This window comes from Echeneis naucrates, chromosome 22, assembly GCF_900963305.1.
Source record: "Echeneis naucrates chromosome 22, fEcheNa1.1, whole genome shotgun sequence".
NCBI lineage: Eukaryota > Metazoa > Chordata > Actinopteri > Carangiformes > Echeneidae > Echeneis > Echeneis naucrates.
This window is the reverse complement of record NC_042532.1, coordinates 2,062,322-2,134,410: the sequence shown is the minus strand read 5'-3', so window position 1 is coordinate 2,134,410 and position 72,089 is coordinate 2,062,322. Positions and strand designations below refer to the sequence as shown.

Sequence of the window (72,089 nt, the reverse complement as noted above, 5' to 3'; positions counted from 1 at the left end):
GCAGAACTAGATCTGGGAGGATACCTTTTTCGATTTGGTACAACAGGAAATTAGAGCAGAGATGATTCATCATCTCAACATGGAACTGAGTCTCAGAGGAAATCTGAACATCTGGGGGATTCGGCAGATAAAGAACTCCCCAGCTGTGTTCTGTTCCTAAAACTGGCTACTGAGTGTATGTCATGATAGCATGGGTATGGTTTCTGCCATATCTAGTGTTTTATCCATTTGATGGGGTTGATATTGATATTACCTACACTCTTAGCTGTCCGACATCTTGAACCTGTTAATGTTTGTAACATATAAATATAAAGCAATATATAATATAACATAAAGCTTTGTTACTTTGCGAATGTTATGAAGCTACTTGTTTGTTTAGAGACTCCTGGAGATTTTTGTGTGAAGGAAAACCTAACTATGTGTATTAGGTTATTGAATATGTTGTTTTGATGCCCAGGTCATTACAGTAATACCAAACATCTAAGTAATAATTATGGAAATATGAATTTATAAACATACAAACATCAAGTTCAAATAGAGTTTTAAAGAAATCTCAAATATTTAGATAAAGCCTAAGCCAGATGTCATGGCAGCCATTGTGTGGAGAAGAAGATGGGGATCAGAGGAAGAAGAGTGTTACACTGTGAGGGAACATGTGTTCAGACACTCACAGCCATTTCCTCCTGGATTATGTCTCTCCCACACTGATTTGCTGAGGTAATCCCATTATGGAAAGCATTCCATGCTTCTTAAAATGGCCCATGCAGGTTGAAAGAGAGTTCTTGAGGTGAACAAGTAGTCACAGCCCCCTACTTGAGGTGCCCAAGAACTCCTGAGTGTGGCTCTCCTGGGCCATTAGTGTATACATGACAATCCCCTTTTATCTAGGCTTCCTTTCAGAATGGTCTTTGATTGTCAAATGTGAACACCAGGCTTGGCAATTTGCATTTTGTTTCAAACGCAGTTGAGATTGAAGCAAACCCACCTCTGTATTTTTCACTCATTGAAACATGTTGACAGTTAATATTCACTCAACTCACAGTTACTTCTAAATCACTCAGGTGATTCCTTAACGCTGCTAACTTAGCTTTGCAATTAGCAATGGCCTCTCACTCTGGTCCCCTGTAGTCGGTGCTGGCCGACCGAGAGCGACCTCCACCCCACCACCATCAGTTCCCAAGCAGCTTGGGAGGCTGGGTGACTGTACAAGACAAGAGGAATAGCCTTGGCATCAGTCCCCGATTGAACATCAGCCAGTTCACATTTCCAACATTTATTTTGTTACTGTTAACAATGTGACCCTTCCTCACACACTTTACTTAATCATGGAGTTCCACAGGGTTCTGTCCTTGGACCAATCTTTTTCACCCTAAAGATGCTTCCCTATGTTATCCAGAAGCACAGCATCAAATTCCACTGTTATGCACATGATGGTTATACTTGTCAATGAAGCCAACTGAAACTAATAAGCTAAGCAGACTTCAGGTATGTTTTACAGACATAAACACCTGGATGACCTGCAACTTTTGTACTTGGCCCCAAGCAAATCAAAATCAAATCAAATCAGATTTATTTATATAGCGCCAAATCATAACAAAATTACATCACAGCACTTTACATATAGAACAGGTCTAAACCAAACTCTATATAAATTTATTTAAAGAGACGCAACAGATCCCCTGATGAGCAAGCGCTTGGCAACAGTGGCAAGGAAAACCTTTCTTTAAGAGGTAGAAACCTCAGGTAGAACCAGGCTCGGGGGGGGCAGCCATCTGCCTCAACCACTTTGGTTGAGAGAGAGAGGGAGAGAGAGGGAGAGAGACGGGTGGTCAAGGCTGCGTAGAGTAGGGAGAGAGCAGGAGGAGGGGATATTCAAAACAGGTGCAGACAGGAACATATGATGCTGCATGAAGTTCATAGAAATTATGCTGTATGGAGTTCATGAAGACATGGGAGCAGCTGGTAACACACATGTAATAGGAAAGGATCAGCAATGTCGATAGCCTTAGCGATGGTGATAGCTATATCGGTAACAGTAGAGCTATCATATGCAGTAGCACTAATAAATAGTGATAGCAATGGCAATCACAAAAGCACAGCAACAGCAACCATAATTGCACCAGTCTATCTATGAATCTCAAGGGTGTTTGTGTGCAGGTGTGCGTGTGGGGAGGAGAGAGAAGGAGTGTGTGAGCGTGTGGGAGTTTTAGTGTGTGTGTGTGTAAGCAGTAAAAATGGCACTTTATGTCACATGAGTGACATCTTCAATGGCCAAGATGGCGGCGGAGTGACGTCGACTACGCACTCGTCTGAGCCAAAATGGTGACTGATTTCTGCGTGCGAATGTGTGTGAGGGGAAGAAAAGAGAAGGAGAAAGAGATCACAGAAGACGTCACCACAGTTGATTATTACAATATCACTACACAATAGCCAGGCCGGCGAACGGAGTTCACGAGTCGGGTATTGATCCTTTAACTAGTAATATTGCTCAATCACTGATCACAGTGATGGCCGACAGGAGATTTGTAGCACCAACCAATTTTACAATTTATGGGATTTAAGGGAAATAAAACAAAGCAAAGCAAACAAATGAATAAAGCTGAATCACAAATAAACAAAAGACACAGAAAAACAAAATGCAATGCACGCTATTCTAATTGCCTGCCTGCCCAGACATTAGCCTCTTACTTCTGTTGCTCAGCTCCGCTGGAGTGAAGGAGAAAAAGGGAGAGAGAGAGAGATCCGCTCTGAGTGTCCGCAATGTGTTCTTCGGCTGAGTCAGGTGGTTCCTCAGCGGCAGTGGCAAAGATCATGGAAGACTATGTTCTTTGTTAGCTTCGGGTAACAAAGTTGGCGTGCTGGTCTTCGCAGCATGTGGAATCAGCTGATTGAGCAACGGTCCGCACAGGGTTTGAGGAAAGATAAAAAGAAAACAAACAAAAAAACAAAATTGTTGAAGACTGTGACCCAGGTTTTTGTGGTGGTAGGATCCAAATGTTTGGTGTTGTCGTGGGTCTTTATCACCTGGGTGACGCCACCGGAGACCCCTGCTGAGGGGGTCCAGCCAATGTCTGTGTTCAGTAGCTGTTCAAACTTGAACCCACACTTTAAGTGTGGATCGTGGCGCCATTTTCAAACAACACTGGCCTAGGCTTCTGGAGGGAAATTTAGGCCTCTCTATTGTTCATTTCAGAGCACATGTGAGGCGATCCCATAACTCTTGCGACAGGATGTTTCTGATTATCTGAATGTTTCTCAGGAGGAAGAAAGCTGTATTACAGACTTGTTTTATGTGGGGGATAAAGGACATATCCTAATCAAAAGTTCAGTTCAGAATAGAATTCAAAATCCTTCTCCTTACATATAAAGCATAATGATCGAGCTCCATCGTATCTCAAGAGAGCTCATAGTTCTTTATTTTCCCAGGAGGTCACTTCACTCTCTTGGTGTCGGTTTATTTCTGGTTCCTAGAGTCTCCAGGAGTAAATCGGGAGGCAGATCTTTCAGTTATCAGGCTCCTCTTCTATGGGACCAACTTCCAGTATCAGGTCACTGGTTCTCACTGTGTCACTTTTCCACAAACTGTGCTGCTGACTCTTAAATAATTAACATTAAGGGCAACATACAAGAAATCACAAACAAGCCCTGATCTTAATAAGGGTAACATACAACCTAATAAAGATCCAATCAGTATTAATCAGGACTAAGCATCCACCTTCCCAGTATTTAGGCTGATTGGTAGCAAAAATGTAATTAAATGAAGGTGGTCTACCCAGTCCGCTGGATCCATAAATTCTAAATGTGCAGTCATCATTTTTAAAATACACTTAAAGTTAGAGCTCAAACTAGCATCACGGTCTGACAGTAAAAGACTCCACTTGTACGACTGCTACAATTTTTGTTAATGTGAAGTCAATACAAGTCAAAATGTGAACCCAATAATGTTCACCCCTTCTCCTGCTGTGTTGTCTCAGAGCAAAAACACACGCATCACTGGTCCAGCACTATGCTGTCAAACTAGAATATTAAATGCAGGTCAATCAGCTTTTACAAGCAGGTTTACGTTTGTTAAACAGCAACCCACTGTGTTGTCACTCATTGGTTTGTGAACTGGCCTCAAGGCCTCAGGTTATTGATTTGGTCATCAGAAATCCTGGCTTTTATGTGCAGTAGACAGTGCAGCTGAAGAGGAGTGAGGGCTGGATCTCATCTGCTCTATAATCTATTCTGATTGGGTGGTACAGTATGTCACTCATGGTGTAGCCAAACCCCACTTATCCCCTAAGGCCTATTTTCTTCAAAATGAGATCATACCTCAATATGAATATCATGTTGCATTGAAGAAGACTTTAAACCAGAGACTGAGAACATACACTCAAAAACTTTGCTGAGGTAATAAATCAAATAAAGACAATTCATATCGACTTCAATACAATGTGACTTACAATCAGCAGAGTAGGCCCTTCATGGTTGTTAGACAGAGCAAAGGCTTATGGTTCACGGCTCCACATCCACTATGCAGTCTGTGATTTTGGTCTAAAAGGTAGATTTAAGAAAAGCATCAAATTGCATCTCTTCACTGTCCAAGAAATTAAATTGTAATGGAAAGCTAGGATGCTCATCTGGAGCTGTAGCCTAACTTTAAACCACAAAGGGATAATACAGGATGGGACAGGAATAGCTGGTTAGAAGGTTAATTCCGGTCTTGGTCATGACATTACTGTGAATTATGAACATACTTTTACATAAAAACAAATCTTTTACACTGCAGTTTATCCTCAGTATTCTTGGCAGATCCTGTCAGGCTGTCACAGTGGATGAAGGTGTCAGCATCCACACAGATGCCAAAGTCATCCCATCTTAGCATTATTATAGGTAATGTTCACCTACATAAACCTTCATTTTTATGCTGAGTGGATGATGTGGCCTGCAGCACCACCTTCTGGATAAAGAGTCAACTTGGCACAACTTGGTTGTCCCAAAATCATAATGGCAGATTTGAATAAAGTCAGTACAACAGATTCATTCTGCCAAGACAGTAAGCACTCTTCGTTTCATTCAATTAGATATTTTCAGGAACAATTGTTCATACTGCTGGTACAATGTAAAATTAAATTTCATTTTGAAAATTTGTCCAAATGTCATGTTGTAGCTCTTCTTCAAATGTTTCTCTTTATACAGCCCAACATAATACATTTGCCCCGAGGGGCTTAACAGTTTGTGTCACATTACCTCTGTTCTCACAAGCTTGAACCGGAGTAGAAAATACCCCCCAAATAGCCTCAAACAGGAATAGAGGGCAAGAAAGTTGTTGAGCTGAGTGTACACAGAATGATGCTGTCATCATTCCAGTCCAGACTCCAGATTCATCTGGTTCTTCAGCACCTCAGATCCTAACCATTCAGTCCATCTGAATGATTTTATACTATCATATGCCATTACAATAATCTATTTATTGCTTTTATAGAGGGGGCTATAAAACCATGGACAGTGGACCTAAGGATTGTAAAGAGAAAACACTGTTGAAGTGTATTGAACATGCATTCTCTCTGATGACCATTGGAGGGGGAATCCTCTGGTTTTAAAAAAAGAAAATTGTATTGAAGTCTATGTTAAAATGTTTTTACTTCTCACTTGATTTATTGGCTCCGAAAATGTTTTCTAATGAGTTTATGGCCTCAGTCTCTAGTGTTAAGTCTAATTTAATACCCATGTATTAAATGCCCATGTTCATTGTTTCCCTTTAGAAGCTATAGAACAGGGTATGTGAGGGGTGTGGCTACTGTGTGCTTGACAGAATGTACCAAAGAATCAGGAGAACAGAGTAGGTCAGACCTAGAGACTCCTCCAGACTCCTATTCAGTTCTATTTCCTCTTAAACAAGGAAACAAGATGGGTGAAAGTCAAACTGGTGGCTTTAAAACTATAGTTAACGTACTAGGTGACATCGTGGTAGGCTGGCACTTTGTTGTTAACGATCATTTCCAGATTTGGAAAGACTTATTATGTTAATTCTTGATGCTTACACCATCAAAATCTTTTTTCATACAAAACACATTTGTTCAGCTCATAAATAATTGATGCTACAAAGAAGCACAATTTATTGCACATCATTACACTGACTGTCTGCTGAAATTGATTTTCAGATACTTGCTAGCATCAGCCTGCTTTCCATCACACCTGTCCATGATGCCCACACACAGACCTTTAATTTCAGATCTTGCCTAGACAGAGTCAGTCCAATGACTCCGCCCAGGAGGAACTATGTGGCAGAGAACCCAGGATGAATACCAGAAGAGTCTGGTCAGCTTCCACTACTTTCTAGAGCCATTCCATGTGGACGTTTGTTTGTCAGACTGATTGTCTGTTGTGCTGGTTTATTCTTAGTTTGTCCTGATACAACAATTGTAAATCTTTTTAGTAGTTAACTCACTCACTCATCTTCTCATCTTTATCCGTATCTGGGTCGCGTGGCTGCTGGAGCCAATCCCAGCTCACATTGGGCGAGGGGTGGGGTACACCCTGGACAGGTCGCCAGTCCATTACAGGGCCAACACACAAGGACAAACAGAGACAAACAACCACTCACACTAACATTCACATCTATGGTCAATTTAACGTTGCCATCTCCTGTTTTTTATGTGTCTGATTTAGACCCATAAACAGTCTCTGAGGGAACCAGACATGAGACATTGCAGTCAAACCTTTAAGGAGTGGCACATTTGGTTGAATAAAATAGACATGTCAATCATTTAATTTTGTTCAGTCAAAGAAGAAAAGACAGTAACTGAATAATTTTGTTCACGCAGAAAGGATTTGTTTGGACTGTTCCGTTCCAAATAAACTTGATATTTACTCATAGAAGCAGGTGAAGAAAACTGCAATGATCCTCCTGCTCTGTGGGGAGATCTCACTAAGGCTTTTGCTGCGAAACTCAAACAGCAAGTGTTGGTGGAACGGAACATCCTGACCTTCAAAGAAAACCCCTTTGTTTACTCATCATTGGTCACATTTGACATAGAAGGAGCAGTGCACAGTGATTGAGTTTCACTAACCGGGATGCTAATAATCTATGAAGTAGAGTATTAAAAACTTACAGACCTATTTACTCTTGGGACTGCGCATATCTGGCATTCACTAACAGCTAAAAGCAACATCTGATCAGTAATCTGATCCAAGGGTTGTGAACACGGAGCAGAAATTAAACGGTCTGGTGTCCATGAGCCGGACTGTTTTGCCCTGATCAATGTGACATTGAGGTTTCAACTTCGTCGGTCTGAGGTTGAACTGTGAAGAATACCACTTTGGACACTTTATCTCCCAGGAAAAGGAGCATGAAATGTTTGACAGGCTCACATAAAGGAGCCTTAAAAATGGGGCAACCTAGTTATACCAGTCTTTACTGCAGATTCACTGATACTATAGGTGGGCCCTGTGCTTGCTAACATTACAATGATCTCCTTGCTTGCTTTCTAAACTCTTATCTCTTAGTTACCGTTGCTTGCTGTGAATTCCTCCTTGCAGTGGCAGACATGTTGAATTCACTTTTGAAAGTGATTTGATAGTCCAGATAGAGTCTCCTGGCTTCACATTAGATGAACTGGAAGCTTTACGGATGGTAGGGTTACGGTGCCTCATCAATCACCTAAAGCATTTTGGATAGGAGGGTCCATCTGCCCAATCACATATTCAAAGAGTGTACCATGTCAAGGTATTTTGGGGGTTTACTATCTCACACAAGAATACATGGAGGAACTGTGATTGAAGAACCAGCATCTGACGAGTGGACACCACTCGCAAGAGAAACGAGCAACTAGCTCTATATAAACACGCAAAAAAAATGGCTTAACTGCTCAAATAAATAAAAAAAAGCCCAATCAGTGACCTAATCCTACTGTATTACACTGTATAAGAGAGAGGCCACTTCATTATATATATTTTAGGGGTGCAACGATAAACAATATTCATGGTTTGATATTTTTTCAAGACAAAAAAAGAGACATTTCCATTCTTTTTTTATTGTAGTTTATTAAAATTACCAACATTTTTTCAGCTCCTATAAAACAAAACCAGCACCATGTAGTTGATCATTGCGTGATATTTGTCACATACCGTTGTTTTTTTGTCTAAGATGTGCTTGCCATCAGCCTCATACTATAGTTAGGGAGGCACAGCTCAGTGAATGTGCATCAATAGTTCATAAATAAATAAAAATGTGTATTTTTCAGTTCATAGTGCGAACCGAACTGAGACCACTGTATCGAGCGGTTCAATATGAATATGTGTATTTTTGCACCCCATATGTATTTATATATATATATATATATGTACACAACAGTAAATTGACAGGAAGCATATCTTTCATCAATTTCAAGGGAACACTGGGCAACTCACTCATGAGGCATTTTGACTTCTTTATCAATCGAGGTAGATCCAATTAATTCCCAGAGATGATCCACAGCACTGATTGATGTGTGGCAGGCTATGTAAATGGCTATCTTCAGCTCACCTATTTGCCCTAACTGATTTTGTTTTAAGACAATGAAACTGATGTCCATAAGCCACACTGATGAGAAAGTTGCAGAGTTTCTTTTAGTTTTTTGTTTGTTTTTGTTGTTGTTTTTTGTTTGGTTTATTAGCGCTTTTCGATGCCAGAGGCTGTGCCAGTGCATGGTCACCAGTTAAATAAGGTTGTGGACAGACATGTTTTACCATGGCAGCACGGCAGCATAGTGATTAGCACTGTTGCCCCACAACAAGAGGGTAATGGGTTTGGTTCCTTGCCTGGGGCCTTTCTGTGTGGAGTTTGCATATTCTCCCTGTGCCTGCGTGGGTTTCCTCCCACCCTCTGGTTTCCTCCCACTGTCCAAAGTCATCATGTTTAGGTTAACTGGTGACTCTAAATTATCCGTAGTTCTGAATGTGAGTGTGAGAGGTTGTTGGTCTCTGTCTGTATCTGTGTGTTGGCTCTGTGATGTACTGGTGACCTATTCAGGTCATTCAGATGAACGGTAGCAGATGAATGAATGAATGAAAATTTCCCCATGCAAAGCTGTTGTCAGCACATTCAGCTTCTTTGATTAGACATTATAGCTAAAGGTCAAAGTAAAATTAACTACTGCATTTCGACATTAGATTTGACAATACCAAAAAGATAAAATACACATTATCTAACATGCATTTTATGCATACACATATTTACCACATATTTGTTAAGTCTTTGATCAAAATTATATTTGGCTCCCGATGCAGACATAGAGGGACAGCTTTAAATTATATCAGAACAGTAGACTGGTAGAAATCAGTTGGATTGGTTACTAAGTCTGAACAGTGCTGAGTGGCTCATGGGGCAAACAGATTTTGAGGACCATTACTGGGACCAGGACCAGAGCCAGGAGACAACTGAATGCAGGAACAAAGAGCGTGGCTTATCTGGAACACAAAGAAATCTGGATGAGCAGATATCTCAATGGGAGCTATTATATGTTTTGTTAGGAAGCTGAATGGGCTGAGACGTCAACAAAAGGGTTCACCAACACAGCAGATAAAGTGCAGGTATAAATCCACTGAAGCAGGAAGTGACAATCAGTGATGATGATCTGATGATGATCAGCATGTGAGTGAGGAGATTGGCAGGAGAGCAAAACCGATCAAACAAAAAAGCTAGAGAGAGATGCTGAATATTCAAAAGGTAAACACCAGAGAAACAGAGGGAAATATAATGAGACTGCAGATCCTATCAATATTAGGTTAAAATTAACATGCACATGCATGTACAAACTATACACTTGGAATATTGGAGAAATTTACATGTATTTGTTTGTCCTCCCCAAACCTCAAAACACAGACATTCTTCTTTACATGGAGTGAAGTTCTTTCTCTTCACACTCGCCAACTGTTGCTTCAGCTGATGGTTAAACGAATGCACAAACAAATAGTACAACAATGCAGGCATGACATGGCCCCAGTTGGTATTTCTTCACAAAATGCATTAACCCTTTTTGCCTTGCGTTGATCCTCCTAGACAGTACTTCATATGTGCATTAGAGATTTGGACATCTCTGGTCTGTGGCGATTATGATAGATGTCTCCATACAGTGCCAACAGTCTAATACATTAAAAATTCATGAACATCAACTACCAATGCCACACAATATGATTCAACCCAATGTGATACGATAAAAGGAATGGCGCCATGCAATTCACTGAGTTTATTTGTTTAGTAACTTAGTCTGTAATTTAGTCTGTGTAATATGTGGTTACTGAGCTTGTGTCTGTGGCAGGGCATTACACAGACACAGGCTCAGTAACCACATACTGTACCTCATGTGGGTAACAAATGCTAGCAACACTGTTGTCTTTGAATGCCCCCTACTATAGTGAACAGCCTTTATTGAATGACATATAATTAGCTGAGGTTATTCAGGTACTGAATACATACAGACTTTGGGTGACACTTTAATAAATGAAAATGCTATGAAAAAAAGAACACACTAAGGGATGAAAAACTGAAAACCCATTCATGTGGGTCTGAAAATGTTAACTGAGAAAACTTTTGAACTTTGCAATGCTTTGTTAGATTTCCGTTTCATGTTTGTAATTAATTTCAAACTTCAGAAGAAAACCTCTATGGAAATTAACTATATTCTGCATTTAATTTAATTATCTTTTATTTGTGCTAGGATTTCACCAATTTTACTTGAGCAGATTGAAATTCATGGATTTCTGAATCGGACTTGGCTGCTCAACATTATATCAAAAAGATGAAAGTAAAAGATGAAGGTGGAAAGATAAAAGTACAGAAGTATTTCAGAATATGAAAAATCACAAAAGCATAAATAGTCAAAGGTAAATAAAAATTATTTGAATGTTTGGGAGAATCACAAATATCATGAAACTGAGAAATATTTTGTGCCAGAGGTAATACTTTGAAAGTGATGAGTAGACAAGTTCGACTCTCTGCTATGCCTTCATAGCACTTTGTCATCTGTATGCAACAGATATCTTACAGAAAGTCAGTATATGTCACTTGTGAAATATGCAATTTCTCGTTGGTATTGCTGCATATTTGCTGTGTTACTGACATGGCAGTGATGTACAGCTCCAGAGTGGCAAAATAGAAAGGGGGAAAAATACTTTTGGTGATGAAGAAACATCTTCCACTAGAAAATGAGAGTGATGCTGTAGTAAAAAGCTAATTTGAATGTATTGTGGATCCCAGGCGATTCCCTTCATCGTGACAAACAAGTCTGTGCCTTTACTTTGGCTTTGGGTCTAATTGTAGAATTAAAATTCATCCCAAGAATCACCTCTGCCTGTAAAGTCATCTGTCGTGGAGTCTTCTTAAAATAGCTGAACGGTCATTAACAAGAGGGTGGCATCAATTTATGAAGTGAGTAAAGTATGAATAGATGGAATGAGGCATGATGACACAGTAGTCATAGTGTATGTGAGTATCTGCTTATTTATAATGATGACAGTTCCACTGATTGATGTACTTCTGGGCTGATTAATCTGTCACTTCACCATGACATCAGTCAGCTCTCAGGCCAACCCAGTCAATGTATTATTAACAGGATGCTTGATCAAAAGAATTTGGTCCAATATGAATAGCTTGTCTTGTTAATGAAAGCAAGTTGGTTCTTTAGTCGTATCTGCTTTTGAGTTCCAGCCATTATCCAGTCTGCTTATCCAAGAAGAGCCGAGAGTTGATCCCAGCTGCTACTGGGCGAGGATGGGGTTCACCCTGGACGAGTCACCAGTCTATCACAGGACAGGCATAAAGAGAAAATAACTCTTAGGTCATTTTGAATCACCTCTTAACCTGCATGTGTTTGGGTTGTGAGAGACAGCTGGATTCATAATTAAGACCCTGAGCCTGGGGATCAAAACCCAGAAACCTATCGGAAGGTTATAGGAGTTATAGGAGGTTATAGGAGTGCAGGATGTTGCTTCTGAGTTGCGAGCTTACACCACCAAGTAGCACCAGGTGTCATTATCACAGGTCGCCTTCAAAGGCCATACATCCTGACTCTGATGTTGTGAAGGATTTGTTCCCCAATTGTGTCACTCACTCAATCAAAACTTTATTATTCAAGAAGATTCAAAGCTCTGAAGCTGCTAAATAAAGAGCCTGATATAAAGCTTTATTATCAGTCTTGATATATTTTGAGACAGACTGAAATAATGCAACTTGATCCAGCCAAAGAAAAGTTTATTTACCACTTCAACAACTTCCTCAGCCACATCCCTTTATCCACTATGCTTTTATTTGCAGTCTCTCTTGGAGTTTGACATTCCCCCACTTCAGCTGCATTTACTTCTGCGTGCACAAGATGAAAGAAACTTGAGTGGTGGCAAAGAATCATGAGAGCCAAACAAGAATTAGAGGCCCTCTGAGGCCTGAGATGAGGCTCAGCAAATGGATTCACAACAACCCAGCTCATTTAGATAGCCCTGTGGCTCTGAATCAACTATCCATCCATCTGCTGCTGCATGTGTGTCTGTGCTTTTATTTGAGGAGAGCAAACTTATACACTCACTAGTTTCACTCATTTGTGTGTCTCACAAACTCTTTGTCACATAGATCAGACAGTAGTGTTATTAAAGTACATCCAGTACATGCAACACCAATATTATTCACCCAAAGCACAAAGCATTTTATGCTTCTGTGACTTGTATCTGTCTTTTGATTCATTGTGCCTTTCAAAAATAGTCTGAGTTGTGTGGATGTGGTGTTGGCCATGAAAACAGCTACACTCAAAAAAATAACTTGTTGGGTGAACATAATAAAATTATGGAAAGAATTTCCACCTAAATGAAATGGTTTCATTTAATGAGAAAGAATTTTGCTGACTCAACTAAATGTAAATATGCTGGGTCAACATGATGTACTGGGGTTACGGTTAGTTAATTACCATGGTTCAGTCCAACTAGATTTGTATAGGCAAATGTAACATTTACCATAGGTGGATCTGACTTGATTTTTTTGGGCTATTTAAACTTGTATGATATGATTATGAGTTACTTAATTTAACAGGGTAGTTACAACTTATTCTTAAAGTAGTACAATTACATGAAGTTAAGTTTATTCATCAAATAATGCTTTAGGCTGAGATATTAGCCTTTTAATTTTTTAAGAAAATTTACATAATTACTCAGAAAAGTCATTTTTGAAGTTTATATAGTCAGGAATTAAAACACTTATGTTAATTTAGTTTACCCCCAGCTAGGGTCAAGTTTGGATAAGAAAAACACAGCAAACCGAATTTGTTGGAATTAAACTTTACCAGAAAAAGGCAATACTGACTTAGCAACTTAGAAAGATGTTGCTGTGAAAACACAACAAGCAGACAGCCTAAAACTTAAGTTCAAACACAGACAGTGCATTATGTCATGTCTTTTAAAACAAACAAACAAAAAAAAAGAATAGCAAAAATTGTAGCTACTGAGTTAGAAAATTGCAGCCTGCCTCCAGTTAACATGTTACTCAAATTCAACATCAACATATAAAATGTATTCATTTCAGCAAAACGGATCTATAGAAACTCAGGTAGACATCTTAGTATAAAACTATGAACATTTCTTAGACTGGATTCTTGGATTCTGACTATGTAGCCACAAAAGCTCAAGTGGTTTTCAAATGCCTTCCAGCAAGAGTAACCCCTAGGTCACTATTGACGATGACTATAACGTGCAAGTAGAGTTTTCAGTGCTTGATTTTTTTTTTGAGAGTCTCTTTCCATCAAGCTCCATGATGATCTTCTGCAAAGCTTCAAAGGTATATCTCAGCTGTGGAGGGTAGCTGAGGTTCAGAGCATATACAAGTGCGAACAACATGACCACAGCAAGTGGTACATTTCCCAATTCATCCAGAACTTTCACACCCTCCAGAATGACACCTACATCTTCCGGGTCATCATCTGGCTCTGCACCTTCTTTGCGAATGACAAAGATTCCAAACATTGTCTCCATCACTGCAGCTTCACTGCTTTCACCATCTGTGTCCTTCACAGGAGGAAAAAAAAAAAAGGGGGGGGGGGGGGAAAGAGAATGGATATGGAAATATGTTATACCACTCCCATTTTAACTCACATTACTGCTATAATTTATTTAATTTCCATGGTGTCCATTTCCATGTATTCTTTCACAAGGTTCTCGGGCTCTTCGTTCAGGTACACACAAAGGGCTTTGATGATGAACTCTCTCCTGACATCAATGGCGTCGGTCTAGGAATGTAGGCCAGACATAGAAACCACAAAAATAAAAAAGGAAAAACCATTTTAATCAACAGTAGATGTTACACACACATAATACAACATTGAATGACACATTCTTTCAAATGCAACACAATCTTTGACAAATTTTTTGATATATGAACGTGCAATATCCATGGGTGCATCAGTAGTATGTAACTTTCAAATATCAACTAAAGGAACCTTAGATAATGTTGGTTAAAAACTCAGCACAGTCTAAGCAATACACTTAATTAAAGAAATATGTAAAATAAAAGCATTTATGTGGTCCCAGGAAACAGTAACTACCATTATAACTTCAGTGGACATTTTCAAACGTTACATATTTCATCAGATCATTCTTAGAGAAAGTACTTTACCCCTTCTTTCCCTCCCTCTTACATTACCTCTTTCAAGCCTTTGGTGAAGTTTAAAATATTACAACTGTACAAGTTTGACAGTTTCTATTTTTTCCCCAATTATCATACATGGCTTATGGGCATCATGATGCTCTTAATCTTTCTTCCTTGAACGCCGCCTTTCTTGCCAAACACCCTCATCAGGTTTGAAGAGTGAGCATCCAGCTCGGAGAAGAACTTGGACAGCAAACCGACTGTTGTGATCCTCTTAAATTCAGCAGTTAGCTTACATGTAAAAAAAAAATAAATAAATAAATAAAAAAAAAAATACAGTGCTATTAAAAAAACTACAAGGGGTAAAGTGATACATATCTGTAATGAATCAAACAGTCTTTGTTGTAAAAAAAGTAGGATAATCTTGAATGTATAGCATTTCTCTCAGTGAAAATACAGTGCTGTCTAAATTTCATTATATTATTGTCTGACTCTCAATATAATGACAATAAAGCTACTAAACTAAACTGTTAGGGGAACAACTGTTGACATTCAGATACATCAATGCACTCTAATAAAACACCTGGTACTGAAAAAAATTATTCAAAATGCCAAAGAGGTCAATAACTAACTGTTGATAACATTTTTTGTTTCACCCCTGAAAACAGGGAGAAATAATTACCTAAAGTGTTAAGATGATGGCGTTTCCTCAGTGAGAACTTTACTCTAATAAGTTTAGCAAATATACAAAGTATGCAACAATTGCAACAATCTATGGGAAATATATTATTTTTCAGCAATTACACACCGCTTTTAAGTCAATATTTCCTAGAGACATAATTCTCATTTTCTTCAAAGTCAATTATTACTGTTGAGCAAAAAATATCTTTAATTCTCACATAACTCACTTAAAAGTGCTTACAACATGTTATACAGATAACGGTGTAAAATATCTGGCAGCTGCACTTTGCTTAGCATAGCTAGCTTACTCCATCAACGAGCGGGAACTCGACCTCTCACGCACTTTTTATTCACGCAAATTAGCTTAAACTTGCTCAAATGTTTCAACAGTATTCTCTTGACACTACGAACATATTAGTAAATTATACAGACATGTTAACTCCGTTCAAAACCTTCCATCATACCCGAAAACGGGGAGAAGTAATCACGAGAGTAGCTCAATTTTAAGTTTCACTTAATCCCCATTAAATATTATATATGACTTGTGTATCTTTTTAAACTCACCTATTTTTAATATCATACACCGCGAAATTACTTTTTTTTCTTAACTTATAGCAGAGTGTATTATCTTTGTCTGTCACTTCTTCATAATGTTTTCTGTTCGAAAGATGATAAAGTATTGAACTTACCGTCTTCCACAGGTGATGTTCAATTTCAAGATGGCTGCTCTTTGCCCGGGACACTCCTTTGACCTTTGACCATGGATAAATATAAAATAGAGAGGGGCACTCCTACTTAGGAATTTGCACATTACTGCCCCTTTCTGCTCTGGAGTTGTATGCAGAAGTGATTTGCCATCTAAACCCATCAGGATCACGTTGCGTTAACATACATTATTCCAGTAAATTTTAAGTTGTTGAATTTTATGCTGAAACTGCATGATTGAAAATTGTTCAACTACAAAACATGATTTTATCTAATAGAAGCTACATGTTTGACTTAGGATAATGTAACATACACCCAATCCGGTTTTTTTGAGTGTAGTGCAAAAGAAGATTCTGCTTTACTCCTGCTGGAAACGCTCCTTTATGGAGAACATCAGATGTACTTACTTTCAATTATAACATATATGGAATATTTACATATTTTGACAAATTAGTCTTTGCTTAAGAGCCATTGTTAGTCCTCTTATCTTTGTCTGAATCAGGTTGTGACAACTACAGCTTTAATGTTTTATGATCTCCCTTTAGACAAGCACATTTTATATCACAGATAATGTAAAAAGTCTTATGGCGTAGCTCCGTTCTGTGGTTGGACAGCTTAACTTTTCTGACATACAGCAGGGACCCAACTCATCCTTCCTTTCTCTCAGACAGCCTGTCCCAGCACCATGACTGGCCAGTCGCACTGCCAGATATGTCCAATCAGCCAAAATGGAATTTACACCTACTTTGATCAAGCTGTCACAGAGCACTATCCATGCTTCTCATAAATACATAAGTCAACACACACTTACAGAAGCTGCTAAATAAGAACCTCCATGTGTAGGTTTCACCTGGGACCTGTGTCCCCCCTAATCCTCCACCACTCTTCAGATGAAGAGATGATGGTTGGGGGAGTGTGGCAGGCAAGGCCAAAGAGGAGTGCAGCAGGTTGGTGCTGGAGTGCACCAGAAGCACTGCTTGAGATTTGTGATGGGCCCCTGGGTGACAGGTAAGGTGGGAAGAGTGGGCCCATTCCAGGACCTGGGAACGAAAAGAGTCTGGGACAAAGACAGGAGGTCCGTTACCTGGGTCGGTCTGTGTGGACTGGGCCGGGTGGACCTTGGCCTCTATTCCCCAAGTGAGCGCTGCTACGATGCAAGAAGGAGGCATTATGGGCTCTGGATCAGCAGGGGCCTCCTCTGCTGAAAACTGGTGAGACAGGGCGTCCGGCTTCGATTACGAGAACCTGGATGATAGGTAATGGTGAATTTGAATCTGAGGACCCACCTTGCTTGCCAAGCATTGAGACACTTGGCCGCCTGGATGTAGGAGAGGTTTTTATGGTCGGTCCACACGGTGAAGGGATGCTCTGTGCCCATTCCTCTAATGACAGATCCACAGCCAGAAGCTCCCGGTTACCGACTTCGTAGTTCCACTCAGAGGGTTCCAGTTTATGGGAGAAAAAGGCATAGGGATGCAGCTTATTGTCACAGGGTGAATGTTATGAGAGGACAGCACCTACCCCGGTGTCGGATTTGTCCACCTACACCACAAACTGCAGTGACCGGTCCGGATGAGTAAGGATGGGAGAGGTGGTGAACTGGCGCTTGAGCTCCGACAAGGCTGCCTCGGCTTCGGGTGTTCAGCGGAATGGAACAAATGGAGAGGTAAATGCAGTAAGGGGGATGCGAGACCACTGTAGTTTTTTTACAAACTGTCGATAGAAGTTAGCAAAGCTGTTTGCGATTGGTGGGAGACAGCCAGTTCGCCACAGCTGAGACCTTGGCTGGGTCCATCTGGAGCTCCCACTGTGAGATAATAAAGCCGAGAAAGGAGGTAGAGGTGGCATGGCACTTACCTTTCTCGGCCTTGACGAACAGCTTGTTCTCCAGGAGGCGCTGTAGCACCGTGCAGACATGCTCCTGATGTTCCTGGAGAGAGCGAGAGTAAATCAAGATGTCATCTAAATAAAAAAATACAAACCGGCCAAACATGTCCCGGAGCACATCATTCACCAGGGCCTGGAAGACTGTTGGGGCATTTGCAAAGCCGAATTGCATGACCAATTATTCAAAATGAGGCCCCACAATAAGAAGGCCACAGATTCACTTCTGGGTCTGAGTCCTTTCTGTGCAGAGTTTGCATGTTCGCCACGTGTCTGCGTGGGATTCTTCCCTATTGACAAAAAGATATCGCTGTGTCAAACAAATGGGCAGCTTGACATCGTAGTGGTTAGCGCTGTGGACCCACAATAACAAGGTCGCGGGTTCCGTCTCATGGTGACTCTAAACTGACTATAGGTGTGAGTGGTTGTATGTCTTTGGCCCCTTTGGTGTGTTGGCCCTGTGATTGACTGGCACCCTGTCCAGGGTGTACTCCACATGTGTCGTCATGAAGACATGTTGACACAGAGAGCGGGCGGAGATCCAATCAGTCACACAAAAAGATGATTACCAAATATAAAAACTGGACACTTGAGGTCTGTGTGTTAGTGTGTGTGCTAAAGAAGCAGTCGGTGCCTGGTGCCATTTTGTAATTGGCAGGCTATACTGACATCAAATGGCTGCTGGTAGGAATTTGACCATAAAGGAGCCGATCTACATTATGTTGTCAGCAAATTTAAGCATGGTCTTCAGAAGAAAATTGACTTGTGAATAGCTTTTTTGAGGCTGTTGGAGTTAGTATCCTGGAGACGTTTAACAAAGCCGTTTGTCTTCATACCTCTCATTTCTTTCCTGTGGTTTGGCTCAACTCTCAGGCTTTTCTGGTGAAACCCTGGGTTCAGCACGAATATTTGCCATCAGAGCATGAGAATGCTCTTTTCAATTAAGTTTTATTACATGTAGCACTACATTGTAATATGATTACGTAAATATTTGCCACAGCTGTGAGGATAATTAAAAAGTGTGTTACGGCCGCCACCATATTTTGGGGATCACTCTCTCTCTCCCTCTCTCTTGTTTGTTGCTGTTTTGAGCGGATCACCTGGTGGAGCCTGCGAGAGGGAGGGGTACCAACTAAGATGTCACGCTGCGCTTACAAAGTTCTTCTCTACATTCGGCCTCCCTAAAGTAATTCAGACCAATCTAGGGACAAACTTTCAGTCGCGACTGTTCAAACAGGTCCTAAAAACTGTAAACGTTAAACACTGTGTATCCAGCACTTACCATCCGGAATCTCAAGGTGCACTGGAATGATGGCATCAGACCTTAAAGTCTATGCTCCAAAAGTATTCCTTAGACACAGGAAAGAGTTGGGATGAAGGAATCCCATTTGTACTATTTGCCGCCCATGCAGCCGTCCAAGAATCTTTAGGATTCAGTCCAGCCGAGCTTGTTTTTGGACACACTCTCCGTGGTCCACTCAAGTCCCTACAGGAGGGGTTCCTCTCCTCTGGCTCCCCTAATGAGGAAAACATGCTCAACTTTGTGAGTAAATTCTGTGAACGTTTACACCGTGCATTTGCTAAGAGAAATTTGTCGTTGTCTCAAAAGGTAATGAAAAGTAAGTATGACCGTTCTGCCGTGTTGCGCCGCTTTAATGTTGGAGATAGTGTGTTGGCCTTGTTGCCTATTCTTGAGTCTGCGCTGTCGGCTAACTTCTCCAGTCCTTATGAGGTTCGCGAACACCTCAGCAAAACAGACTACGTCATTGCTACCCCAGAGAGAAAGCGCAAAACTCACGTATGTCATATAAACATGCTGAAGGCTTATATCACCCGTGAACCAAACTCCGCTTCACCCGTAGTTCCCGTAAAATCAACAGCTGCCGCAGTCAGTTCGCTAAGTGTCACTGAGCCTCCTAACCCCTTGATTGATGAGGATGATTTAAAGATGTGTCAGTTATCCCATCAAACTCCTCGCAGTTAAGCCACTTGACCTGCGCACAACGGAGTGACATAACAACATTAATCCATAGATATCCATGCCTCTTTGGTGATGTGCCAACTCGCACCACTGTTTTGCAGCACAATATTGATGTGAAAGAGGCAAAACCCATCCGTCAACATCCTTACTCGGCTGACCCCATGAAACGCAAATTAATGAAAGAGGAGATAAACTATCTGTTAGAAAACGGTTTAGCCGTGCCAAGCTCCAGTTCCTGGAGTTCTCCATGTCTCGTGGAAGCAAAATCTGATGGTTCCCCACGCTTTATTATTGATTTCCGTAAGGTTAATTCCGTAACTGTTCCGTACTCGTATCCTCTTCCTAGAATGGAAGATTGCATTGATACAATTGGGTCTGCAAAATTTGTCAGCAAGTTAGATTTGCTAAAAGGGTACTGGTAAGTCCCTCTAACTAACTTCGGCACGTGTAATGCTTCAACGGCTCATTAATACTGTCCTGTCTGGACTGCCCAGTTGTAACGCCTATTTAGATGATCTGATTGTGTTCACCATAACGTGGGAGGCACATATCTCCATCCTGGAACAGGTGTTCACTCGCCTTGCGTGCGCAACGCTGAACCTCGCTAAATGTGACTTTGGCAAAGCCACTGTCACCTACTTCGGGAGACAGGTAGGCCAGGGTCAGGTAAAGCCCCTAGCTGCGAAAGTAGTGGCTATAACTAATTTTCAGGTCCCAAAAACACGTAAAGCGCTTCATAGATTTCTTGTTGTTCAAGCGTTGCGCTAACGAGCCCCAAAGCTGACTTTGCCTGGTCCTCACTGCACCTGACTTGTCCCATGCATTTAAACTGGAGGTGGATGCCTTTGCGTGGGAGCCAGGGCTGTCCTGTTGCAGGAGGACAGTGATGGAGTTGATCACCCAATGTGTTACTTCTTGCATAAATTCAACAAACACCAAGTGAAATATTCAGTCATAGAGAAAGAAACACTTGCTTTGTTGTGGTCACTTACGTGGGTTTCAGTTCTCTGTCAGTGGTGGTCTACACTGATTCCCTCATGTTGATTGCCTTCCCTGCCCTAATGTGGTTCACCTGTGGCTTGTCTAGTCACTGTATTTAAGTCCTGTCTTTTGGTCGGATCCTTGTCCCTTGTCCAGTGTCTCGCTGCCTGTGTATCTCTGTGTCCCTTGATAAAATGTTGTCTCTTGGTGTATGTTTTCCTGTTTGGTCTGCCTGCCTGCCTCTCCATTATTTTGTAGTTTTTGGTTGTTTGCTAATAAAGCTCAATCTTCACCTTTACACCCAGTCTGTGGTTCCTGCATTTGGGTCCTCATTCCGGCAACACCCCCATCCACCATGACAACGAGTTGCAGACTGTGGCTTGAACAAAGGAGGGGGAAATCCTGTTTTAAAGGTGCTCCCTTACAGCTGCTGGAGTAGGTACCTTGACATGTACAGACTGAGCTCACCTCCCTGCTCCTTCTCCCTTTTATCGGCAGTCCCGTGACCAACCAGAATTCATGGTGCGTCTGACCAGTGGAGGCCCCTGTGGCTGCCTAACCTGGGTTGAGCCATGACCTTACCTGCCGAGCGGCTTGGTGCAAAAGCTCAACGCTTATCAGATTTTGAGCATAGCTGTAGGCCTGCGTTTATTCTGGGCTCTAGTCAGGCCTTGACATCGTTGTAGGCCTCCTTTTATCGTCATCACATGGTCAATACCACAACAATGTGCTGCTTTCACCATAGTGGGCTATGGTCAGCCTCTTGTGATCTGAACAATTTACAGGAGATTTTTAATTTAGGGTTGCAATTTGGATTTTCTTCACAAATTAACTATTTGAGAGGTTCATTCAGCTCAGGAATGTGCTTCCATCTCGATCTTAAAATGTCAGAATAAAAAGCTGAGCAAGTGTTTGACAGCTGTGAGGGATCCAGTTGTCTACAAAACATCAATCAAACTGGATGTCAGAGACTGACAGTAGTGGTGGGGTTGATGACAACAACTAATCCCATGATGCTATTGTTTTGATTGAGAACAACAGGCGTGATAGTGCACATTCAATGAAAACTTGACTTTTTCCTTATTTCTATTTCAAACATTTTGGTATGCATCTCAATTTCCATTCTCTCAATTTGTATCTGCATATTGTGTAAATTACAGTGTAGTATATTGTGTTGTTGTTTGGATGATCATTTTAAAACCAAAGCGACATCTCAGTCTTCATCACCTAAATCCTACTGACTTTTCCCCACTCCTCTACAGGAAGCAAGAGGTTAACATTAGGCTGTTCCTGTTGATAAGCTGAGTCATTTCAGTTGAAAATAGACTACTGTTCTCACAGTTTGCATGAGAATTATTGACTTGATTCCCTTCACTGTGAAACAGAAACCTGCTAGGAACAGGGTTTCCTGATTACATGCGTTGATCAATGTCAAACATGTGATAGGTGATTCCAGTTTCCCAAATATGCTGACTTGAAGGGGAAGAAATTGAGTGAATTACCAAGACTGTGCTTTAGAGCTTGAAATTAACTGGGTTTTAGGAAACACTGGACAGGTTTTGGGGTAGCAAATGTTGTTGCACAGCAGAAGAAAAGATTCATAACTTTAAAGTAGAATGATGATGTAACATATGCTCTGTGACTTCAGGCCGTAGATTAAAAAAACAAAAAACCAAAACAAGCTGTACTTCCTTGTGCTCAGAAATTCCAGTCTAGCAGAGAGAGCAGAAACGCCCTGTAGGATGGGTTAGTAGGGTGAAGAAAGATTGAGGGACTGAAAAGTCCCAAGACAGAAAAACAGTGAGTAATTGAAGATCTAGACACACAATAGCAGGATTCTGTCCACTCTTCAACATGAGCTGGGTCAACGTTGCAGGTAAGGGTCAGCCATTTGAGTTTATTAAAGTGGAAATTTATTGTACCATGTTATATTTCCACTCAGATTAACAAGTGAAATGAATTCACATTCAGGTGACATTTAAGGGTTGGAAAAGGGAAGATGAGATGGGTTATATTTATTTTTCTGAATTGCTGAATTTGCAACCTTTTTTGATTTGCAGAGGGTTAGAATTTGTTATTTCCATACATTACAGTTCGTGGTCAGGGGCTAGAATGGAGCCTCTACGGGTTACTCCAAAGATGTTTAACTTACACATAATGGACCTTTAGCTGATTTGTGGCCATTGGCTGCTAGCTGGGTTTGGGTGATATGTGGGTGAGGTCATGGTGGGCTGATACTGAGTCAGAAATCAATATTTCAATCTGCTGATTCAGATAATTTCTCACTTTGGTTAAACAGTCACTACTGCCATCACCTTTCACACAATCTTATGCTCAGTTCCACTTTTGACTGTCCTTAGCTTAATGTCTTTGTCCAAACTCTTATGTTTACTTTAATTCAAATTTATTTTTATACAAGAGATGAATATCCGTGCAGCTGGAGACACACAGTAGAGAGGAGATTTTTTTTAAAGAGGAAATATCATGAATCTGTCAAAATTTTTCAGTGATTGACAATGAAGTTCATCATTAAAAATACCAAACATAGACAAGAGAGGCAAGGTTTTAAAAAGGTTTAAAAATATGACAGTGATGTTTAAAGGGTGGAGTAGGAAGTAAAAAATGTTTTCAGCTTTTGGTCAGTCAGGAATTGTCTCATATCTTCTGGGAGTGTGTTGCGTAATGACAAAACACTGCATTGCCATGTTTTATTCTGGACCTTGAGATGATCTTCAAGCCTGTCCCAGATGTCATAAGGGTCCTAGAAGGCAGGGACTTCACCTTTATCATACCTCCTTGCTATGTTCAGTATTTATGAAGCAACTATGTCTGGAAAAACAAACATTGCTAACACTACACTCAACTTTGCCACAAAGCTGTGATAAACCAAAAATCATAACCATCGTCTGGTCTATTGGCCTTGATGATAAAGTCATCAACATTTTTCCAATGGCACAATGTGGATTACATAACTGTGTGTGTGTGCATGGATAAGTGTATGTCCCTGCAACTTCATCTTCAAGATCAACTGGATCACAGGAATTTGCGATCTTCTCTTTAATGTGTGATTTCAGTGTTGTTGGCTAGCAGAGTGTTTTCTGCACCCAGAAATGAAAGGGTTAACTCTGCAGCTCCTTTGTCAGCAGGTGAAATGCTTTGTGCTGGTCACATCTCGTCAGGATCAGATGGACCATTTTCTTTTCACACAATTGTGAATTAAGATGATCACAAAATAATTTTTACATAATTTGGTCTGAGTAAAAACACATCTCACTTTGTACAAGATTGTATTCATAACTGAAAAACTCAGCCAGTTTTAGTATACAAAGACCTTTACATACACCAACTATGAATCTGGTGGTTGTGTTGTGACTTGAGAGGTTGGAGTTAAACAAAAACTAAAAAATAAGTGCTACCTTACAGATAAACCACATGAAAAAATGTTTCTGTTTCTAATTTGTTACTGTATGATATATTTAAAAACTTTCAAGATTTTTGTAGGATAACAAGTGAACCCTTTGAAATTCCTTCATGTGAAAGCCATACATACTCAACCCAGTTTGAAAAATGTGGAATATGTTGGGCACAATTAAACTACAGCTTCCAAGCTGCAAGAAACGTGTAAAATATGTGCTTTGTTGAGAGCAGGTATAAGATAAAGATTCCAGTGCAATTTAAATTAGCTCACTTCGTAATTCCTTGACTGTTATTCAAATAAAACTAACAGCAGCAACACACCTCATAACATCCAGGAGCCTTGTGTAGGTTCCTTGTTTTTTCATTTGAGTAGCTTTCATGTTATGCAAAATCTTCTTTTTTCTTGGAAATTATTCATAGGTTGCATCGTCACATGATACCAAGGTATCATTTTCAGAAGATGTAACAATAATTTACTTGTATAAAATAAATCTCTTTAACTGAACATAACCAGGGAAATTTCAGATTGAGGTTGGTTGGCACCGAGGCCCAGAGTCCACCAGGGTGCCCTGCATGAATCCAAAGTGCTGGGTTATACTGGAAAGTCTGGTATCAACAGCCACTGTGATACTGAGTAAAAACTTGACAGAACAGACCAAAGAGAATCAAATCAAATCAGATTTCTTTTTATAGCGCCAAATCATAACAAAGTTACATCGAGGCACTTTATATATAGAGCAGGTCTAGACCACACTCTTTATAAAATGATTTAAAGAGACTGAACAGATCCCCTGATGAGCAAGCACTTGGCAACACTGGCAAGGAAAAACTTCCTTTAAGAGGCAGAAATCACAGCCAGAACCAGGCTCAGGGGGGCAGCCTTAATGATATGATCAAAATGACTGTCATCAAGTTAAACAAAGGTTGTTTATCACAACCCTGCCGATGATTTAGATGATAAGTGCACTCTGGCATTGTCCTGTGATGTGTGACTCATTCATTTTCAAAAATGCAGTCGGCTTAGGTTGCTGCCCCACCCACCCCTAACCAGATCCTCTAACAATGCAGCACTGTATGACGGGATGTATCTCTGTCCAACAGGGTTTGGAGGTGCCACAGACTCAAACGAAAGGCGGATCATTCTAGTTGGGAAGACTGGAGTAGGGAAAAGCGCGGCGGGAAACACTATTCTGGGGAGAGAAGCATTTGAGTCAGAACTGTCTCCATCTTCCCTGACTTCTGACTGCCACAAAGCCAAGGGGAATGTTGGTGATCGAAAGGTTGCTGTAATTGACACTCCAGGACTGTTTGATACAAATTTCACCCAAGAGGAAGTTTTGAAGAGAATCAAGATGTGCATATCCTTGTCTGCTCCTGGCCCCCATGCATTCCTGGTGGTTCTTCAGTTGGGCAGGTTCACTCAGGAAGAGAAGGAAACCATCAAGATGATTCAGGCTACTTTTGGGGAAGAAGCTGCTCAATATACAATGGTGTTATTTACTCATGGAGACCAGCTGAAGAATCAAACCATTGAGGGCTATATTTCAGAAAGCACAGACCTGAAAGCTATCATTCGGAATTGCCATGACCGATACCATGTCTTTAACAATGAAATCAAGGACCTTCAACAAGTCAGCCAGCTCCTGGACAAAATTGACAAGATGACTATGGCTAACGGTGGAAGCTACTACACCAACCAGATGTTCATGAAAGCTGAAGCAGCTATAGAGAAGGAGAAAGAGCGACTGCTGAAGGAGATGCAAGCACAGAAGCAGAAAGAGTTGGATGAGTTGAGAGCTAGATGTGCAACAAAGATATACAAAAAGGAGGAGCGACGCGTGCACGTGAGATATGAGTGCGAAGCCAGAGCTCGAGCTGAAAAATCAAATGAGTTTGTCGGTGCTCCAGTGGTAGCCATAGCATCAGCTTGTGGGGCTGCAGTTGGAGGTCTGCTTGGCATTGCAGCAGGTCCCATTGGTTTGGCAATTGGAGTTGCAGCTGGAGCAGCTGTTGGAGCTGGCATTGGTGCTTTGTCACTGACAGTATCAAACCGTTGTCACGTGCAGTAAGGACAAAGGGATGTAGAGCAAAATGGAAAAAGAATTAACCCTGCAATTAACTCTTAAGCTCTGCACAAATAATTTTACTCGAATCACTTAATCACTGAAATAATGTGATCTGAAGGAGCTAACTTACAATGTCTGGAGTTTGTACTTATTGGTTCTAAAATTAATATCATATAATTTATGTTGTAAATAGAATGTACTTGCCATTGATTGTGGATGATTATAATTGAATGATTGTACATTTGTAGAAATCTAAATTAAATCGTGTAACTGTACGTATGGATTCTGCATTGATTTATGCACAGATAAAAAAGGACTGGAGAAAAAAGCAGGACTCTAATTCATGTCTCACAGCAGAGCAGCCTAGCAAAAAGAAGGTGCTGGGGTCAATTGGCAGGCTGGACCAGGGGACAGGAGTCAAGGTGAACACATCAAGTACATTATATATACTGCTTATCTGTGCAGGGCCACTGTCCCTGATGATATTGGGCAAGGGCCTAGTTCACCTTGGTCAGGTCACCAGTCTGTTACAGGATAGACATATACATATCTATACATAAATAGCCATTTACATCACTGATAAACCTACTGTGCACATCTTTGGACAATGGAAGGCAACCAGGGAGGGTGCACAGTCCTAACCTCTGCTCCCCAAAGGTGTAGGGTACAGGAAAAATCCAAATAACTGATATGAAATTTAAACAGGCAGGTAATCATGCAGACTATAAAGCCTGGTAAGAAGAGGTTGACACTCTGGCAGAAAATGAAGTGTTATGGAATTGATGAAGGGAATAGGAACAAGAGAGCAGGTTAAAACAACCCAGTCTTAATTAAAGTACAAGGCCACTTGACTTTGTAATAACAAATCCAAAGTAAATCTCATCATTTACTGAGCTTCCTGAACTGTGAGCGACCTTATCCCCAAACCTGTTGGTTCTTATTGGATCCTGTGTACTAAGATGGCTCATTATTTACCTAAAACAACAACTCAAAAGAGGTTTTATCATAGGAGACAGGGCACTATTTTCCATTGTGGATTAACCTATTTTTCTACGATTGCCCATTAGTTGTTCTAATGAAAAAGGATGGTGTCCCATAGGGGGCACATTGGTGTGGAAATGTAGGACTTGTTAGCGGTCCTCTTTCACTCGTAGTGTACCAGTTTGCATTGATCTTCCGCATTTTATATAGTGCTATCTTTAGAAGAACAAAAAACAAAGTTGTGTTTTATCTCAACAGAGTCCCAGACAAAGAAGAAAAAGAAGAAGGGGGATGAACTCCGAATCATTCTGGTGGGGAAGACAGGAGCAGGGAAGAGTGCAGCAGGAAACACTATTTTAGGAAGTGAAGTGTTTCAGTCTCAACTGTCTTCGTCCTCTTGGACATATCAAAGCAAGCGAGCTGAGGGAGAGGTGAGAGGTCAAAAGGTTGTTGTCATTGACACTCCAGGGCTATTTGACACTAATTTCACCCAAGATGAAGTGTTGAAGAGAATTGAGACATGTATCTCTTTGTCTGCTCCTGGTCCTCATGCCTTCCTCTTGGTTCTGAGGCTGGGGAGGTTCACCCAGGAGGAGAAAGATGCTATTAAAACCATTCAAAATACCTTCGGTGAAGAAGTGGTTAAACACTCACTAGTGTTGTTCACACATGGAGACAAACTTAAAAAACAAACCATTGAAAGCTTTGTGTCAAAGAGTGCAGAACTCAAGGAGCTGATTGAAGTTTGCCACGGGCGATATCACGTCTTCAACAACCAGGTGAACAACCCTAACCAGACTGATCAGCTCCTGGAGAAAGTCAGCAGGATGATTCTTGAGAACGACGGAGGATACTACACAGTAAAGATGTTCAGAAAAGCAAAAAAAGCCTCCAAGGCAGAGGCAAAGAGACTTTCAAGGGAGCTGAAGGACACAGAGCAGCAGAGGAGGAGGAACTTGATGACTGAAATTGCGCGAGAGATGAACTTAACAGAGGAGCGGAAACACAGTAAATGTGATCTGCAGTAGGAACTGTGAGGCAGGCAAGGCTGATGCAGAAGCTGATGTATTTTTACAATGCAGTGGGCAACTTGATTTTTTTTAACTGATACAGGGGACTTATAATAGAGGACTTCAATAATGTGTTAGCCCTAAGATACCCTTCCTACATAATGATTGCTCTGCCTCTTATGCAAGTACACGCTGGGGCATAGTGAACATGATCATGAACATGAACAGCTAAAAAGAATGGGATTATGGATGGATGGACTGTGGAAAGTGGCAAGGTAATCTGGATAATTTTCACAATTTTAATTATGTTATGATGATTGGATGTGTTTTATCTAATCTAATCTGTTCTATGTATTCTATCTACAAACAAGATTTTTCAAGTGAGAATGAACATCATGTGATCGTTCAGACAAATAAAATTACAGATGAGTGAGCCAAAACAAAATGACTAGAATAATTCTTATCTACTAAGTATGAGCTAAAAGATTTAAAGCACTCCACTGTGCTGTCAGGATAAAAGTAATTATATCTCATGCTCATGCTTTATTTCTTAAACAACCAACAATTTTCATTTTCAACAAATTGAGACCTTCATTTGTTCTCTCTCATATTTTGTCTTATTTCTATTATTTTGTTTTGTAAAGACAGTTGACAGTTTTCAGGGTGGTATGGATTTTAGTTTTGAATAGCGGATAATTAAAAAAGAAAAAAAAAAAAAAAAGTTATTTGTGTCCTTGATCCCTAAAGATCTGTTTTTGTACAGAAATAGCAAAGGTCAAGTCTGTAGTTCTTCTCTTGTCAGGTAATCAGACTTTTCTTTGCATGGTTTATTCATAAATGTATTGATTTCTTTTTTAAGTTGCTGAGTTTATTCTGATTAAAGGCTTATTTAGCCAGTCATCTGAGACACAACTGTCACAACTGACATGATTTAAGTAGTGCATTATATTATTAATATGTATATAATGTACTATTTTTTTAATGGTAAATTTTGATAATTAAGGAGTTTTATAGCCATCATGCAATAAAAAAAGTTGTAAAAACCTTCAACTTCTATTCAAAGTTTGATATACTAATATGACTTTAATCATATTAATGTCAGGCTGGGACTCACACAGGACTCAGGAGCAGAGGTTTTGTCAGTCTCAGACTTTATTCTCGGTAGCAATGACCTCACAACCGAGTGAATAAAGGAAACCAGGCTATGAAACCTTAACTGTAGCGGGGAGTCACGAGGGAAAAAGGGGAACAACACAAAACTCTCCGTAGGGAGGAAAACCTGACTAAACAAAAGAAAACTCACTCGCGCTATTAAGCGGAGGATCAAGGTAACTCTATAAAAATGTATAAAAACTCAAAATCACTCTCAAGGAGGAAAAACACAAAAGCTATGAACATTAATCTAAATAACAGATTGTACAAACAAAAAATTGCTCATATAGAGGAAAAACAAAAGGCTATTGTTGGAAACGAGCTAACTCAGATATAGAAGTTTACAAACAAAAATTCACTCCGTAGAGGATCAAAGGCTTACGCAAGGAGACGAGGACTGTGGCTTGGACGTACGCTGGTGTGAGACATGAAATGACGACACACTGGCACAAGACAAGGGAAAGACAGGCTGTTTGAACTGTGGGGGGAAATGGGGAACAGGTGGACACAATCGGTAATCAGGAGGACACACCGGAGACATGAGGAAGGGCAAGTGTTCTGAAACGAGAGGAGAGTTAGGCATTTCAAAATAAAACAGGAAATGACGAGACACAGTGAGCCCAGACAAGACGACCTCACCACGGTGTGACAATTAATGATTATTATTGAACACACAAGTCAAGCCTATTCATAAACAATATGATTATTTACGATTGAAAGTACCAGACATAAAAAAAATAATAAAGAATGAAATTACCCAATAAATTAAGTTTGCTTTCAGCCAATCGCATATCCCCTTACATTTCTCAACACTTAAACCATTGGCCACCATCATCATTATGGCAACAATAAACAACACATTTCGCAAAGGTGGCATATAACATATGGTCACATAGTTTATGTTCATTCAAACATTTAACTTTGCTAAGCAGTACACTTCAATTAATTCAATGACATTGCATGATTTACTAGGAGGGGATAATCAGATAAATGTTTCTGACAGTTTGAGGTTGATTACGTCTCTCCATGTGGTTGGCTGAAAACAAACACAACTAATTGGCTGATGAAACTGTCAATCAGAAATACAAATTTGATTGACAGCTTTATCAGGCAATGGAGACGTTGGTTGACCTGCAACATCAGATCAGTCTGAAAATTCAACATACAGATTTTGTAAATGCACATTTCGTTATCCACCTGCTCCATGAATTTATATTGCAAGTGTGCCTCAAAATTACATTTGTTAAGTCCGAAATACAAGTATTCCGGTTTCCTCCATCGGCATCAAGTACAGAGTTGGGCTTCAGAGGGACTTAATCAATAGTGAAACCTGCAGTGTCATGCCCTCTCTTTTCACTTCCAACATTGGATAGAACTCACATTAAAAAAAAAATTTGTATATTTTGACCATGTGCTTTGTCAAAAGGACAACAGCTTGTTTCGTAAAATGCTCTCACAATATTTTAGAAAACCTCCATCTGTGTATTTGGAAGGTTTGACACTTTTGTTCCTCCCCAGGTTGTCTTTTCCCCACCCAACTTAATTGAAAGAAACCAGATCGATTGTGTTGCCAGATAGCGCTTTTTCACAGTGATGTCAGACAACTTCCATTGTGAAGTCAAGCAGGGAATCACTACATCCTGTTTGAGCCTTTTAACTGAAGATGCTCAAATAAACTCAACATATTTTCTAAAAGATTGAGATTATAATATTTCTCTTGTAGTTCTTATCATCACCATTTCCCTTGGTATCATTAGTGATCATTGCCGTTACATAGCTGCGTTGATGTGGGAAAATAACGTAAAGATATGCATGCTAACCGGCAGGCTAACAAGCAGCCACTTCAGCTATAGACTTAATATGATAACGCGATGCAGCCAGGCAGTATCTCCATGCTGAGCTGGGTGGACCCAGCTTTTTCTGTGCCCTGACCGACTCTTCTTTACTCCATGGCGCCTTTTACCTACTTTTGACCATTCAAGCCTTGACAGGAGCAATGGTATCCAACACATTTAACCCTCTATGGCATGGTTTTGCCCTCAGGCAACAAACCACTATTTTGGCCCACACAGTGCACCTTTACATTTTTTTAAGTAAAACATCACATTAAAAGTCTGATGATGAGTCTGTGACCAATGAAATTTGAGCTGGGTGTGGTATAGCAATGTACATGTCGTTGTTTGGATTACCAGGCACCCGCATGTTTTGGAACAAAGCCACCCGAGTGTCCCAGGTAGCTGACACCATGGCACTAAACAGATGGGTGCAGCAACGTTCTGAATCAACTGAAGGCCTTTCAGAGAGGACATCCAGATAGTAATGAGTTACAGTAGTCCAGCATTGAAGTTACAAATGCATGGACTAGTTTTTCTGCATCATCCTGACAGAGGATGTTTCTGATTTTTCCTAGTTTTATGTGAGGGACAAAGGACATGTTCTGGTCAAAGGTTATTCCAAGGTTTCTTACAGTGGAGCTGGAAGCCAAAGTAATGCCATCCAGACTGATTAGATGATTAGATTCTCTGAGGTGCTTAGGGCCGAGTACAATAACTTCAGTTTCGTCAGAATTAAGGAGTAAAAAAATATGGGTCATCCAGACTTTTATGTGTTCAAGACATGTCTGGAGTCTGACTATCTCATTGACTTCATTTGGCTTCATTGATAGGTACAGCTGCATGTCATCTGCGTAACAGTGGAAGTTGATGCTGTTTTGCCTGATAATGTTGCCTAGAGGAAGCAGATACAGCGTAAAGAGGATTGGTCCAAGTACTGAACCCTGTGGAACTCCATAACTGACTGCAGGTCATGTTAACATGAACAAACTGATGTCTATCTGATAAATAGGATTTGAACCACCTTAGTGCAGTTCCTTTAATCCCTATTTCATGTTCCAGTCTCTGTAGTAAAATATTATGATCTATGGTGTCGAAAGCAGCACTGAGATCTAAAAGGAGAAGTATGGAGGCTGATCCATTGTCTGAAGCAATTAGAATATCATTGGAGACTTCAACCAGCGCTGTTTCTGTGCTATGATGGGCTCTAAATCCTGACGGAAACTCTTCAAACAAACCGTTCCTATCCAGGTGGTCCTGTAATTGTCTTGCTGCAGCTTTCTCAATGATTTTAGAGATAAATGGAAGGTTCGATATGGGTCTATAGTTTGTCAAAACATTTGGATCAAGATTTGGCTTTTTAAGCTGGGGTTTGATGACTGCGGTCTTAAGAGCCTGAGGTACATAACTCAAAGATAAAAGAACACAAAAGCTGCCTGTTTAACTAAAAACCCGAACTACAACGAACCAGCATCCTAGGATGTCCACACATTACCAAGTATGTAACAAAAATCTATATCAACCGTCAGTTCCATTATATAAAAATTTAAACCTGGCCACATTTCGGCAGAGGACATAAATATTGAAAAGAATGCAAAGTTGAAAACTAACAAACAAAGCTCTGTTATAGGGAACTACCAAAAATCTCCAATCTGCTGAGTACAAGGTTTAGAGCACAAAGCACAGCCGAGGCGAGCCATCCGTCTCAGACAGCCGGCTGGACTGACTGACAAGTTACATCTCTTGTAGACTGCAATCAGGCACGAGGCGCGGCCGGTCGGACAGGTGCTGCACCAATCCGAACAGATAGGAGGGTCCAGGTGAAACAGAATGGAGGGAAAGGAGCCGTACCAATTGGAGGGAAGGAGGCATGGCCAGGCGTGCAGGATTGCGAGAGAGAGAGACACACACAGCACTGATGGCTGTACACATACCCTGCAGCCATAACATGGAGAAAGCTGAGGAGGGAGAGCGGGGCGATTCTTTTTTTGACGATCGAATCCTTGATCTTGCTGTGTTTGGAGTGAGTGGAAGCATTTTGATCCCACATTTCACCAAGCTTTCAAGGTGATCAGGAAATCTCATGGGTGACGGTGGAGACGAGAACAATAGTGAAGCTTCTCTGGAGGGTGTAGATGCAGCAGGTGGGTCCCAGGCCTGTGGTGCAGGTGATGGAGGAGCTGCTGCATCTGAAACGTGTGTTAGGGATGCTGCAGGTGCCGCTGTAGTTGCTGTGGCCAAATTCTTTGCTGGGTCCTTGGTTGGCGAAGCAGGAGCCCTGCTCTTGCTCCTCTCTTCTCTCTGTGGCAGCACAGGATGTGGTTCAGAACTATTCTGATGCCTCAGAGCATTGAGGAGGTTACCTGTCACCAGTCTCACTCCACGTCTGTTCAGGTGTGGGCCTTTTTCATTAAACAGATCCTCTCTTTGCCAGAAAGAATTAAAGTTCTTGACGAGACACAGTCCTCTGGCCTCACAGACCTTTGACAGCCATGTATTCAGTTGAAGCAGCCGGCTGAATTTGTTGATTTTCCTGTCAGCATTTGGGAGAGGTCCGCTAATGAACGTCGGTACTGCCACTTTACCAAAACTATCAAACAGTTTATTAAAGTGTCTTTTTTTTTTAAGATTTCAGACTGTTTTTACTGACTTCTCCCGCACCCACGTGGATAATCAACTTTTTCACTCCTTGGTGTTCTGCCAGTTCCTCAGGGAGTCCTTCTGTGATATCAGAGACAGTGGCACTAGGATAGAAGTAAGTAAGCATCCTGTTCATGTTTGTTAGATATGGCTCCTTTTCTAAGCAGAAGAGTATCTTTGACTTTGACTCTTGACACAATTGTTCTGTTCATCTGCTGCTTTGTGCTGCCTTCATAGTTCTCAGTGATATTATAGTTTTCGCTGTTTGTTATTTTCAGTCAGATTTGCATCTGACATTGGTAAAAATCTATAGCGGAGCCTATAGCGGATCCGGGGCAGAGTCAGTTTGCTATCTGGGTGCTTTGGTGTCAGATTTTTTATTTATTTTTTTTTTTAATCAATGGGGCGACGATATCAGGGTTCCCACGGGTCCTTAAAAAGTCTTACAATGCTAAATTAAAATCCGGGTAATTAAGGCCTTAAATTGTCTTAAATCCACCATTAAATTTCCAGGCAGTGCGTTTAATGCCAATGGGAAAGCACAGTAGTTAACCGTAAAACATAGTGAGTATTTGTTTGATTAACTTGGTACAAAGACCGTGTAGTTCATGAGAGACTCATGACTTTTACGGTAAATCAGCGACAGACTGACGTCGGGCTGCGTGCCGCCTTTACTCACCATACGCCTCGAAGTGAGCGGTTCTAACATTCTTATTTTGTGTGTTTGGAGAGGTGTCCTCCACCACAAAGAAAAAAATCTTACAGATATAATTTCTATTTATGAAAATAACACACTTTATCATATTGAGACCAATAAGTTATTTATTTTTTCCAATCTGAATTGGACTATATATCAAAATCTGGCACATGGTGCATTTATTCGTTCCAGATGGAAATGGATGGAACATGATGAAATGAACACAATATTTTAATATACGTAAAATCAATGTTGACCAACAAATATTTGAAGACCCCTACAAATCTCAAGGAGGATTAAATATGCTTTCATTCTTCTAACAATCTTCAAGGTGAAATGGATTAAACACTACATTAAAAAATAAGATAAATGATGGCCTTAATCTGGTTTTTGGAAAAATCAGTGGCATAGACTTCCTTCTTAAATGTGATTTTGATGTTAAACTGTAAATTTAAACTCCCCATTTGATTATCTAATTTTCACAGGCATACTGTTGGCTTCTTGTGTACAAACAACTTTTCTCCCCACAAGCATTTGATATGGAACCATAAAAACATCAGATATAAAAATAAGGCAATATATTATGATAAATGGGCTAAAAACAATATTTTGTTCATATCACAATTGCTCAATGGTTATGGTTAGTTACACATTCAGAATTCTGAGACAATTGGTATTCCAATACCTACTTGAGAATATTGTATAACCTGATGCAATACCCGCATGCAATTTAAGATTATTACAAGGCAGCAATGTATCTAATGAACAGCCAGTATCAAAGATTGATATTTTACTAAATGGCGTCCATATAAAAACTAATTAATGCAAAAACAAACTGTTAAAACATATGATACACTGCCCTACAACTTCTTGTAGCAATAATTATAGGAATAATCATTTTGTTAACATTCATTGGAAAATGGTATGGATTTACTATAAAAAATTTCAATATTTGTTAAATTCACTTTAAAATTAACCGTTTAATTTATCCAACAAACCATTTTCTTGAAAGATACAGGCCTGAGTTTTTTGATAGCTGTGTATTTTGTTGTACATTTATGAATGCATTTATATTAAATTCTTTTGGATAGATGTTGAAAATGTGTTTGAATCTTTGTGTGGGATTATGACTAATCTGCAAAACAAGGAAGTTCTTTTTGAGAAGAGGAATATGGACAAGGGTAATTTGTTCTCATTCAACCTTCTTGTTTGGAAAGTTGTATATACATAAATGCAAATGGACTGGAATGAAACCCAGTATCCACCAACTCAAGAATGAAATGAAACTTTATTTTGAAACATTAAAAGGACTGACGAATAAGAAAGCCATCCGGACTACGAACTGTTACAAAGCCTAACCCTAAAAACGTCTTTTATACGTTGAATGCACATACCCTTGGTTCTGATTATTATTATTATTTATTTATTTATTTTTTTTTGGTATGATTGTAAATGTTTATAATGAAGAATTTAAATAAAGTTCGGGAAAAAATGGTAGTTGGGCTGTTTTGAGATCACGTGACCATACAGTATGCTGTCACATGATGCGCAGAGCGAGTCAGCCGACTTGCAACCGTCTCGCGCGCCGCATCCACATTCCGGGTTCTTCCAGTCGGAATGGAGTGGCCGGTAGCTGTCCTGGCCGTCTGGTCTGTCACCTCAGCTTTGAGTCTCTGCTCCCCGAACTATTACGTCCTGGACGACGGAGCAGGCTTGGGCAGAGTGTTCGACGGGGTTGGAGGTCTGAGCGGCGGAGGCGTGAGTTGATTTCATTTACTTCCTCGTCCGGTTGTGTTTACACGCAGGAGAGTTAGCATTGTGCGGGTGTTATCAGGTCCTCTCCTGCCCTCCCGCAGGCGACGTCTCGGTTACTGGTCAACTATGAGGAGCCATACCGCGGGCAGATCCTGGATTACCTCTTTAAAGTAAGACTCAGTCCAGGTCCGCCATCCAGTCCACTTGATAGTACAGTAGGTGTTCACTCACTGCTGTGACTTTATGTTCTGCCTTCAGCCAAACTTTGGAGCCTCTCTTCACATACTGAAGGTGGAGATCGGAGGAGATGCTCAAACCACTGGTAGGTCTCATTAGAACAGGGTTATAATAATAATAACAGGGTTATTTTCTTATTCGCTCACATTACTATAGTATTTGGCAAAACATATATCCAAGAGGCCTGGATGGCATCTTCAAATAGATAGATATAAGTGTATTAATCCCCAAGGGGAAATTCACCTAGTCAGGAGCTCATCAAAATAAAAAATATAAAAAACCAAAAAAATTATCCAGTCAGCAGGGGTTGAAATCTCCAGATATTAATACAAATACCTCAGAATGTTAAGTCTGTATCTTGGTGACAGTTTCATGGAGAACTTCACATGGAACTTCAGCAGTTGCCTTGGGTGGAATGTACACAAGTATTGTTATAATATGACTGAATTCTCTTGGTACATAGTATGGTCTCGTACCAGCTGCCAATAATTTGACAGCACATGGACAGCACATCTTCTCCTTGACAGTAATAAACCCAGTCGTCCTCCTTTCTTCTCTCCACTAGCTTAAGTGTCTCTGTCCATCCATATGAGAGTGAGCCCAGGTAGTCCCACACAGGAATCAGCAATGTTTTGAGTCAACCAGTTTTCAGTAAAACACATGAGGCTGCACTCACGGTATACTTTGAGTCTTCACCAATATCTCCATCTCATCACATTTATTGGGCAGAGAGTTCAGGTTTCCCATGACAATCAATGGCAGAAAGGGCTTATATCTCCATTTTGTAGCCTTCACCTTTGCACCAGCACGGCAACCACGAAAACACCTCTTTGTCTCAGCTGGAATCGGGTGGTATCCTCCAGATTTGCCCAGTTTCAATAAAAGAAGCTCTTCTCTTTAGTAAACTCTTCTCCCCACAGAAATAACCATCAGCAACTGACAAAAAATAATAAACAAAAATAAAGTAAAATTTAGTAAAAATTGAGAGCTACCAGACTTTGCTGCTTACTGTTGAAGCACATGTTCTAGAATGAATGAATATAAATATATAAAAATCAAATGAATATATCCACATGAGGTTTTGTATTTCTGCTCATCACACAGTTAAAGGAGCGACTCCAAAATTTGTGAAAAGAAGTCAAATTGTCTATGTAAAAAGTCTAAAATCTATGTAAAAAAAGCGCCACTTCTCCCTTGATTTAGGAAATGCTCAGGAAATGTTTTCCTAATTAGTTTATGGCCTCAGTCTTATTCAGTACATCACAATGTTAGTTTCTTTTTCTCTTGCAAGAAAATGGACTGTAAAATGCATCTTTTATCCTATAATCAGGGCTGAATAGGTCTGTGACAGAGGATGGTTAGACACTAGCATCATACATAACTGTGGTTAAAAAAAACTTGGCTCCACAAATAATATGGTTTTGACACCACATTGTTTTCAGATGGAACAGAGCCATCCCACATGCACTATGAGAACGATGAGAACTACTTCCGAGGGTATGAGTGGTGGCTCATGAAAGAAGCCAAGAAGAGGAACCCAAACATTACACTTATCGGTGAGAGAAGATGCTGTCATATCTCACTCTGCTGAGGACAAACAAAAACTCAATGACGTATACATCAAAATGAAACACGTATGAAGATGCTGACTTCAGTGTATGTGAAGGGTATTATATAATTACGTCTTTAAATGTAAATCAACAACTCTTCTTACAGTCTTTATGTTCAAATGTAAGTTATAAGTGTTGTGAAGCAAGTTTAACTTAAAGTCTAACACATGCCAGACTGATGGGAAAGGTGTTCTTGGGACTAAAAACAGCTAAAGGTGTTAGGTTTATGTTAATGCATTAGTTAAATGTTCGTGTACACTAGGCTGCATGGCGTATTGTTGTGTGGGTATGTATGTCAGTGTGTCTCCCCATGCAGGCTTGCCATGGGCGTTCCCTGGTTGGGTGGGCCATGGTAAAAACTGGCCCTATGACTTCCCGGACATCACTGCAGCGTACGTGGTGAACTGGATTCTTGGTGCCAAACAGTACCATGACTTGGATATCCAGTATGTTGGGGTGTGTACTCAATTATTTACAGTCTCTGCACACTGGCACCACATACTTTTCTTGTACTTTTTATAATTTTACTGAAGGTAATGAATACTTCCTCCACCACAGAGAGCCATAAAAAAAAACAAAAAAAAAAAAAAAAAACAGAAGAAGAAATGGTATCCCAGTAACTCGAGTTGTGCAATGTTTTTATAGTTTTATAGTTATGTAGTTACCAGGCCCTGTTTAAATGAAGCAGGTCATACTTTTTATCATAAATTTTGGTCTCTGCAGAAAACCTTTCCCTAATAATGTCATAACCATCTAAAAAAATTAGCAATTTAGTGAATATACTTTGACATGGATTGCTGCTGCTGGTATCTTTTTCAGAGTTTCCAAATACTGCCCTGATTGCAGCCTTTCTGGCCTTGACCCCTGTGGTGTCTTTGAACAGTTGTGTATCACTTTAGCTTTGGAGTGATGTCTGACCCAGTGTTTAACCCTGTAATTTTTTTTCTGCATTGTCCTCACGAGTCTGGGCTTAACTGGACTTGGTTAACTAGTTCCCGAAACATCTGAGAGTAATACTTTAGCTTTCTTATTTTTATCCTTTATCCTTTCACATTTGGGCCAATTGAAACTGAACTGATAATAAAACTGGAATGGATATTATTTTATACAACATGCAGCCTGTGCTTTGTATTTTCACATAGTTTTTCCCCAACAACCAGTTGTGCTGATATATTGAATCGTTATTGTCACTGAATGATAAAATACAGTGAAATTCAGTTTTGCAGCAATTACCATAACTGTTAGGTAAGTGATCGGAGTGTAGAAGTTACAGAACAGACATTTATCACCTGGCACTCATTTTAGTGCTGCCCTTTCTCCATGAGTGAGGTGTTCCCAGATTAGAGAGTTCGCCCATAGCAAGTCAGCTTGATGACTCGCATGAATTAATTAACTACAGATTTTACGCCTGATGCCCTTCCTGCCGCAACCCTCTCAATTTATCTGGGCTTGGTATCAGCACAAGCCTACCATTGGTTAGCCTTGTGGCTGGAGTTTGAACATTGAGGCCTTTGCATGCCCTCTACCACTGAGCTATGTCCACTGATTAATTGCCATACAAATAATTTTGATTAATGATTTTACTGTCTTCCTCTGATCATTTCATGCCACTATTATAGTATAAGCCTGAACATGGTTTAATGATACACATACACCCACAACTAAAGCCATGAAGCTAATGTATTGATGTATGTATTGCTAATGAAGCAATAATAAAACCAAGATGGCCAACGGACAAATGATAAACAGGAGGCTTCACCATGGTAGCTCAAAAACCAGTAGTTGACATAATGGTGGTTTAACAGAACAAATTGACATAAATTGACTTGATTATTATTATTGAAATTTTTTTTTTAATTGAAGCTAACTGGGCGACAATATTTTGAGTAAAATGAAGACCTCTAAGTGTAGTTGTGTGTAAACCTTTTGCAGGTGAATGTTGAACATGTGAAACTGGGCTGGTTGTGAACATCCGATCACACAGTGTGCTCTTTAACCAAAATTCACTTTTTTTTTTTTTTTTTTTTTGCTTAGATTTGGAATGAGCGGAACTACGACAGCAAGTACATCAAGGTAAGTCTAACCTCTTCGATTTGACTTGGCAAATATTAGTGCATTATGGGTGAGGTTAGTGCCAACTACATTTAGCAGAAAAACAGCCACAGACATTGGAAAAAAGTGAATGTGGAGGCGGTTTTAATGCTGTAGCTGGTTTCCTCTGAGAGCATGCATTTGTTGCCAAGGTGCTTCGGAGCATGCTGGATAGAGTTGGTCTAAGTGACGTTGGCATCATTGCAGCAGATGGTGATTGGAGCATCGCTAATTCTATGATCATTGATCAGCTCCTCTATGATTCTGTTGAGGTGATTGGGTAAGTACTGATGGCCTCAGGCCACATTCAGAGATGATTTAATTACTGTTTATTTGATCCTCTGGTACATTTAATAGAATCTGGGCATCTGACTTTAGAGCATTCTGTATTGACACTGTTCACAAACAGCATAAATATGGCTAAAAAGTCTGAACAGTTTAAACAGGCATGTTTTAATCTTTGACAACTGACTAAGCATGATGATGGTTAAATATCAAGATTGTTTCCTGCATCAAAACAGTTGGTGCAAGTCATTCCTGCAGGCCACTCCCCTTTATCTGTCTCTACTACACTGTTAAATAAATGCTTAAATGATAAAATGATTAGTTCATATATAATAAATGTTGGTATGTATGTCGTCTTTTACCATAAAACCCAGACAAACGTCATAATCTCAGTGTGAAATAAACAGCCTGTACGTAGCCTTTGTTTATAAACTGAGCTTTAAAACCAGCTGTCAGGAGATCTGTACTTTCATGATGTCACAGCAAAGCAGTCATTGCCCTCACTTGGATTTACTATGCTGCCTTGAAGGATTTGGTTTCTTTGTGTGTTTACCTGAAATCAACTCAGTTTTTACTGGGTTGGCCAAACAGATGAGAGCCTTAGATTTTCTCTTACAGGCTCACTGACCGGTTATTGGGAAGCCTGAGAAAGGAGATGGGCACTGAGACAACTTGCTGGTTGTTCAAACCAGAAGTATATCTTATAGCTATCCCCACAGGAGAAATGTTAAATATGGTACCCTTAAACCAGAGGTCCCCAACTCCAGTCCTCGAGACCTACTGTCCTGCATGTTTTAGATCAGCGGTCCCCAATCCCTGGGCAACAAACGTCCTTGGAAAGAAGGGAAAAGGCCCAGTGAGGAGACGGAAGAAGAGCCTGCAACTTCCAAGAAAAAGGAAGTTGGTTAGGGTTTAGGTGGCATAGAAGATGTTACTCATGTTATGATGTTGGCGCAATGTGGCACAATGGATTCATGTTTATTATTATATTTACAAAATAGCACAGTTTTTATGCCGATTGTATAATTTTATTTTCTTGTATTTATCCGCCACACCGTAAAGGCCAGTCTTACATTACTGTCTGACAAAAAAGGCTGGGGACCACTGTTTTAGATGTTTCCTGCTCGAACACACCTGATTCAAATGAGTGGCTCCTTATCAGACCTCAGCAGTGCTTAATGATGAGCTGATCATTTGAATCAGGTGTGTTGGAGCAGGAAACATAGATGTTTTCCGCAGGACAGCAGCTATCCAGGACCGGATTTGGAGAGCTCTGCCTTAAACTCTCTTTTAACTGGCCTGTGTTGCTCATCCAGACCGTCACCTTAATCTGCTACATATGTAATTGAGCTGAATGTCTGTGGCGGTTTTTCTGTTGGATTTAGTTTAGTCCCATACTAACTTGTATCTAAATGCTTCCACATGCATTGTGGAATATTGTCATTGTGATGTTGTGAACTTTACAGTATTCAGCTATCATGTCAACAAAGAGAATACAGTGTTGGTTTCTGTTTATCTTCATACTAAAAGGGGATTAAATTATTGAGTAATATGAAAAGCTTTACTCTTAGAAATAACTTCAAAAACAATAATCAGGGCTGAGAAGAAACTTAACTCATTCAGGGAGCTACAGTCAATCAAAATATTGCCAAAATCACTGTATGGCCAACTTTAAATATCCAAAAAAGTCAAAACTAAAAAGTTGTTTTCTTGAATGTAAGGTCGCAAAGTTATTAAATTCTCTCAATTTTAGAGGCTGGACAGGGGAAAGGTTTTGCTTGATAAAAGACTAAAATCATCTAACTGAAGAACCAAAGTAGTCTTTGAAGCTGTCAACAAGTAAGCGGGTCACAACCAATAGTTTGCTTTATTAGCATTGTGGTTGTATATTGTATAATATTTGTAGATGCACTAGCCTAAAAATCATCAGAAAGAAAGCACAAACGTAGCTGGTACTCAACAACAATTAAGAACTAGATCTTGAACGATATCTTCTATACAGGGGAAAGGACAAGATTTCTGTTAATATTAGATATTAGTCCTATTGATGCCAAATAGCATCTTAACATCCAAAACATTATTACAAATTTTTACATCTACTTAAACCTTTAAAATCTTAAATAGAAGAAGATGTGGTCAATGGAAGTACATACTCTTTTTCCTTCCCTATTTTTATTTTTTTTTTCCAGACAACACATTTTCAGATGTGAGTCGAAACAACCAGGAAACTAATAAAATGGAGGCCTTCTAAATCAAAACCTTTAAGTTAAGAAAATCATCAAATTCTGAAATTTCAGCAGCTGGAGACAGGAATGTTTTGCTTAACAATAACTAAAATCACCAAGAGCAAAAATAGACTTGTTAATCATCACGAAACCTGCACGCAGTAAAAGCAGCTAAAAAGCCAACTGTTTCCCTCAACAGCTGGTTTAGACCAGTGATTTTAAGTGATGTAGGACATACTGTACTGACAAACAAGTGGTCAAAGTGGTGAATCCATGTCCTTTTTACCCTCCGATCCCAATGACTGTGACTGGCTGTACTAGATGCTTCGTTACACCCTGGATAAAAATGATCTGGAGGGCGTCAGGATCATAGCCAGTGACAACCTGTGGGAGCCAATTGCCCTGTCTCTTCTTCTAGACCCTGAGCTCAGCACAGCTGTAGACGTGATAGGGTAGGATGCTCTTGTGGCTGCGATGTGTGCTTGCTGTTGTTGTGAGCTTTGTCTCTTCCTGCATGATCCACCTGATATGATTATGTCTTAGCTCATACTAATTGCAATAATATGCATGTGATAACATCATTGGTTATCTGTGTGCATGAGTGTGGTATTAATCTTGTAGTATTCAAGCTGATGATGCTGCAGAATTGATTGATTTGTGTTAGCCATCAACAAAGATAACAAGTTCAAATCTCCTGTTTCATTTAGCGTTTCTCGGACCGAGTGACCACAACTCAAGGGCTTTGTGTTGTTTTCAATATTAAAACAACTCATGTGAACACTTTTTACCTAAAAAAAAAAAAAATAATAATAAATAAAAAATGTAAAAAAATAAGGGTTTACATTTGCAAGCTAACAGTCTCTTCTGGGATTGCACTACTGAAACCCTTTAGCTTACTTTTAGACTTCTCAATCTAAAAGGAAACCATAATCAAATGAAATTTAATACAGAAGTGTAAAGCATGAACTGACTCACAATGGTTTAACCATAATCATGATTAGGTTATTTCCCTTGTAAATTACTTAGAGAGATTAAATTATGTGAATTAATGAAATGCAATTTGAAGTCCAGACAGTCCAGTTCACCCGAAGATTCATACAAAGTATTTCCTCTCACATGCCAGAGGCACTTGTAACACTGGTGAGTGTCTTAATGACAGTTATTATTTGAGCATGTCCCAAATGCTTATTCATGAAAAATGCAAATGGTAGATAATTTTTTTCTTTTTCTTAACATCAGTGCTAACATTAATTTATATAAAAAAAATAAAATAAAATAAAATGCCCTTTTCTTCATTCAGCCCATCACCCTTGTCACACTTTATGAAATCAGTGGCCTGTTGTCCCTTGTTTGTTTGATTGACCACATCACATGTTCAATGAACATTTATGACACTTGCGTGTGTGTGTGTTTGCGCGTGTTCACATTCAGGGCCCACTACCCAGGTACCACCACAGTGCCAGATGCCCTGAAGACGCAGAAGGCTCTATGGTCATCAGAGGACTACAGCACCTTCAATGATGAGGTTGGGGGAGGCTGCTGGGCCCGCATCCTCAATCAGAATTACATCAACGGACTCATGACTGCGTAAGCAAACACACAACACTTCATGGAATTCAGTGCTTTTATTTAATTAACCTGTTATATATGTTCTGAAAGAGTTAACTTGAAGTGATACATTTTTAGTATTTAATTATTTTATTTTATTTTATTTTTTTGGTTTTACTTCAACAGAAGAAAGCTTACTAAACTAAGCGCCTGGCTTGATATGTTTTTTTTAAAAAGGGCAATACGTCATATCAAAATGTTATAAATGTTGAAAGATGAGATAACTCAAACAACAGAGTGCAATGTAACCAACCAACAATCTGAAACTGACTTAATGCTCACTGATTGTTGATGGTAAATCTTATTCTAGCACTATCTCCTGGAACCTGGTGGCAAGCTATTATGATAAGCTGCCATTTGGCAGAGATGGATTGATGACTGCAGAGGAGCCCTGGAGTGGCAACTATGTGGTGGAATCTCCAATCTGGATCACAGGTCAGCATCATATCCTGTACACAGAGGCAGATGCTACACTAATATGAGGTTAAGCTGGCCATCAGAACCAGGTCAGCTGGAAAACTTGAATGGACCTTCTGCACCAAAGGCATGTTCCTGTCAAAGGTCACAATATGACTTTTTTTTGGGCCTGCATTAGTCCTCATTATTTAACACCACAGGGTGTATCAACTTTTTATGAAATTGATGCACTTTTAGTCTTGCAGCTAAATATTCTAAGCTAATGAGACCATCACTAGCCCTCTCTGGAAGATAGTTTGTTGATCTTTGAGTGAAGTGACATTTGTGAGGCAGAGAGAGCAGTGCTACACCTCATTGAGTACAGGGGGGAGCAAAGAACAGACAAGATGCAGTAGGATTGGACAGTGGAAGGGAAGTCGTTGGTGCTGGCAGGAACTAGTGGAGTGAAGGATGCTGTGATTTCAAAAAGAACTCCCTGGGGTGCCTGGTTAAATGTCTGTCGGAAGGAAAAGCTGCAGTGAGCCATCGCACACTAGCTACCATCACAACCATAGTGACCACAGGGAACAGAGCCACATTGGACACATCGCCAAAGAGTGCCAGGATACAAGGCTCGAAGACACCGGGCACCCAACCAAATCGGGCCGCCCGGCCCTACCACATGCAGAGCAGGAAGTGAGTATCTTCTCTTTCCTGTGCTTCCCCGATCACTGTCGAGGAAGCATAACCCTGCACCATGAATAAGTGAACCATGGATATGGTGTGGTGCATTAAGATTGGGGGGAAGGAGAAGACAGTGGGGGCTGATCCATTGTCTGAAGCTATTAGAATATCATTGTAGACTTTAACCAGCGCTGTTTCTGTGCTGTGATGGGATTTAAATCCTGACTGAAACTCTTTGAGCAAGACGTTCCTGTGCAAATGGTCATAATATTGGGTTGCTACTGCTTTTTCAATTCTTTTAGAAATGAATGGAAGGTTCGATATGGGTCTATAATTGTCCAAAACATCTGGGTCAAGATTTGTTTTTTTTTTTTTTTAAGTTGGGTTTTGATGACTACGGTCTTAAGAGTCTGGGGTACATAACCCAAAGATAACATCAAATTAATCAGATAGAAAAGGAATGGCTCAATTAAGTAGAAAATCTCTTTAAAGAGGCTAGTTGGTATTGGGCCTAATAGACAGGTTGATGGTGCAGATGATGAGATTATAGAAGCTAGCTCTGAGAGATTCAGAGGTGAGAATGATTCCAGGTGTACAATATGCGTTGCAGTTGATTCAGGAGTTGCTTTATTCAGTAGAAGATTATTGTCTAATATAGGTAAGAGCTGATTCTTTCTCTGTGAGAATTTTATGTTTAAAAAAAAAAAAAAAAAAAAAAGTCCATAAAATCATCACTGCTGAGAGCGAAGGGGATCACTGGTTCAATTGAGCTATGACTCTGTCAGCCTGTCTACATTGGTGAAGAGACACTTTGGTTGTTCTTGTTTTTTTTTCTATTAGTGCTGAATAGTATAATCTTCTAGCATTGCATTTTCTTATAGGTTTTTAAGATTTCTTTCCAGGCTCGATGAGACTCTTCCGAGTTGCTGAAATGCCTACTTCTTTCTAATTTCTGTGACATCTGCTTTAACATACAATTTTGAGAATTATATCACAGAGCCAGCCTCCTATGTTGTATTACTTTCTTTTTGAGAGGGGCAGCATCATCAAGATTTGAACACAGTGTGGCCATTGTGCTAATCACGAGGTCATCAACCTGAGTATGAGCGAAATCCTCATTGACATGGCATTGCTGCAAATGATGACTGAATTTTCTCTTTAAATTTAGCCACAGCAGCTTCAGATAAAGGGTTAGGGTTAGCCAAATTTATTCCTTGATGCTGTGCAGTCAATTAAAGTAAACTCGGATGTAATGAGGTAATGGTTGGTCAAAAGAGAGTTTTATGGAAAAATTGTTAACTTGTCAGTTTCAATGCCATATGCGAAAACAAGATCAATGATATGATTGAAACAGTGAGGGGGTTCATCACATGTTGGGAAAAGCCAATTGAGTCTAGTAAGGAAAGAAACCTAGAGCTAAGGCTGTCGCTTTCTACATCTACATGTATATTGAAATCTCCTAGTATAATGATTTTATCTGTACTGAGTACTAACTGATATAAACTCAGAAAACTCTGATAGGAATTCTGAATACAGACTAGGTGGATGGTATACTGTAACTAACAGAACTGGTTTTTCACCTTTCCAGTTTGAGTGGGAAAGACTAGTGAGGCTTTCAAAATACCTGCAGCCAGATTTTGGTCGAGGGTTGATTAATAAGCTTGACTGAAATATCGCATCCACCACCCCTCCTCGACCTGTGGTACAAGGGATATGAAAATTAACATGAGTGGTGGGTGCAGATTAATTAATACTAACATACTCATCCTGCTGCAGCCAGGTTTCAGTTATACAAAATAAATCAATGCGATGATCAGCTATGAGATCATTGACTAATAGAGATTTTGATGATCGTGATCAAATATTCAATAGTCCACATTTAATTGCAGTATTACTATTCAGTAGTACTATTGCGGAGACTGAACATGTGGTTGTTTTGATTTCAGTGAAGTTTTTGTTTCTTTTTTTTAAGTTAGTTAGTTAGGTTAATTTAGTAACCTTTCTGTTGGTTTGGGGACGGACACAGGTTCTATAGACCTAGACACAGCTATAGATAGAGAGACTATTCTATTCTCGGCAGGTGGCCGCTCTGACTGACATGCAGAGGAGCGTGTTAAACTGCAACGCTGCCTCCTGGTCTTGACTCGGGGTTGTCAAGGTTTTAGCTTTCAAATGAACTTGGCCATATTCCTAGATATGAGAGCAGCACCACCCACGGTGGGATGGACAAATCAAATCAAAATCAAATCAAATCAGATTTATTTGTATAGCGCCAAATCATAACAAAGTTACATCAAGGCACTTTACATATAGAGCAGGTCTACAAACTAATAAAAAACGAATAAAATCATTACTGCTTAGAGTTCATGACTACAGTACATGAGGAGGAGCTGTTGTTTACATGAACAAACTGATGTCTATCTGATAAGTAGGATTTGAACCACTTTAGTGCAGTTCCTTTAATTCTAATTTCATGTTCCAGTCTCTGTAGTAAAATATTATGATCTATGGTGTCGAATGCAGCTCTAAGATCTAGAAGGAGAAGTATGGAGGCTGATCTATTGTCTGAGGCCATTAGAATGTCATTGGAGACTTTAACCAGCGCTGTTTCTGTGCTATGATGGGCTCTAAATCCTGACTGAAACTCTTAAAACAAACTGTTCCCATCCAGATGCTCGTGTAGTTGTTTTGCTACAGCTTTCTCAATGATTTTAGAAATAAATGGAAGGTTCGATATGGGTCTATAGTTTGCCAAAAACATCTGGATCAAGATTAGGCTTTTTAAGCTGGGGTTTGATGACCGCAGTCTTAAGTGCCTGAGGTACATAACCCAGAAATAAAGTCAGATTAACCAAATCTAGAATGAACGGCTCAATTACATAAAAGATCTCTTTAAAGAGGCTAGTTGGTACTGGGTCTAATAGACAGGTTGACGGTCTGGATGATGAAACTATAGAAGCTAGCTCTGAGAGATTTAGAGGTGAGAATGATTCCAGATGTAAATGAGGCGCCGCAGCTGATTCAGCAGTTGCCGTCTTCAGAAGGGGATTTTTATCTAACGTAGACAAGAGCTGATAAATTCTTTCTCTGATCGTGAGAATTTTGTCTGAAAAAAAACTAATAAAATCATTACTGCTTAGAGCTAAGGGGATCACTGGTTCAACTGAGCTATGGCTCTCTGTCAGCCTGGCTACAGTGCTGAAGAGAAACCTGGGGTTGTTCTTGTTTTCTTCTATGAGTGCTGAGTAATATGAACTTCTAGCACTGCGGAGAGCTTTTTTATACGTTTTTAGGCTGTCTTTCCAGGCTCTGTGAGACTCTTCTGACCTCTGGAACACCAGTTTCTTTCTAATTTCCTTGATGTCTGCTTCAAGGTACGGATTTGGTAACTATACCAGGGAGCCATCCTCCTCAGATTGAATACTTTCTTTTTGAGAGGGGCGGCATTATCAAGATTCGAACACAGTGTGGCCATAGTGCTAGTCACAAGGTCATCAACCTGCGTATGGGAGAAATCCTCATTTAAATTTAGATATGACATTGTTGGGAATGATGACCAAATGTTCTCTTTAAATTTAGCCACAGCAGCTTCAGATAAACATCTTCTATAGCTGAATTTATTCCTCAATGCTGTGGAGCCCATTAAAGTAAACTCCAATGTAATAAGGTAATGGTCAGACAGGAGAGAATTTTGGGGAAGAATTGTTAGCTTGTCAATTTCAATGCCATAAGTTAGAACAAGATCAAGGATATGATTGTAAAAGTGAGTGGGTTCATTCACATGCTGGGAAAAGCCAATTGAGTCTAGTAAGGGAAAGAAACCCAGAACTAAGGCTGTCGCTTTCTACATCAACATGTATATTGAAATCTCCCAGAATAATGATTTTATCTGTACTAAGTACTAACTCTGATATAAACTCAGAAAACTCTGATAGGAATTCTGAGTACGGACCAGGTGGACGGTATACTGTAACTAACAGAACTGGTTTTTCACCTTTCCAGTCCGAGTGGGAGAGACTAAGAGTGAGGCTTTCAAAAGACCTGCAGCCAGATTTTGGTCTCAGGTTGATTAATAGGCTTGACTGAAATATTGCAGCCACCCCTCCTCCTTGACCTGCGGTACGAGGGATATGAAAGTTAACATGAGTTGGGGGTGTAGCTTCATTAATGCTAACATACTCATCCTGCTGCAGCCACGTTTCAGTTATACAAAATAAATCAATATGGTGATCAGCTATGAGATCGTTAACTAGTAGAGATTTTGATGATAATGATCGAATGTTCAACAGTCCACATTTGATCGCAGTGTTATTTTAGACTGAATTTGTGGCTGTTTTAATTACAGTTAGGTTTTTGTTTTTAGCTCCTGTTCTGTTTAATTTGGGTTTTTTAACTTTTCTAAATTTAGGTGGTCGGGGGACAGACACGGTTTCTATAGACCTAAACATAGACAGAGACTCTATTCTATTCTCGGCAGATGACCGCTCTGACTGAGGCGCAGAGGAGCGTGTTAAACTGCGGCTCTGCCTCCTGGTCTCGACCCGGGATTGTCAGGGTTTTGGATTTCTAATAAAATCGGCCATATTTCTAGAAATGAGAGCGGCCCCGTCCACGGTGGGATGGACACCATCTCTCCTAATTAGACCAGGTCTCCCCCAGAAAGACTTCCAGTTATCTATGTAGCCCACGTTGTTTTCGGGACACCACCTCGACAGCCAGCGGTTAAATGACGACATGCGGCTGTACATTTCATCACTGGTCCGATTGGGGAGGGGGCCGGAGAAAACTACAGTGTCCGACATCGTTTTAGCAAAAGTACACACCGATTCCACATTAATTTTTGTGACTTCCGACTGGCGAAGTCGGGTGTCGTTACTGCCGACGTGAATTACAATATTAGCATATTTACGTTTACCCTTAGCCAGCAGTTTCAGATAAGACTGGATGTCGCCTGCTGATGATCGCCGGGATACACTTCACTATGGCCGCCGGTGTCGCTAACTTCCTCACGTTCCTCAGAATAGAATCACCAATCACTAGAGTCGGCGTTTCAGCGGGTGTGTCGCTGAGAGGGGAGAACCTGTTGGAAACGTGAACTGGTCGGTGGTGAACCGGGGGCTGCTGCCTACGACTATGCCTCTTGTCTCGGACAGTCACCCAGCTGCCCTGACTAGATCCCGGCTGCTCGGGAGCCACTGGGGGGGAGGAAACTATCTTAGCTGCCGTATGAGCTCGTCTAGGTTGGTCCACACCGGCTACAGGGGGGGGGCTAGCTACACTAGCATAAGTTGGGCCAGCTAAAGTGCGGAGCTGGGATTCTAACTCATTAATCTTCGCCTCCATTTCTACCATCATCCTACATCTATGACAAGAGGTGCTATCATAAAAGGAGGCAGAAGAATAACTACACATGAGGCACAGAGAACAGTAGAGGAGAGGAGGAGGAGAAGGAGGAACAGAGAGTGGAGACAGAGAGCTAGAGGACATTACTAATCGGGTAGTTTGATTAGCGGAGGAGAAGAAACGACACCATCTTTCCTAATCAGATCAGGTCTCTCCCAGAAAGCATTCCAGTTGTCTATGCAGCCCACATTGTATTTGGGACACCACCTTGACAGCCAGCATGCAATGACAACATGTGGCTATACATGCCATCACTGGTCCACTTGGGGAGGGGACCAGAGAAAACTACAGTGTCTGACATTGTTTTAGCAAAGTTACATACTGATTCCATGTTAATCTTTGTGACCTCTGACTGACGAAGTCGGGTGTTGTTACTGCCAAAATGAATAACGATTTTACCATATTTGCGCTTGTCCTTAGCCAGTAGTTTCAGATAAGTCTGCGTACAAACAGTAGGTAGAGAAGCTGGTCCATTGGTGCAGTCAAACCACCTGGAGCTTAAGGTACTCAAGACTGTGGAGGTGACAGTGGACTTTCAGACATATTCCCCCTTCTCACCATCCTTAAGAACACAGTTCATACTGTGGCGCACTTCAGATTCCTAGCATCCACCTTTTCATGGGATTTGAGGTGGTCTTCTCACATAAACCCAGCCTGATCAACAGAAGATGCCATCTCCACCACACACCACCTCATGCTGTCATACTTGCAGAGGAAGAACACCTACGCCAGATTCCTTTTCATCAATGTCAGCTTGGCTTTCAATACCATCATTCTATAGCAGCTGGTGGAAAAGCTGAGGCAGCTAGGTGCTGACACTGCAACATATAACTGGGTACTCAGCTTCCTGACAAAAGCGGCAGCAAACAGTCAAGGTGGACGGACACACATCAAAATCCATCGCAGTGAGCACAGACTGCTCACACATGACTTCACTTACTGTTGCAACTCAGGAAGTTCAACTGCCATTATTCAGTCTGTGAACATCCGTCACTGTCTGGATTAGTTCAGCCATGACGCAGGACAGGGCCAGACTGCAACGTACAGTTAGGTCTCCAGAGAAGATCATCTAATGTCTTCCATCTATAATGGTATATAAAAAAAGTCCTCTGATTGACTTCAGTCGTTCTTATTCTTTCAGTATCACAAGTAAAACTCTCAACATCTGACTACAACGTAGGTCATAACAATATAATATGTGTGACCTGCAGGCAAGCTCCAATATGTTTTGTGTTGAGGTGGTAACAAAGGTTCGATATGCTCCTGTGATAGGAACATTCTTTCCTGCACAAAGTGCAAAGAACAGCAGTTTTATTTTTCTTCTTACGTATATTTAAAGTTCACTCCAACCAGTATAGTCTCTCCTGTCGCGTCCATCATACTACCACACTATGTGTTGGTGCAATCTGTATGCCTGGACCTCCTGCACTGAGAAACGGTCCACAGTGCAAATTAAAGTGTGATTCAAAAAATGTAAAAATAAATAAATCAACAAGTGATTTTTCTGGTAATCAGGTGAAATGAACACGTTAAAATCCCAATCCTAATTTTTATATTATTTGTCCCTCTTATTTTTACTTGCATCTGCTTGTTTATATCTTTCATTTGTTCATGTTCTTTTTAAAATGCTTGCATGAAGTGAAGTGAATCAAACTCACATTCCTTGTTTTTGTGCACAAACCTGGAAATTAAAGATTATGCTGATTTTGATTGTCTAACAAGTGTTAATGCCACCAAAAAGTCTATGTGGAAGCAGTAGACTCACCGTGCATTTTTAATTAAGAAGGATTTCAAGAGATTCTGTGCAACATCCTCAAGTCCCTGGGTTTAGGAATAATTAGAACTTTTCTTAGACCACCCGTGTTTCCTGCGACTTTACTGAAAAGAAAAGTAGTGGTGAGCGCAGTGTGTTTTGGCTTTTATTTTTACTTTGGAAAGAGTGTAAAGTGAATGAAAATGCTGTATTGTCACCCTGTAGCCCACACCACACAGTTCACCCAGCCAGGGTGGACCTACCTGCAGACTGTCGGGCATCTGGCACAAGGAGGGAGTTATGTCTCCTTGACTGATGGAAAGGGAAACCTCACTGTTGTCATAGAAACCATGGTGAGTTCATCTTTATTAGTTTTTTGGTTGTTTTTTTTCCCCCCATCGTGTGATTCTGTAACTCAAAAAAATCTAATAAAACTTTCAAGATGCACAAGTTTCACACCAGATCTAGTATTTTAGTGTTCAGATAAAGTTAAGCTGTGAGGCTATCATCTAATCTGGCATACCTTTTTGGACTTGAATGTACTAAAAAGTGCAGTTAAACCGTAACACAATATTTTTTTCCTCTCCAGACCCATAACCATTCAGTGTGTGTAAGACCTCCACTACCTAAATTCAATGTGACCTCCCAGAATGCAACATTCCAGCTGAAAGGATCTTTTGTAAGTCTTTCTGAGATTTTTCATAAAAATATTTTAAAATTATGTCTTTTCTATATAAACAAAAAGGCAAAAAAAAATCTTTCTTTCAATTTCCCCAGGTGTCTATCAAAGAACTTCATGTCTGGCGTTCCCAATTTAACTTTAAGACCAAAAAACCTGTTTTCTTTGAGAAACAAACTCCACTCACGGTAAAGCAACACTCCCATACTATTTGAGTCTTTCTCCAGGAAATGATCGCACTGAGCTAAAACCTAACTGTCTTTTTCTTGAGTGATGATTTTAGGTAATGAATGGATCATTCACCTTAAATCTTGCTGAAGATGAAGTTTACACTCTAACTACGATTACAACAGGACAAAAGGGCAGTTACCCCGACCCACCTCCTTCAGCTTGCTTCCCCAAAGTCTACAAGGATGACTTTAATGTTCGTAAGTGTCACATACATAACAGAAATTTAAGTTATGCCAGAAAATAACTGACCTTCTCCTCGGTACTCTGGTTTTATTCCTAGCATCCAAAAACATACATGTTTGGGTACATTGGTGATTCTAAATTACCTGTAGATCTGAGTGTGAGTGGTTGTTTGTCTCTGTATGTTGGCCCTGCGAAGGACTGGTGAACTGTCCAGGGTGACCCACCCTCGCCCAGTGTGAGCTGGGATTTGCTCCAGCACTCCTCACGACCCAGAAATGGATAAGCGGTAGAAAATGAATGAATGCTTTATACTGTTAATACAACCCAAAAATCTGTTTTCAGTTTTCAACCCATCCATCGTATATTTACTGAAAATCAAAACCATGGTTCATTTCATTTTGATTTCTCGTGAACAAAAAAACAAATCGATGCCTGAAACTGTCAATTTGCTAATATTGTGCTGATCTGTGAAAAAAGGGAGGGAGGAGAGAGAGAGAGAGAGATTTGATTTTTAAACCAACTTTAATTGCCACTCTTAAATCAAACTGATATTAATTATATATATATATATATAGCTTAAGTGGCACAACTGTTGAATCTGAGTTTTCCCAAAGTCCCACCACTGTTGAATGCTGGGGAAGGCAGGCCTGCCCTCCCTATGGCTCTCCCAAAAAAACTGCCATTTCTTCGCTTCTGATGTAGCAAAAACCATCTAAGTACAACTATCAACTTTAAAAGAGAAGGACACGTTAAGATCCTGGGTGTGATCTTTTAGGATCATGTATACCTGTCTTCGATGACATACAATATGCTTCAGTTTTGCTGACTTACAGCCCAGTGACACCATCTTTACCTGGGGCACAATCTGGCCAAATTGGGACAATTCTCTCACCAGGCTGGTGGGATGTTAGAAATGATCACTTTAGCGGCCGGGTTCACAAGAGGAAACACAGGAGTGAAGGCGTCCTGGATCACCACACCTTTCTCCACCACCTCGCTCACCTTAGACGTAGCATCCAGGAACATAAAAATGGCCCCGTTCATTCTGCAGGCCAACACTCAAAGTCAGCCGCTGCAGCCCCAGACACCGGCATTTTGCTGAGTTAGCACACACGCCACACACACAAACTACACTATGTTAACAAATGACAAAAGATATATAAAGAAATAAGCTAAAGGAAGTTTTCTCATTAAAAACCTCACTCACGCTACAAACATTCCACTCTCAGCTCCACGGAGACTCTCACACTCACACACACCATCTCAGAGAGAGAGAGAGAGAGAGATGCTCAGTCCTTCCCCCAGCAGCCTAGGTATATAGCAGCATAGCTATAGCATAGCATAACTTTTTAACTATAAGCTCTGTCATACAAAAACATTTTAAGCCTGGTCTTGAAAATTACTAGAGAGTCTGCCCCCCGCGATACTGGAAGTTTGTTCCATAGAAGAGGAGCATGATAACTGCCCCCAGATTTACTCTTGGAGACTCTAGGAACCACAAGTAAACCTCCATCTAGAGAGCGGAGTGGCTTACTACAACAGTAAGGAACTATGAGCTCTCTGAGATATGATGGAGCTTGGTCATTAAGAGCTTTATATGTTAATAGAAGGATTTTAAATTCTACTCTGTATTTTACTGGCTGCCAATGAAGAGCAGCTAACACAGGAGAGATGTGATCTCTTTTCCTAGTTCCTGTTAATATTCATGCAGCAGCGTTCTGAATCAACTGAAGGCCTTTCAGAGATTTGTTTGGACATCCAGATAGTAATGAATTACAGTAGTCCAGCCTAGAAGTTACAAATACATGGACTAGTTTTTCAGCATCATCCTGAGAGAGGATGTTTCTGATTTTCCTAATGTTTCTCAGGTGGAAGAAAGATGCCCTACTGACTTGTTTTTTGTGAGGGACAAAGGACATGTCCTGGTCAAAAGTTACTCCAAGGTTTCTTACAGTGGAGCTGGAAGCCAAAGTAATGCCATCCAGACTGATTAGATGATTAGATAGGGTTTCTCTGAGGTGCTCAGGGCCAAGTACAATAACTGCAGTTACAAAGTTACGAAGTGCAAATACTTTGTGACTGTACTTAAATAGATTTTTCAGGTATCTGTACTTTACTTCAGTATTTGTTTTTGACCATTTTTTACTTTTACTCCCTACATATGTACTTTATACGCATTATATTGTAAAAACAGGCTTGGTACTTAAAAAAAAAACAAAAAAAAACTCCTAAGATAACGACACAAAGTAAAAATATATGTAAAAGACGCGACGAACTAGAGAGGGAAAGAGGGAGAAGAGGGGGGGGGGGGCAGGAAGCCACGGGAAGAAGTTGAATGATTGAGGGGATGGTACAGAGAGAACCGAGAACTTGTACCGTAGCAGAAATTATCAGGAGGATGTATTGTGTTTCAATAATGGCAAAAATTCATTTACTTTGAAAGTACTTTTCAGCGCCTGTACTTTCTTACTTTTACTCTAGTAAAGGAGTTGAATCAGTAATACTTTTAACAGAGTATTTTTTTACACACATATCTGTACTTCTACTTAAGTACAGAATATGAGTACTTTTGCCACCTCTGGGTACCGATGATTCACCACCTGCAGGATGAGGACAGGGAGAGAGAGGAGCTGGGAGAGACACAGACTTCAGGGAAAACATGTTTAGTACATAGTCACACATGGTCAGAACTGGGAGAGACAGGGACTTTGGAGAAACATAGTTATTGATATGTTGGTGCATGGGAGGAAGGGAGTAAGGGAGGTGTTCAGTGATTCCCCCAGCAGTCTAGGCCTGTAGCAGCATAGCTGAAGAGTAAATAAACTTTTTCACTATAAACACTGTCATACAGAAAAGTCTGGTCTTGAAAATGGCTATGCCCCCCAGAACGATACTGGAAGTTGGTTCCATTAAGGAGGAGCCTTATAACTGAATGATCTGCCTGCCAATTTTTCTTTTCCCAAGAGATTTGTTTGGATATTCAGATTTTAGTGAGTTATAGTAGTCCAGCCTAGAAGTCCAGACTGAATGTAGCTAAACACACAGAGAGAGGCCCTTGAAGAAAACCTACTCCACCATCAAGGAGACCTGAGGCTGCTGTGGCTGGTCATCATTCATTTTCGCAATGACTTCCAAATTCCAAGACAACACTTGAGTGTCTTCACCACCACTCTCTGACTGTGCTTGAAAGTCCACACTGAAACCCCGGGCTATCTGAAGATCACATATGCTTTCCATTCAGTCTGATGAGCCAGAGAGAATCTCACAGGAAGAATCCAGCGAATAACTCCAAATCCAACTAATCTCTGCCAAAGAGGCTTCTGTAGTGCTCTATATTGTGAAATGTGATATTGATATGTAAAATCAACTTTTTGTTTTGCCTTCACAAATAATGAAATTTCTCCACTTTGGGACAAATGTAAATTTGATGAAATACATGTTTTGCAAACTTGAGGGACTACAACAAAGGCATTCACAAGATTGTATTGTCAGTTATGTCACTGAATTCTCCCTTAACTTCACTTTCAGATTTATTTATTTTGCTCAGTGCATTTTCAGAGGTCAGGCTACTGTAGTCATAGTTAAAGAAATGAAAGTGATGTAAAAAAGAATGGGATTTAAGTTTATGGTCTTTTTCTTAGAGATAATTAGTGTTTTAAGAATGAGAAACTTTGTTTGTCCATGATATGGTCCCAATAGATATGAGTATGTGTACACAATTCATACATATGCCAAATGAGCACAATCACTGCTTTAAAAAAAAAAAAAAAACACTTAATAGTCCTCTATCCTTACAGGAAACCCTCCCTTCTCTGAGGCTCCAGACTTTGCTGACCAGACGGGGGTGTTTGAGTACTACAATAACCTGACTGACCCTGGACCCCATACCTTCACCTTACGTCAGGTTCTCACCGAGAGACCCATCACATGGGCAACAGATGCTGATCAGACCATCAGCGTCATAGGAGACTATGAATGGTGAGTTGATGCTACTTTAAAGTTATTTAAATCTTGAATTTCTACTCATTTATTTATGCATACAGTAGAACTTATTAAATATGGCGGCTGTCTTAGACTTGGCTGTGTCACCATGTTTTGCTTTTGTGTTACAGGGAAAACCTGACAGTTACGTGTGATGTCTTCATGGAGAGTGTCAGAACTGGTGGTGTTTTCATAGCAGCCAGGGTGGATAAAGGAGGCCAGTCCATCCGTAGCACTAATGGAATCTTCTTTTGGGTGTTTGCAGACGGCACCTACAAAGTCACCAATGATCTTGGTTTGTCTGGTCCCTGCTCTGCTTCACACATTTTATTGCTAACTAAAGTTCTAAAGTTCTCTGCATAGGGATTGAATTGATTATTGATGTGCATACTTGTTATCCACCTTCAACAGCTGGTCAGGCTGTACTTGCAGAGGGTCAATCTGGTACCCGAGCATATGGTTGGCACACATTATCCCTCACTGTGACAGTAAGTGAAGGTTTCAGTATTTGCCAGTTTTGGGGCTCTTATTCCTTTTCAGATTTTTCAAATGTAGATTCAAAACTGTGATGAATGCCTTGGCTGATTGGTCTATCTCTGTAACTGATATGTCCTAAGAAAGACTGATGCCAACTTTGTAATGTCATGGTCAGCATTTTCAATAGGAGAGACAGTTCTTGCACTGGTCTAGTATCAACGCAGATCACTTTACTCTGTTGGCTTAGTGGTAAAATATATGTGTAAGATTGCCTCAGAATTTACTTGGAGCATAAGTTAGTATAGCATAAGTCAGTAAAATTTTTAAAGCGGCAACGCAGCAGCATAGCAATTAGCACTGTTGCCCTACAGCAGTAGTTCTCAATTTTCGGTTATGCCCCCCTAGGAAGAAGTAAATATTTTATGCCCCCCACCATTCTCCGCGGCAACTATCATGTCATTTGTCTTAATTGTTATAAGTACACCTCTGCATAACATAATATTTTTATTATCATTAAAGAAAACAAAAAAAAGAATGGAATTTAGATCACACTTCTAGTACGGCAAAAAAAAAAAAAAAAAAAAAAAAAAAAAAGCATGTTCCACGGCATCACACAGGGGCGCGCCCCACTATTTGAGAAGCACTGCCCTACAGCAAGGTCATGGGTTTGATTCCCAGGCCTGCAGCCTCTGGGTACTCTACCTTCCTCCACAGCATACCTTGTGATGAGAGAGAAAGAAATACATTTTTACAGTCACTGATCTGAGCAATCAGTCTTTTAAACTTATTTTAATTTGTCATTCTTGTCCAGGTCCATAGAGTAACACTGCAATTGGTTTATTCAGAATATTTTTTATTTTTCTGCTATGTCTGTCCTGCAGGGCCCACTTGCATCAGGGATGTTGAATGGATACCCACTGTGGAAGAATGCTGTGGTGCTGAACCCAAAGAATGGCTGGGCTGCTATTGGAACACACTCATTTGAACTAGCACAATTTGATAACTTTGCTATTGTTGCACAATGATAATTCAACTATGAACCAAAGACTTTAACTGAGATCTTAATATTCAGATTAATTTATTGACCCTGTCAATACACTGATTTAATACTTATGTGCTAAATGTAAATTGAGATTGTTTTCCTTAAATACAGAATTTTTTTTTTTTTTTTAAACAAGAAGTGAGCAAACCTAAGGAAACATAATGTAGCACTCACATTTGAAAGAGATTAGGTGATTTGGCACTGCATTTTATTTTGTATTTTATTACTTGTTTATGAAATTAAAGGATTTTATTATGAGTTGCCTTCTAGTGTTTGTTGCTGAGGTTGGCAGTGCCCAGGGTTGACTGAGGCTTTAACAAGTCCCAATTTGATTAGGGTAAAGCTATTTATGGGTGCTTCTTCAATTCGGGGCACTTTGGACTTTTGGAGTTTTGAAAAAATAATGTCCTTTCATTTAAGTTTTTTCTATTTCAAAAGGTTCATCAATTGGTCTGGAACAAAGATCTTAGCATAGCTTTGATTGTACCTCATAATTTTGATATTATGATGCTTTTTTTCAAAGTTTTCACAGCAAAATGTCATTACCATCACAAAAACAACATACTTATTTAATATAAAATCATTTAAGCAAAGTTTTCACAATCATTCCACTAAGTACAAAACATGCTCTTTAAATATTTAGATATTCATAATACATTTTAACATGTTTTCGCCTTGTCCCAACAATGACATATTGCGTACAAATCAGAATATTTGAATAGCAATATATGTTTTTTTTCCAGAAAAAGCTAATTTAGACCTTTAAACATTACCGCAATGATTGAGGTAAAACCCAAGCAACGTTGTAATGTGACGGCAATGACATTAACAATTAACGCTGATGTTTTTTATTTATTTTTTTTTTTTACAACAAACAAAAGTTAAATACTAAGAAAAGACTGCTTTTTAAAAACAACACCATTCGAACACTTAACCTTCCATTAGAATTAATCACTAAACTGCCACAGCATTGTTTATGTAATACCTTCTTCGGGCCGGCTGGCTCGTTTCTGACAAAAGAAAGAATTAAATAAATAAATATTGTAACAGTTGAGTTGGTTTAGCTGGGGCCATGTTGACATGTTCAAACAAAATCAGAATGTATAAAACATCAAATTACTTACATATGTGGGCATCAAAAAATCTAATTTGAATACAACAATGTAAGTAACTTTTTATAAAAACTTTATTGCGCTCTAAAATGGTGAGAGTGACGGTAATGACAGCGGGACAGCCATATTTAACTACAAATACATTGCAAATTTTATAAATATAAACTATATGAATTTAAAAAAAATATTTTTAAGTTGTTATGAGGAAATGCAAAGTAATGTTTTCATGAATTTAGCACTTTTCATTGCTTCATTATAGAGGGGATATCAAAAAGTCTGGATTGGAGACAAGCTGAAAACAGTTAGATTCTTGTACATTTGAATTTTCAACACACTGAAAAAATATTAAAATGTCATCATTGAGACACAGTTATTTTTTCTACAGCTACTACAACCTAACCTTAACAAATAGAATAATAGTTTTTTCTATTTTTTCTACCCTGGAGACAGAAAAACTCCCTTAATTTAAGAATCAGACTTATACGTGGAGTAAAGAGGTGAACTAAAACAATCAGAAAAACAAAAAAGAAAACGCAATACAATGTAACGTTTTGCAAAAAAGAAAAAAAAAAAAAAAAGACATACGTAAGTATGGATGAGGCGTTTGGGGCCATTTGTTGCCTCAGGGATTGCTCGTAAAACAGGAAGTACCGTTTGACGTGATATTGCGATATTGCGTGTTCTTGGAAGAGTAGGTTATTTATGGATAACAACACTAGGTGAATTAAAATTTCCTGCTCAGAACATTAAAGCGCTTGTTTGTTTCACAGTAGTTATGAAACGCCATATTATTTCTGCATGCCACGTGACGTACAACTGCATTTGTAAAATCCGAGCACGAGCGGGTGTGTCTCTATGGCAACACAACGCCAACTAGCTAACGGCTAACAATATACCAACCACAGCCGATGATGGAGAACGTCATGCAGCCACGTAAGCGAGTTTTTATCAACAACATAGACACCTACTCATCCAAACACATCGCCAAGGTAAAATCGTCACACGCTGCAGAGTTTGTTGCCAATGAAAAGCGGGGAGCTAACGTTTAGACCTCTGTAGTTTCTGTCTGAATGTGTGATGCGAGCACCTGTTGGCACTGATCGGACGATGGAGACTGAGGAGGGGGAGAGGACGAAAGCAAACCAGAGCAGAGCAGCTGCCTTTCAGCTGGTTGGAAGTGTTTCTGAGAAGCCCAACAATGGCAGGCCTTATATGCAGGAGCAGTATTTTGTAAGTATCCCATCCAGCAGTCACTGTTTAGTGACAAGCTGTACTGAGCAGTGTACTGAGGTCACTAGTCCTATAATTGCTTGTATATAAGCAGCTGGACAGGGATGAACTCCTTCCAAAACTGATGCGCTGTGATGCTGTCATCTACAACATCAGCCAGCACTGTGATCAGGTGGAGGAGGCCTTGTGGGCTGTTTCAGGTAAGCAGTCATCAGTCTGTGTTTGTGGCTTGGCAGGCTGCTTGTTCTCTGTTAAAGTCACAATCTGTTGATTTGGTTATTCCAGACAGTGTTTCATGTACATCTTGAATGCTTTTTGAAGCTCCTACTTGTCTTCCCAAGTGTAGTTTATTATCATTTGAAGTTGTTTTTTTTTTTTTTTTTTTTTTTGTTCAAAAACCATGAATTGTTCTTGTACCTCTACAATGATATCAGCATTTGTGGATAGGCCACATGAATATTTTTTATTTTGCTGCTCATACGTATAGTGTATACACAAACATCAACAGGTCTTCTTCATGTCACCTGTGACACTGTTTTTATGTCTCAGAATGTTTATGGGATTAGCAATTAAAGAGTTTTCATTGTGTCATGTTAATTCTTTTATACTCAACCTATCTCAGAGTTATTGCAATCACAGTTAATATCAAAACATCAGATTCCTCTGCTATATTTTATCTACTTCAAGAAAGTCAGCTAAAATGTGTAATTGTGGAGACAATTTAAAAACCATGATTAATAAATCAGCTAATGATTCCTTGTGTTGTGCTTTTAGCGCTTCACAATGAAATGGCACATTTTTCTCAACCAAAGATTTTCATCCTTATCTCCACGGTGATGACCTGGGCATGCAGCAAGCCAGTTGACCCTGTAAGTGGACACCCAGAGTAACAACAAACATCCATTTGAGGATATGTTCCAGATTGACCATACATGGTCAAGCCACATACTTGGTTTGGACCTATGATTTATCTTTTTTAAACATGGTTGATGATACTGTTGATGCTATATATTTACCTGTCAGTAAATGTCAGTATGAAGATGAGCCCACCCACCCAATGTAAGAAACTCATTTAATCTGTCTGTATACATAATCAAATTTTTTGGACTGCATTCCATAAACTGTTCATAAAATTGGGCATGCACTTTGGGGCTGTGAAGTCAGAGTTGAAGTGTCTTAAACCTGTGTTTTTTTTTTTTTTTAATGACCAGAAGGGAACTCCCCTGGTTGTAAATAACTTAAAGTCTGTTGAAGACAATGTGAAACTGACTCTATTTTTCATTTAATTAATAAGCTCAGTAAACGTTTTCAGAATTTTCCCAATGAGGAAAAATAAAGTTTATGGTCACAGTCATTTAATTTTTTTGATTATGGTGTCATTTAGGGGAACCATAAAGCAGGGGATGGATTAGGATGTCTGTGTCATGACAGAGTGTACCACACATGGGGACCTGCCTGAAAAAATTAGGCCAGAATGTCTTCCCCAAGAAGAATTTCTTCTTCTTCTTCTGGTTTCAAAAACTAACATGGTGATGGCATTACAAACTGGGTGACATCCCTGTGGGTTGACACTTGTCATATCCAAAATCCCTTGAAGGTAGATCAATTTGCAAATTTAAAGCTTTTCTCTTCATTATCTTCCACTTCTCCACATCTGTTTGGACTTGGAATTTTACACTGACAGGATGACTTGGAGCTTCCGTTCACTGATGAGATCTTCTGGAGAAGAAGAGCACATCCCAACTTCAAACAGCACATTGACCTGGAAAAGAGGGTGGTCAAAATGGGCAAAACTGTAAGTTTCAAATTTCTAAATAGTTAAATTTTGCATAGAAGACTTATGACTGAGATGCATCACCCTGTAACATGGTTGCTGCTTGTAGAACAGAACATTGTTCTCAACATATATTGTGGGATCCGGACTTCAGTACGGGATGGGAGAACAGATCTTCCATTTCTTTTTCAAGGTGAGATTTGAAGACTAATGATGATTTTAATTTTGATCTCTCTCTCGCTCTCTGTCCACCTGTGAACATGTACAGCTCCCACATTACACAGACATTGCTCACTTGTTGATGCAGTGTCACTGTAAATAGAAAACTGAATCCAGTTTTCATTATCAGCTATGTGCAACACTAGGCTGTCCCATCTCTCCCCAGCAGAACAGGTGATCACTGTTGATCCTTCAGATTCAACATGAAATTTGTAATGCACTAACATACCAACACACTTTTTTATTATTATTATTTATTAGTAAGTTTGAGAAAATTATAACAAATGTAAAAACAAATTGTGTTATTTAATCAACAACAGCTTGTTATTTCTTTTGAAGAATGTTTTTGCTTCAAAATCATTAAGAGCCATGATATGGACATTATGAAATTCAGCACTTGACGTTATGAAAACCTGGCAGTTTTGCATGGACCAACACCAGCATTCTCAGATCTTTGTTTAAATCTATTCATTTATCGACATCTAACTAATGGAATATTCTTTTTAATTAGACATCATGGCTGGGACATGAACCTGCCATACCTGTCTTTGGTGATGGCAACAATATGGTTCCCACCATTCACATCAATGACCTGGCAAGGTGAGACACCCACATTCACAAATACTAAAGCAATTGTTGTGTTTTCTGCACAACAAACTGACCCACTCTACAATCTTGTTGACTGGTTTCTTTTTGGAAATTCAGTGTGATCCAAAAGGTGATTGAACATCAGCCCAAACCATATTATCTGCTGGCTGTGGACTGTTCCAAAAATACTATGCAAGACATTGTCAAGGTGTGTAACTGATCACAGCACAAATGATGGAAAAATGTTTTCAGCCTGGAACACTCACTCAGTCTCAGTTGTCATTCTCCACCAGGCAGTTGCCTCAGTACTGGGACCTGGGAAGATCCAGAAGAAGCCATATGAAGAGGCCTTCCTCACAAAGGACTTTAGTGTATGTTCAGACTTCAGTTTAATTTTCAGGAGATTTTTTTTCTTTTGCATTCCTTTGAGATTTTCTGACATATTTTAATAGGTAATGGAAATTGATTCTCTGCTGGTCAACCTTTGCATGGAGGGTGTGTATCTCAAGGGGCTTTTCACCATCAACTGGGTCTGTGAGTCTGGTTTGGTTGATAACATAGGGCTGGTGGTGGAGGAGTACCGGCAGACCAGAGGATTCCTGGTAGGTTCTAAAACAGTGTTTCTCACTCATTTTTTGATATAGCTATGGGCAACTGGAAAAGTATTATCAAGGTTTTTTTTGCATTTTCATATCTTCATTTGATAGTTCACTGTCAAAACATGAAATGCGAGCTACCAGCAAAGATTCTAACCAAACCGCTATCAGTCTAATGTTTGAAAAGAAAGAAACAGTCACCTTAACCATTCCGTTATTTCCCTCACAATCTGCAACACAGCATGTGTTACTCTTTGAGTGACCTTATATGGATCTGCATTCAATGTCATCAAATGGACCTCAGGTCTCAATCATGGTGAAGATTTGGGCATTGTAGGATAACACTTCCTGTTGCATCTGTTGTGGCAGAGCTTTCAGCTGATTCACTCTAACTGACCTGTCTTCGTTCTCTGGTCAGTTATTGTGTCTGTGATCAGTGTTTGATAGTTAACAATCTACTGATAACTGAAGACATTAAACTCAATCGCAGCAGAGTTAACTGTAGCCAACTTTTAGCTTTATCCACATTTCCTCTGGGATGTCAGCTGATCATTTCTGAGATATAAAAAGATAAACTGTGAGTGATAAAGCTACAGAAGGAGACAGTGTTGGTTACCAAATGAAGTCCAACAACAGTTTAAAACTAACAAAAGGTATAAGTGTGTCTCTATCCAAAGAATAATAACATCTCTTTTTCTCCATATATTCTAACGTTGTGTATCCTATTCTTAAGTTTTGTTACTGATCATTAATTTGTATTAGTTTCATCCATGCAGTGTATTTTCTGCAGCCCATCCGTCTGTGTGTATTGGGTCCTCCTGCAGTGGGAAAAAGTATAGTGTCAAAACAGATCTGTGAACACTACAAACTCCCTCACATCACACTGAAGGAGACTGTCTCTGAAACCATCACAAAACTAGTGAGCTCTCATGTTACATGTATCTGTCTGATCCACTGTTATTGTATTGATGATAAGAGCCGTTTGATAATCAAACTGTACTAACAGATTATTACAATCCTTGTTTCCAGGAAAATATTGTGAGGAGAGGTGAGCTGGATGCAGAGAATGAGGATTCAGCAGTGGAGGCCCAGGAGCTGCTCAGCAGAATGAAGGACAGTATGGAACAGAACGAAGGTTAAAGAAGTCTGTATGTTTTGTCAAAGTTAGGTCTTACTTTGAACCTTAAACCAGTCTAATGTCAATATTTATGTTTTCAAGTAATCCAGATCATGGAACCTATATAAATGGTTATATACGGTCAGGTCCATAAATATTTGCAAATTGACAGTTTTCAGCATTTCAGCTACATGTACCACCACAATGGATTTTAAATAAAACAATCCAGATCTGCTTTAAGTCCAGGCATTTAGCTTCAATTTGAATGTGTTTACATCCAAATCTAGTTAACAACTGCAGCACATTTTATTTGGGTCTCTTGTAATGATTTAATATCCAAAAGGCCTAGGCCTGCCTTATTTGGAAAGTGCCCTGAGATAATTACTCTTGTGAAGTGGTACTATATAAAGAAACATTAAATCAAATTTGATCAGTTGTGTTGGAAAGGGCTTTAAGGTTCATGAATATGACAGATGCCTGGTTGACTGCCTCCACCTTTGTGAGGTATGTAGACACTAGCCTTTTTGGAACATGGCCTGTACTGCAGACAAAGTTTCTAGGATGTTGTTCTAGCATGTTAAATCTGCTATTTTGTCCAATAGGTCTTTTGGATGAGCAGCTGTTGTTGAAGGTGGTGAAAGATAAGCTGATGTCTCACCCCTGCAGAAACCAGGGTTTTGTTCTTGATGGTTTTCCCAAAACATATGAACAAGCTAAGGAGCTCTTCAGTGGTGAGACTCTAAGAAACTTCCATTACTCTAGTTCAACAACCACATGTAATTGCCACATAATATGCATACACACACATCTGTATGTTTTTTTTTTTCTCTTTCAGCTGAAGAAAATGAATCCCTAGATGGAACATCTCAGATCTCTTCGGATAGCAACATTAAACCAGGTATCTTGGGTGTCAACCATCATCAAAATGATGGTATTTCACGCAGACTCTGTTGAATGAGTTGATCCTGAAACAATCAGATCTAAAAGCTAAAATTCCCTATCATAAAGACCCAGTTAAAAAAAAAATTAATTGTTGCTAATGCAGAGATTTATTAATAACTATAAGTGACCAGTTTGGTTTCCATTGGTTGCTTTGTGTCTCAGAGTTTGTGTTGTGCCTGGATGCTTCGGACACCTTCCTAAAGGATCGGGTGATGAACCTGCCAGAGAGACTTGTGCGAGAACACAACTATGAGCAGGAGCACTTCCTTCAATGCTTGTCCACATACAGAGAAAATAACAATGAGGACGACACTGTCGTCAACTTCTTTCATGAGCAGGACATGACTCCTCTGTACCTGGGTAATCCAGGAAGCATGTGGGTGGGGGCTCGTTTATCCAGTGATACCAAATCTGCTGAAGTGGCAGTTTAAAGCTATAGCTTTAGGAACATCTTTCTTCATGGCGTAATGATTAGAAACTTGAACCTTGTACCTTGGATTTTATATCTAAAAAAGAAAACAACTATGAAGAAAATGAGCAGGGAGACGTTAGATGAGTCTGGTTCACCTGCTCTCTACATCATTTGCTTAAGCGCTCATGACGAGAGGGTTGACCGCCAGGTACTGCACCCTAGTTCTAGGGCTCAACTAATTTCTTTATACTCACCAAATTACTTACAATTTCCCCTAAGAGCACAGACTCAGGATGTAGCATTTTTTTTTACATTTTCATCAACCAAGCTTATTTTTTGCATCCATTTAACACCCTGAGGACATAGGAATTTAATTCAGCATTCACTTGTGTTATTTATGATAACCACCTCCGATATCTATTGTTATCAATCTATTGCCATGTATCTAGCCTATCATGGCTACTTTTATCATCTTTGCTGTGTTCCGCATATTCTCCAGAGATCACTAGCAGTGACAAACCTGACTACCTGCTGCTGATGCAAAAGATCTACGACACGGTGGGAAAGCCCCGTAACTATGGTCCCAGCAGCCAGGAGGCAGAGGAGGAGGAGTGGATTAAGACTGAAGGGCAACTGAATAGAGGGGCTCTGGAGAGGGTGCAAGAAAAGCAGTGGGAAGAGGAGGAGTCCAGGCTCAGGGCTGCACATTGGGAGGAATGGGTAGGTACTGAGAGGATAACTGCTGTTTAGGTTTAGATGATAGTATTGAAGATTTCCCTCTAGAGATAGTTATACTGTCTAATTCAGTGCTCTGCTGTTGAACCACTTGTCACTTCTTATCATGTTATGTTGTTTGGTTTTTTGTGTCAGACTAAGGATTTGGAGGAGGTGAGGCGGCAGGAGGAAGAGTTGTTTGAGGACAAGTCAGTTCTGATGAGGAACTACCTGGTGGAGCACGTCATGCCCACTCTGAACCAAGGCCTAATTGAGTGCTGCAGAGTGCGACCACAGGACCCAGTGGACTTCCTGGTATGTTCCTCACCATTGGTTATTGCTGGTTATAAGAATTAGAATCAAAAGTTACATATTGGACTTCTTAAAATACTTATGCAAACATAGCTTACATGATTTAACCAAGATCTTGCAGACAATGCCCCAGTGTCCTTCAAGCTTTAATAGAAAAGCTACTTGTATTGTCTTTGGGAGGTCTAGGTTTCCGCCAGCCACATACCCCTAGAAATTCAGCTTTGTCTCATCCTACAAATTTAAAGACTCAGTCTTTAATAGATGAACAGGTCTTGGCTCAAGTTTGGCTCATGATCCATGCTATGGGACTTACTGGTTATTGAACATTATATATATATATAACACTGATATCAGAGATTAAACTTCTAGCATGTTTACGTATAAATAAATGTAGGTGTTTGATTTGAATGTACACTATGAAACAAAGCAAGTTCCAAATTTGCATTGTGTATCCATGATACTTCGGCATTTTGAAGAGCTTAAAGCCAACATCCAGTTTATGTTCAACGGGGGTTTGTTACATTCTGCTTTGTGCCATTCTAGGCGGAGTACCTGTTCAAGCACAACCCTTCTGACTGCTGAAGGTAGAGGTCATTTCTTGAGGTTGTTCACACATAGGATGCTAATAGAGAACAAAAACAACTAAAATAAAATCCTTTCTCCCCTCCTAATTTCCTTGTGGTCTTTAGGTCATTAGAGACTGGAATCAATTACATGCCACATTCGTACTAGAGGAAAACTCCTGCAATCTTTTAGCCTCATCACATTATTTCCGTCACATGCCAAGTGTCCCTCAGTTCATGCTGGGATTTTGATTAGGCCTGATTTGAAAGTGGCCAAATCCCTTGCCCCTGTTGTATTTATACACTGCTTTGTTTGGGCTCTTATGTGCCGGCCGTTATTTAAAGCCCCCTAAAAAAGAGGATAAAAGTATGCATGAAGCCAAAAGCTAATTAGGAAGTTAATTTGCGTAATGAACTTGGTAAACTCCAAAGTAGACACACTCGGGTCATAATTGCCTTGATTTGGCTTCCGATTTCCAGGAAGGATAAATGTTACCAATGGCAGCTAATTTGTGTCTCTCTCATGTTGCCACAAGCGACTCCAAAGTGTACATAATTGGTTGCAACAGAACACCAAATTATTTCATTGTACATGCGTAATCACCACATGGGGAAATTAGTTGAGTTTATTTGGGAAACATTGTGACGCAAGCTGCTGTAATTTAACTGCACCATCTTTGACTCCTAGGTACAAACATAACAAACACTAGTTTCCTGGAGGTGAAACGTTGAGTCTGATTAAATATGATAATGAAATATTATCATACTCCAATGTCAACTGAAACATGTAGAGGATATATTATCTGTGAAGAGTTAGAAGATGGCATTTGATTCAATGACAAAAATACAGACACAAATGTGCTTCCCCCATCAAGGAGTAAGCTCGATTTTACACCAACATGCACATAAACACATCCTTGTTTTCCTTGTTTTTACTATAAAACACAAGTCACAGTGACATGAAACTTGATTTTCATGACTATTAAAAGGTCTCTTTATCTTTTTTAACTGAACTTTTTATACTTTTTGTACTATACTTTTTGTTTCTTATATTCTGTGGTATTACCAATTGTTGACTCACCGTGACATCACCCTCTGGTTTTCAAGCCTCCCCTTTTTAATTTGGGCTTCACCATCTTAGATTTTTGAAACCAGAACAAACCATATTTGAAGGAAATGGTGTAGCTAAGGAGGCATGAGGGCTGGATCTTACCAGCTCTCAATACCACCACCATTTACAACGCCTGCTGGTCCTATATCCTCATGAATTCTGTACTACAGCTTATCTCCATGAACTTCATGTAGTAACATGTTCCTGCCTACACCCCCCAATGCCTCTCTCACCCTCTCCCTCTTTCTCTCTCTCTCTCTTTCTCTCAACCCAACTGGTTGAGGCAGATGGCCACCGGCCCTGAGCCTGGATCTGGCCGAGGTTTCTGCCTCTTAAAGGAAGTTTTTCCTTGCCACTGTCGCCAAGTGCTTGCTGATCGGGGGATCTGTTGGGTCTCTTTAAATAAATTTATAAAGAGTTTGGTCTAGACCTGCTCTTCATGTAAAGTGCCTTGATGATTTGGCGCTATACAAATAAATCTGATTTGATTTGATTTAAAAATTGAGCACACTTTTTTTTTTTTTTTAAAGACTTGAGGCAATAAACCCATTAGGAAAACATTTACTAAGGTAATTACTCAAATGCAAAGTAGGGACATTTTTCCAGAAACTTCAATAAAGTCACACCCCTATGGCCACTAGATAGAATGCAGGTTTATGGCCCTGTAGTCAATCTAAACTGGAGATGTAGCTCAGTAGTAGTGCATGCTTTGCATCCAGAGGCACTTTGTTCAAATCTCAGCCACAAAGCAAACCAGGGGTAACCTCGTGCTGGCCCCAAGCCTGCATAAATGGGGAGGGTTTTTGCAGTTGGGGCATCTGGTGTAGAAAATGTAGCCCAATCAATCATGCAAGTCAATAATGATGGAACTAAATATCTGAACTAAATGATAAACTCAGGACTTTTGTCTTAAAATATATGTATAAAAATATATTTAAAAACACTGAAAGAATTAACAAGGAAAGTCAAAAATATATTGTTTTTGAGTTTACAATACATAAAAATTATGTTTTAACAATTGTTTTTCACTGGATATTTGTCAACTACAGTTGCAGTTTAATATCACTGTGTTGGGTGGATGTAGTGTCAGTCCCCCATAGACTCCAACATCCCTCCCCATGCCCAGATATTTAGATATACTTATCTACATATATTGTACTACATCCTGGTAGAGGATGTCTCTCTGTCTCTCCAGCTACATCTCCTCGATGCCTCAAGTCCTCAGATCAGTGTTGATCATTCCCACAGTTGTCAGTGAGGCCACAGTCCATGCCCAGATAGTCTCACCACTCCAGGCTTACCATTGTTGTCATCTCAATGCTGAATTTACCTCCTCCTGACAATGATACTGATGCACTGAAAGTTATAATCTGCATCCAGTGGCTGTGCTTCACTTGCCTGCTCAAGCTTTAGTCTCTCTTCCCTGCAGTTTGCAGCTGCCTGCTGTCACTATTTCAGTGGTGTGCTGTTATGCTGTGTTCTTGTTGCTCATAGTCATTTCCTGTAAAGGGTCTGTTGTGAAGTAACTGAGTCTTACAGCCCACACTCACAAAATGAAGAACATTTTTTCATCATCTTTGCAACAACAGAGATTTTTAAACTTGCTGTTAATCCTGTAAAATTCTGTTCCGTTACCTCCTCTGTGCCACTGCGCTCTAGATGCGCTAATGAATGCCATATTGCTGCAGTGGGGTTGACCGAGGTTGGTGTGCACTACTATATTATATTAACTAGGAGAAAACATCTCTACTCTGAATTCCAACCCTCAAACTACACAGGGGCCTTTAAGTTCATGTTAAACTCTGTCCCAATTCAAGAAGAGGTACAAGTTGATTTATGACAACAACTTTTTGATGACGCCGAAGTTAGTTGCTGGTTTAGGAATAAGCATGTGTTCTTTGGTATCTCCAGCAGGGGGAAGCCTAACCGTTCCTTCAATTGTAAATATCATGATTTGTGCTTTCATATTTATCCTATCATTTACTGAAGTTGGGGAGTTCTTTTCAAATGCTTGAAATGACTAAAATGACTTGAAGTGAGACAAGTTTAATCACTTTTAGGGCAAATAGTCACATACAAAAATAGGAGGCCAGAGATATAACACCATCATCCAGCTGCAGCCATGATTTCTTTTTGGAAATTTTA

General features: G+C 39.9%; 3 protein-coding genes across 5 annotated transcripts; all 3 read left to right on the top strand.

Moving 5' to 3' along the window:
* Positions 1–22,547: 22,547 nt before the first annotated feature.
* Positions 22,548–29,080, top strand: LOC115035999 (GTPase IMAP family member 7-like). 2 transcript variants are annotated; one of them, XM_029494083.1, is made up of 3 exons: positions 22,548–22,695; positions 25,338–26,724; positions 27,542–27,678. In XM_029494083.1, the coding sequence occupies exons 1-2, from the start codon at positions 22,674–22,676 to the stop codon at positions 26,303–26,305; spliced, it is 990 nt and encodes a 329-aa protein (XP_029349943.1). In that variant the 5' UTR covers positions 22,548–22,673; the 3' UTR covers positions 26,306–26,724; positions 27,542–27,678. The 2 variants fall into 2 exon arrangements, with proteins under 2 accessions (XP_029349943.1, XP_029349944.1); XM_029494084.1 differs by lacking the exon at positions 25,338–26,724 and having other exon boundaries at positions 27,542–29,080.
* Positions 29,081–36,160: 7,080 nt separating this feature from the next.
* galcb (galactosylceramidase b) lies at positions 36,161–59,515 on the top strand. Of its 2 annotated transcripts, none has more exons than XM_029493793.1 (17): positions 36,161–36,372; positions 36,471–36,539; positions 36,628–36,691; positions 38,049–38,162; positions 38,533–38,672; positions 40,251–40,289; positions 43,139–43,269; positions 44,249–44,404; positions 44,736–44,860; positions 52,887–53,014; positions 53,251–53,340; positions 53,439–53,528; positions 53,624–53,768; positions 57,552–57,732; positions 57,867–58,030; positions 58,147–58,223; positions 59,094–59,515. In XM_029493793.1, exons 1-17 carry the CDS (start codon positions 36,232–36,234, stop codon positions 59,235–59,237), a joined length of 1,998 nt encoding a protein of 665 aa, XP_029349653.1. In that variant the 5' UTR covers positions 36,161–36,231; the 3' UTR covers positions 59,238–59,515. The 2 variants fall into 2 exon arrangements, with proteins under 2 accessions (XP_029349653.1, XP_029349654.1); XM_029493794.1 differs by lacking the exon at positions 43,139–43,269 and adding an exon at positions 40,460–40,587.
* A 1,762-nt stretch (positions 59,516–61,277) lies between these two features.
* Positions 61,278–68,933, top strand: ak7b (adenylate kinase 7b). Its single transcript, XM_029494021.1, has 18 exons — positions 61,278–61,355; positions 61,426–61,596; positions 61,688–61,796; positions 62,371–62,465; positions 63,281–63,391; positions 63,480–63,563; positions 64,101–64,189; positions 64,295–64,385; positions 64,471–64,548; positions 64,630–64,779; positions 65,564–65,692; positions 65,803–65,908; positions 66,493–66,621; positions 66,726–66,788; positions 66,995–67,192; positions 67,744–67,964; positions 68,115–68,273; positions 68,814–68,933. Exons 1-18 carry the CDS (start codon positions 61,278–61,280, stop codon positions 68,850–68,852), a joined length of 2,100 nt encoding a protein of 699 aa, XP_029349881.1. The 3' UTR covers positions 68,853–68,933.
* Positions 68,934–72,089: the final 3,156 nt, after the last annotated feature.

Excerpts from the sequence above, each read along its gene's own strand:
- LOC115035999 (XM_029494083.1), top strand. The coding sequence starts at position 22,674 with ATGAGCTGGGTCAACGTTGCAG. Across the intron at positions 22,696-25,337 it reads GAGCTGGGTCAACGTTGCAG|GGTTTGGAGGTGCCACAGAC; the intron begins GTAAGGGTCAGC and ends TCTGTCCAACAG.
- galcb (XM_029493793.1), top strand. The coding sequence starts at position 36,232 with ATGGAGTGGCCGGTAGCTGTCCTGGCCGTCTGGTCTGTCACCTCAGCT. Across the intron at positions 36,692-38,048 it reads AGGAGATGCTCAAACCACTG|ATGGAACAGAGCCATCCCAC; the intron begins GTAGGTCTCATT and ends CATTGTTTTCAG. Across the intron at positions 44,861-52,886 it reads ATCTCCAATCTGGATCACAG|CCCACACCACACAGTTCACC; the intron begins GTCAGCATCATA and ends GTCACCCTGTAG.
- ak7b (XM_029494021.1), top strand. The coding sequence starts at position 61,278 with ATGGAGAACGTCATGCAGCCACGTAAGCGAGTTTTTATCAACAACATA. Across the intron at positions 62,466-63,280 it reads GCAGCAAGCCAGTTGACCCT|GATGACTTGGAGCTTCCGTT; the intron begins GTAAGTGGACAC and ends TTACACTGACAG. Across the intron at positions 65,909-66,492 it reads CAGTATGGAACAGAACGAAG|GTCTTTTGGATGAGCAGCTG; the intron begins GTTAAAGAAGTC and ends TTTGTCCAATAG.